The 72,089-nt window shown below is 40.6% G+C and overlaps 1 protein-coding gene across 1 annotated transcript; it reads right to left on the bottom strand.

The window, feature by feature from the left end:
* Window positions 1-35,586: 35,586 nt before the first annotated feature.
* Window positions 35,587-52,626, bottom strand: stk35 (serine/threonine kinase 35). Its single transcript, XM_062391803.1, has 3 exons — window positions 51,763-52,626; window positions 48,238-49,053; window positions 35,587-38,879 (listed from the first exon to the last, which is right to left on the bottom strand). The coding sequence occupies exons 1-2, from the start codon at window positions 52,304-52,306 to the stop codon at window positions 48,305-48,307; spliced, it is 1,293 nt and encodes a 430-aa protein (XP_062247787.1). The 5' UTR covers window positions 52,307-52,626; the 3' UTR covers window positions 35,587-38,879; window positions 48,238-48,304.
* Window positions 52,627-72,089: the final 19,463 nt, after the last annotated feature.

Genomic DNA, 72,089 nt, shown 5'->3' with positions numbered 1-72,089 from the left:
ATCCCTCAATCATTTTTTATCTCCATCTTGTTGTGATGACACTCATCTGAATTTGAAGTTGATCTGATGAAAGCCCTGGGACAAGTACGTAAAAGTAAAAATGTGGGATATTGCCAAAATGGCCACTAAAAGCAAAATGGCGGACTTCCTGTTGCGTTTTTCATAATGCTCCATGAGACTTTTTTTCATGACTGGTCACGATACACCTATATCCAGATTTTGATGAAAATCCGTTATGTGGAAACCTAGGGGCTGGTTCCAGGGGGCGCTGTAGAGCCATTTTGCCACGCCCAATTCCAATTACTCCAGAATACTAAAATATCCGCAGACCTTGAATTTCCTGCAAAGTTTCATAACTTTTTGAGCATGTCTAGACCCTGAAAAAGCCCCCCAAAGGGAAATAATAATAATAATAATAATAATAATAATAATAATAATAACTAGGGCTACGTTGTAGCACTTGCGGGCCCGAGCACCCGCACGTTGAAGCCTGTTGCGGTCGGTGGAGAGAGCGATCGATGACCAAGCGCACATCATCGATCGAGCATGCACTTCTCCACGTTGCATGCGTTTTGCGCTCTGCGGCAGTAGGTTTGCCAGTAGGTGGCGCCATCACTATTATTACGCACAGACATATATATCTGTTCATGTAGGCGCTCTGATGTAGCGTGAGAAATTTTGTGTCAATTGGACAATGTTAACACAACTTAATTTTCACACTGATCAGTAGGTGGCGCTATGACCCTGAACTAATATTTATATGTGGAGCTGTTCAGATCAGTATTGTGATCATAGGTCAGTAGTTTGGAGCCGGTTGGATAATGCAGAGTGGATTAACAAAGTACTTCCTGTTTCCTGGTGAATCAGTAGGTGGCGCTATGACACTGAGGAAATATTGACACATAGAGCTGTTCAGGCTTGTACTCTTCTCATGTGACCGAAGTTTGGTAGTGATAGGACAATGCACAGTGTAATTATGAAAACATTGTGTCCTTTGGCGAAGGATGATCCTTCGCCAAACATCAATGTTTACATGGTTTGAGGAAATGTCACAATTCTGACCTTGATTCAATGACTTGACTGAGTTCATTTGAGCTGTATATCTTTAAGCAGCCAGGAGCAGTTCATCAAAGTATAAAACATGTCACTTCCTGTAGCCACCAGGGGGCGCTGTAATTTCAAGTCATAATTTCTGTGTAGATGTCATCAGGATGGCACCCTTGTCTTACATGTCTAGTTTGGACTCGATTGGACAATGTATGTCCGAGATACAGAACCTCGTGTTTTGATGGCGTTTAATCAAACTCAAGACGCCACGCCACGGTCACACGGTGTGACGAAAGGTCAATCTCTTAATCACTTTTTATCTCCATCTTGTTGTGATGGCACTGATCTTAATTTGAAGTTAATCTGATGAAAGCCCTGGGACAAGTGCATCAAGTAAAAATGTGGAATATGGAAAAAAAATGGCCACGTAATCCAAAATGGCGGCCTCCCTGTTTGGTCAAGCATACCTATCCAAGATATTTTTTTGTTTGTTATGAAACGACACATGTCCCGATAGATTTGTATAAACGTCGGCCATCGTAGTGCCGGGGTTGCCCTATAGGGGGCGCTGGTCAGTTTTTTTGCCACGCCCATTTCTTAAAACCATATGAATATCTTCAGGGGGGGGCTGTTGTTACACACATGTAGTTTGAGAGAGATAGAATCATGAACACTGAAGTTACAGCAATTTCGTGTTTCACGGCGAGTTGATGAACTTTAATGCCACGCCATTCATATGGCGTTTGACGAAAAGTCACGGTAATCTTATGTCTTCATTGTCAATGTCTTGGGACCCATTTGATACAGTTTGACATGGTTGAGGTCAGTGGATGAGGAGAAATTCATCCAAGTGTAAGACAAGCAAAAAACAAGACATTTCCTGTTGCCACCAGGGGGCGCTGCGGTTTTAAGTCATCATTTATGCATAGATGTCATCAGGCGGGGACTATTGTCTTACATGTCTAGTTTGGACTTGATTGGAACATGTACGTCCGAGATACAGATGCCCGTGTTTTGATGGCGTGTAACCAATTTTTAACGCCATGCCACGGTCACACGGTGTGATAAAAAAAAAATCCCTCAATCATTTTTTATCTCCATCTTGTTGTGATGACACTCATCTGAATTTGAAGTTGATCTGATGAAAGCCCTGGGACAAGTACGTAAAAGTAAAAATGTGGGATATTGCCAAAATGGCCACTAAAAGCAAAATGGCGGACTTCCTGTTGCGTTTTTCATAATGCTCCATGAGACTTTTTTTCATGACTGGTCACGATACACCTATATCCAGATTTTGATGAAAATCCGTTATGTGGAAACCTAGGGGCTGGTTCCAGGGGGCGCTGTAGAGCCATTTTGCCACGCCCAATTCCAATTACTCCAGAATACTAAAATATCCGCAGACCTTGAATTTCCTGCAAAGTTTCATAACTTTTTGAGCATGTCTAGACCCTGAAAAAGCCCCCCAAAGGGAAATAATAATAATAATAATAATAATAATAATAATAATAATAATAATAAAAATCCTTACAGATTCAATAGGGCCTCTCACCATTCGGTGCTCGGGCCCTAATAATAAAAATCCTTACAGATTCAATAGGGCCTCTCACCATTCGGTGCTCGGGCCCTAATAATAATAATAATAATAATAATAATAATAAAAATCCTTACAGATTCAATAGGGCCTCTCACCATTCGGTGCTCGGGCCCTAACTAGGGCTACGTTGTAGCACTTGCGGGCCCGAGCACCCGCACGTTGAAGCCTGTTGCGGTCGGTGGAGAGAGCGATCGATGACCAAGCGCACATCATCGATCGAGCATGCACTTCTCCACGTTGCATGCGTTTTGCGCTCTGCGGCAGTAGGTTTGCCAGTAGGTGGCGCCATCACTATTATTACGCACAGACATATATATCTGTTCATGTAGGTGCTCTGATGTAGCGTGAGCAATTTTGTGTCAATTGGACAATGTTTCCGCAACTTAATTTTCACACTGATCAATAGGTGGCGCTATGATCCTGAACTAATATTTATATGTGGAGCTGTTCAGATCAGTATTGTGATCATAGGTCAGTAGTTTGGAGCCGGTTGGATAATGCAGAATGGATTAACAAAGTACTTCCTGTTTCCTGGTGAATCAGTAGGTGGCGCTATGACACTGAGGAAATATTGACACATAGAGCTGTTCAGGCTTGTACTCTTATCATGTGACAGAAGTTTGGTAGTGATAGGACAATGCACAGTGTAATTATGAAAACATCGTGTCCTTTGGCGAAGGATGATCCTTCGCCAAACATCAATGTTTACATGGTTTGAGGAAATGTCACAATTCTGACCATGATCTAATGACTTGACTGATCTGATTTGAGCTGTATATTGTAAATCAGCCAGGAGCAGTTCATCAAAGTATAAAACATGTCACTTCCTGTAGCCACCAGGGGGCGCTGTAATTTCAAGTCATAATTTCTGTGTAGATGACATCAGGATGGCACCCTTGTCTTACATGTCTAGTTTGGACTCGATTGGACAATGTATGTCCGAGATACAGAACCTCGTGTTTTGATGGCGTTTAATCAAACTCAAGACGCCACGCCACGGTCACACGGTGTGACGAAAGGTCAATCTCTTAATCACTTTTTATCTCCATCTTGTTGTGATGGCACTGATCTTAATTTGAAGTTAATCTGATGAAAGCCCTGGGACAAGTGCATCAAGTAAAAATGTGGAATATGGGAAAAAAATGGCCACTTAATCCAAAATGGCGGCCTCCCTGTTTGGTCAAGCATACCTATCCAAGATATTTTTTTGTTTGTTATGAAACGACACATGTCCCGATACATTTGTATAAATGTCGGCCATCGTAGTGCTGGGGTTGCCCTATAGGGGGCGCTGGTCAGTTTTTTTGCCACGCCCATTTCTTTAAACCATATGAATATCTTCAGGGGGGGGCTGTTGTTACACACATGTAGTTTGAGAGAGATAGAATCATGAACACTGAAGTTACAGCAATTTCGTGTTTCACGGCGAGTTGATGAACTTTAATGCCACGCCATTCATATGGCGTTTGACGAAAAGTCACGGTAATCTTATGTCTTCATTGTCAATGTCTTGTGACCCATTTGATACAGTTTGACATGGTTGAGGTCAGTGGATGAGGAGAAATTCATCCAAGTGTAAGACAAGCAAAAAACAAGACATTTCCTGTTGCCACCAGGGGGCGCTGCGGTTTTAAGTCATCATTTATGCATAGATGTCATCAGGCGGGGACTATTGTCTTACATGTCTAGTTTGGACTTGATTGGAACATGTATGTCCGAGATACAGATGCCCGTGTTTTGATGGCGTGTAACCAATTTTTAACGCCATGCCACGGTCACACGGTGTGATAAAAAAAAAATCCCTCAATCATTTTTTATCTCCATCTTGTTGTGATGACACTCATCTGAATTTGAAGTTGATCTGATGAAAGCCCTGGGACAAGTACGTAAAAGTAAAAATGTGGGATATTGCCAAAATGGCCACTAAAAGCAAAATGGCGGACTTCCTGTTGCGTTTTTCATAATGCTCCATGAGACTTTTTTTCATGACTGGTCACGATACACCTATATCCAGATTTTGATGAAAATCCGTTATGTGGAAACCTAGGGGCTGGTTCCAGGGGGCGCTGTAGAGCCATTTTGCCACGCCCAATTCCAATTACTCCAGAATACTAAAATATCCGCAGACCTTGAATTTCCTGCAAAGTTTCATAACTTTTTGAGCATGTCTAGACCCTGAAAAAGCCCCCCAAAGGGAAATAATAATAATAATAATAATAATAATAATAATAATAATAATAATAATAATAATAAAAATCCTTACAGATTCAATAGGGCCTCTCACCATTCGGTGCTCGGGCCCTAATAATAAAAATCCTTACAGATTCAATAGGGCCTCTCACCGTTCGGTGCTCGGGCCCTAATAAAAATCCTTACAGATTCAATAGGGCCTCTCACCATTCGGTGCTCGGGCCCTAACTAGGGCTACGTTGTAGCACTAACGGGCCCGAGCACAGGCAATTTCAAGTCTGTTGCGGTCGGGGAAGAGAGAACGTTCGATGACCAAGCGCTCGTCTCCACATTGCCTGCGTTTGCCCTGTGCGGCAAGGAAGATCGCTCCACTTCTTCTGGCCAGCCGCTGGTGCTGAACTAGAGGTAAGTAACCTTCAAACTATCCAACATAACCTATTGCTTTATCTATCATCATATGCTTACATGCCTCAAGTTTTTTGTAATATGTAATTGTTATAAAAGTTACCGTTTATTTATCACGTCTAATGAACAGATTGAAGCAAGATAACTCGACAGTCTTGTTTTGGTTGTGACATTATTTTTTTTAATGAGTTACTATCAATACGCTACACGTGTACGTTTCATGTGATAGTAACTGTTTCACCAATATTCTGATACAGGATGGTATATCCGCCATTACTATTTTCACATCGTTTATTTAGTCTGTCATGGAGTTGTAGAGTGAATTAGACAGTAGTGATAACATTATAATGTCCACACATCAGTGTTGAAAACACTTCTCCAATTAATTATATAATTATGTTTTCACACTGAGGGAAGTGGAGAGACTTGATGTGGACTGTTATCAACAGCTCTGTGGGAGATCATCACCTTGATTATTACAGATGAGGTAGAAAGACATTTTATCTATGTGTACAATGTTGTATTTCTTTGTCACGTTTTATCATAAGCGATTTAAAGTATGTGCATTTAACCATTAGGATACAAACCCAGACCCTAGTACATCGGTTCTAGCTGAAATAAGTAGTGCTTCATAAACAACACAAAACATTCATAACAGTACGCTTCTGCTCCTCATTAATGCAGCTCCTGATGTCCCCAGCAGCAACATGGTGGAGATCTGCAGCTTCATGCTGGTCAACTGGAAGACAACTGATTAAGATTAAAAGATTAAGATTAAAATCCATTTATTCATCCCAAACACATGCACAGACATGCAAAGGCACACTCATGCAGGTAGGGAAATTTAATCGCTGCTTTTTACCCATCTGGTGCAGGACACACAGAGCAGTGAGCGACCATGTACGGCGCTCGGGGGAGCAGATGTTGGGGGAGTGAGGTGCCTTGCTCATGGGCACTAGAGAGGGTAGGGAGACTCTTGGATTTTTGGACAGATCAATCCAGGTTCGACTTTTGTTGTCTCTCCATGGAGTCGAACCAAAGACGAACCAGAGACCTTCTCTGCCCATAGTCCAAGTTTCTGCCACTCGACCACCGCCTCTCCTCATGCATCATCAAACTAGTAATCTACACATCACTCCATGCGTTGCTCCCTTAACTACAGATGGCCTGCGAATGTCATGGAGTTTTACAGTGAATTAGACAGTTTAGGTATGATTTTAATCTCCACACATCAGTGTTGTAAACAGTTCTCAAATTAATTATAGAATTATGTTTTCACACTGAGAGAAGTGGAAAGACTTGATTTGGACTGTTATCAATAGGTCTGTGGGAGATTATCACCTTGAATAGTACTGATGAGGTAGAAAGACATTTTATGTATTTGTACAATGTTGTATTTCTTTCAGCACTTTTATCAGAAGGGACTTAAAATATGTACATTTCACCATGAGGATATAAACCAAGACCACAGTACAACAGTTCTATCTGAAATCTGTTGTGCTTTATACACAACACAAAACATTCTTTAACAGTGCGTTTTTTCTCTTCATAGATGAAGAACTGCAGCACCTGATGTCCTCAGCAGCAACATGGTGGAGATCTGATTTGATACACTTTAGATAAGAACCCAGTGTTTTATATTTCTGCTTTGCCATAAGAGACAGAACATGGTCATCACAGCTGTGTCCTTCAGGCTCGTCTGTCCCTAATAAAATGATAGGAAACATGAAAGTGATCGTCATTATTGTAGAGGAAGAGTTACATATGAACAAAGTGTGTAATCTTATTTTCTGTGGATATTCAACTGTGTATTTGAATATGCTTTTGGATTAAAACGTGCACTACCATGACAATGAATGTTTTTAATGGAGCTATTTCACATTAAAAGTATTGCATTATAATTTAATACATTATGTATTATGTGCAATACTTTGATTGTTTTTAAGTAATGAAATCAGGTCTGTACCTGGAGTCAGTGTTCAGTCTGGTTGGATTCAAGTTGTGTGTCAAGTTGGACCTTCTAGAGGAACATGAAACCAATACACAGATATGTAAAGTCATACATGGGCCAGGTTAAGTAATTAACAGACTTTTAAATGGTAAAAATAAAATATTAGTTCAAAGTTAATCAGAGCATAATCATTTCAGATTAGGAAATAGGTAGTGCATATAAGCCCACAACTCTGTATGACACTGTCTGTTCTAGTAAAGTTACAAGGCTATGACTTACTCATATTTAACAAAAGAATTCAGTAAAGTCTGTCTGAGATTAACGATTTAAATACTGAAGGTGGGAGACACGGTTATTTTTCACTGTAACACGTGACAGGACATCAACACCGTGACTCTGAATAAAGAGCCTTAAAAGACGTAGGGCTCCTTTGAACAGCTGCTCTTACAATGTGTAGCAAGTGCTAAATCTCCATTAGTATAATAGTAACAAAAATCACCCTTTACATAATTGAACATATATTTTCCATGTGAACCCCTTTAACACAGTTCAATTCAGGAGCAAAATATAATTTATACAGTATTTATTAGAGCTAGTATTAGTAAACAGATCAAACAAATGCAGTACAACACATCACACATCCACAGTGTCTCTTTTGCTTATCATCACAGTCAGTCAGAAGTGTCCGTTTAACTTACGTAGCAGTTGAGAGATGCTTCGTTGGAGCTAGCAGGAGCTAGCTCATAGCCAGTGCTGCTGTTCAGAGCGGCAGAGTTCACACAGGAAAAGACACAACGGGAGAGGGGAAAAAAGCTTTGAGTGCGTCCCACACTCTAACCTGCTGAGCGAACAACGTCCACAGTGACTCCGCCGCCGTCCTCTCATCCAGACTCGCCAACCGTTCTCCGGTTCTTCGTGATACACAGCTCCGCAGCTTGTGACGACGTAACTTTTTTCAGAGTCTCATGAGGCGTTCACTTGCAGCTGTGTTAAATGCAGCTTCGTTTGTCATGGCGAGTTGAAGAAGTCTGCTGCAAAGCTATGAATAATCCGCATGATGAAAACTCACAGCAATGTTATGCCTACATTATCAATATATTGAGACCCATGTGACACAGTTTGACATGGTTTAGCAAAGTGAATGAGGAGAAATACATCCAAGTGTGAGACGTAACAAACCGAAAGCGGTCTCATGCTGCGTTCATGGTAACTCTGTTAAAATGGGTTTCATTGGTCATGGTGAGCTGATGAACTTTGATGCCACGCCATTAACAATCTGCATGATGAAAAGTCACAATAATGTTATGCCTACATTATCAATATCTTGAGACCAATTTGACACAGTTTGACATGGTTTAGTAAAGTGGCTGGAGGGAAATACATCAAAGAGTAAGATGACCAAAACAAGACATTTCCTGATGCCACCAGGGGGCGCTTTCCTTTTAAGTCATGATTTCTAGGTAGATGTCTTCCGGTCGCGACTCTTGTCTTATATGTGTAGTTTGGAGTCGATTGGACAAAATATGTCTAAGTTACAGAAGCTCGCTTATATTGGCGTTTAGTCGAACTTTGAGACCTCACCACGGTCACACGGTATGATGAAAAGTTTAAATATTGATAACTTTAGATCTTCATCTTGTTTTGTAGAGTCTCATCTAATTTTTAAGTTGATCTGATGAAAGCTGTCTGAGTAGTACATAAAAACATAACACGTACCAAAAACAAGACATTTCCTGTTGCCACCAGGGGGCGCTGTGATTGTAAGTCACAATTTCTGCACCGATGTCTTCTGTTGGCGAATCTTGTCGTATGTGTCTAGTTTGGACTCAATTGGACAAAATATGTCTGAAATATGGAAGCTTGTGTTTTGATGGCGTTTCATCAAACTTTAACGCCACACCACGGTCAGACGGTTTTGCTAAAACGTAATCCCTCAATAACTTTAGATCTCCAATTTGTTGTGATGACAATCGTCTAAATTTGAAGTTGATCTGATGAAAGCTGTACGACAAGTACATCAAAGAAAAAATATGGAATATGACCAAAATGGCCACTAAAGTCAAACTGGCGGGCTTCCTGTTGCGTTATTCATAATGCACTGATGGACTTTTTTGTGCATCTAGTCATGATACACAATAATCTTTGTTTTTTTTGAGGATCGGTGAATGCTAAATGAGGGGCTTTTCCGTAGGTGGCGCTCTTGAGCCATTTTGCCACGCCCTTTTCAAAATACTCCAGAATACGTAAAGTTTTGCCGCCTTCGAATTTACTGCAAACTCCTACAACTTTTTGAGCACATTAAAGCCCTCAAAAAGCCAATTCATTTAAGCTAAGAAAAATAATAATAATAATAATAATAATAATTTCAATTTCAATAGGGCCTCCCACCGATTTCGGTGCTCGGGCCCTAATAATCATTTCAATTTCAATAGGGCCTCCCACCGATTTCGGTGCTCGGGCCCTAATAATAATCATTTCAATTTCAATAGGGCCTCCCACCGATTTCGGTGCTCGGGCCCTAACTAGGGCTACGTTGTAGCACTAACGGGCCCGAGCACAGGCAATTTCAAGTCTGTTGCGGTCGGGGAAGAGAGAACGTTCGATGACCAAGCGCTCGTCTCCACATTGCCTGCGTTTGCCCTGTGCGGCAAGGAAGATCGCTCCACTTCTTCTGGCCAGCCGCTGGTGCTGAACTAGAGGTAAGTAACCTTGAAACTATCCAACATAACCTATTGCTTTATCTATCATCATATGCTTACATGCCTCAAGTTTTTTGTAATATGTAATTGTTATAAAAGTTACCGTTTATTTATCACGTCTAATGAACAGATTGAAGCAAGATAACTCGACAGTCTTGTTTTGGTTGTGACATTATTTTTTTTAATGAGTTACTATCAATACGCTACACGTGTACGTTTCATGTGATAGTAACTGTTTCACCAATATTCTGATACAGGATGGTATATCCGCCATTACTATTTTCACATCGTTTATTTAGTCTGTCATGGAGTTGTAGAGTGAATTAGACAGTAGTGATAACATTATAATGTCCACACATCAGTGTTGTAAACACTTCTCCAATTAATTATATAATTATGTTTTCACACTGAGGGAAGTGGAGAGACTTGATGTGGACTGTTATCAACAGCTCTGTGGGAGATCATCACCTTGAATATTACAGATGAGGTAGAAGACATTTTATCTATGTGTACAATGTTGTATTTCTTTGTCACGTTTTATCAAAAGCGATTTAAAGTATGTGCATTTAACCATTAGGATACAAACCCAGACCCTAGTACATCGGTTCTAGCTGAAATAAGTAGTGCTTCATAAACAACACAAAACATTCATAACAGTACGCTTCTGCTCCTCATTAATGCAGCTCCTGATGTCCCCAGCAGCAACATGGTGGAGATCTGCAGCTTCATGCTGGTCAACTGGAAGACAACTGATTAAGATTAAAAGATTAAGATTAAAATCCATTTATTCATCCCAAACACATGCACAGACATGCAAAGGCACACTCATGCAGGTAGGGAAATTTAATCGCTGCTTTTTACCCATCTGGTGCAGGACACACAGAGCAGTGAGCGACCATGTACGGCGCTCGGGGGAGCAGATGTTGGGGGAGTGAGGTGCCTTGCTCATGGGCACTAGAGAGGGTAGGGAGACTCTTGGATTTTTGGACAGATCAATCCAGGTTCGACTTTTGTTGTCTCTCCATGGAGTCGAACCAAAGACGAACCAGAGACCTTCTCTGCCCATAGTCCAAGTTTCTGCCACTCGACCACCGCCTCTCCTCATGCATCATCAAACTAGTAATCTACACATCACTCCATGCGTTGCTCCCTTAACTACAGATGGCCTGCGAATGTCATGGAGTTTTACAGTGAATTAGACAGTTTAGGTATGATTTTAATCTCCACACATCAGTGTTGTAAACAGTTCTCAAATTAATTATAGAATTATGTTTTCACACTGAGAGAAGTGGAAAGACTTGATTTGGACTGTTATCAATAGGTCTGTGGGAGATTATCACCTTGAATAGTACTGATGAGGTAGAAAGACATTTTATGTATTTGTACAATGTTGTATTTCTTTCAGCACTTTTATCAGAAGGGACTTAAAATATGTACATTTCACCATGAGGATATAAACCAAGACCACAGTACAACAGTTCTATCTGAAATCTGTTGTGCTTTATACACAACACAAAACATTCTTTAACAGTGCGTTTTTTCTCTTCATAGATGAAGAACTGCATCACCTGATGTCCTCAGCAGCAACATGGTGGAGATCTGATTTGATACACTTTAGATAAGAACCCAGTGTTTTATATTTCTGCTTTGCCATAAGAGACAGAACATGGTCATCACAGCTGTGTCCTTCAGGCTCGTCTGTCCCTAATAAAATGATAGGAAACATGAAAGTGATCGTCATTATTGTAGAGGAAGAGTTACATATGAACAAAGTGTGTAATCTTATTTTCTGTGGATATTCAACTGTGTATTTGAATATGCTTTTGGATTAAAACGTGCACTACCATGACAATGAATGTTTTTAATGGAGCTATTTCACATTAAAAGTATTGCATTATAATTTAATACATTATGTATTATGTGCAATACTTTGATTGTTTTTAAGTAATGAAATCAGGTCTGTACCTGGAGTCAGTGTTCAGTCTGGTTGGATTCAAGTTGTGTGTCAAGTTGGACCTTCTAGAGGAACATGAAACCAATACACAGATATGTAAAGTCATACATGGGCCAGGTTAAGTAATTAACAGACTTTTAAATGGTAAAAATAAAATATTAGTTCAAAGTTAATCAGAGCATAATCATTTCAGATTAGGAAATAGGTAGTGCATATAAGCCCACAACTCTGTATGACACTGTCTGTTCTAGTAAAGTTACAAGGCTATGACTTACTCATATTTAACAAAAGAATTCAGTGAAGTCTGTCTGAGATTAACGATTTAAATACTGAAGGTGGGAGACACGGTTATTTTTCACTGTAACACGTGACAGGACATCAACACCGTGACTCTGAATAAAGAGCCTTAAAAGACGTAGTGCTCCTTTGAACAGCTGCTCTTACAATGTGTAGCAAGTGCTAAATCTCCATTAGTATAATAGTAACAAAAATCACCCTATACATAATTGAACATATATTTTCCATGTGAACCCCTTTAACACAGTTCAATTCAGGAGCAAAATATAATTTATACAGTATTTATTAGAGCTAGTATTAGTAAACAGATCAAACAAATGCAGTACAACACATCACACATCCACAGTGTCTCTTTTGCTTATCATCACAGTCAGTCAGAAGTGTCCGTTTAACTTACGTAGCAGTTGAGAGATGCTTCGTTGGAGCTAGCAGGAGCTAGCTCATAGCCAGTGCTGCTGTTGAGAGCGGCAGAGTTCACACAGGAAAAGACACAACGGGAGAGGGGAAAAAAGCTTTGAGTGCGTCCCACACTCTAACCTGCTGAGCGAACAACGTCCACAGTGACTCCGCCGCCGTCCTCTCATCCAGACTCGCCAACCGTTCTCCGGTTCTTCGTGATACACAGCTCCGCAGCTTGTGACGACGTAACTTTTTTCAGAGTCTCATGAGGCGTTCACTTGCAGCTGTGTTAAATGCAGCTTCGTTTGTCATGGCGAGTTGAAGAAGTCAACTCGCCATGTTTGACATGGTTTAGCAAAGTGAATGAGGAGAAATACATCCAAGTGTGAGACGTAACAAACCGAAAGCGGTCTCATGCTGCGTTCATGGTAACTCTGTTAAAATGGGTTTCATTGGTCATGGTGAGCTGATGAACTTTGATGCCACGCCATTAACAATCTGCATGATGAAAAGTCACAATAATGTTATGCCTACATTATCAATATCTTGAGACCAATTTGACACAGTTTGACATGGTTTAGTAAAGTGGCTGGAGGGAAATACATCAAAGAGTAAGATGACCAAAACAAGACATTTCCTGATGCCACCAGGGGGCGCTTTCCTTTTAAGTCATGATTTCTAGGTAGATGTCTTCCGGTCGCGACTCTTGTCTTATATGTGTAGTTTGGAGTCGATTGGACAAAATATGTCTAAGTTACAGAAGCTCGCTTATATTGGCGTTTAGTCGAACTTTGAGACCTCACTACGGTCACACGGTATGATGAAAAGTTTAAATATTGATAACTTTAGATCTTCATCTTGTTTTGTAGAGTCTCATCTAATTTTTAAGTTGATCTGATGAAAGCTGTCTGAGTAGTACATAAAAACATAACACGTACCAAAAACAAGACATTTCCTGTTGCCACCAGGGGGCGCTGTGATTGTAAGTCACAATTTCTGCACCGATGTCTTCTGGTGGCGAATCTTGTCGTATGTGTCTAGTTTGGACTCAATTGGACAAAATATGTCTGAAATATGGAAGCTTGTGTTTTGATGGCGTTTCATCAAACTTTAACGCCACACCACGGTCAGACGGTTTTGCTAAAACGTAATCCTTCAATAACTTTAGATCTCCAATTTGTTGTGATGACAATCGTCTAAATTTGAAGTTGATCTGATGAAAGCTGTACGACAAGTACATCAAAGAAAAAATATGGAATATGACCAAAATGGCCACTAAAGTCAAACTGGCGGGCTTCCTGTTGCGTTATTCATAATGCACTGATGGACTTTTTTGTGCATCTAGTCATGATACACAATAATCTTTGTTTTTTTTGAGGATCGGTGAATGCTAAATGAGGGGCTTTTCCGTAGGTGGCGCTCTTGAGCCATTTTGCCACGCCCTTTTCAAAATACTCCAGAATACGTAAATTTTTGCCGCCTTCGAATTTACTGCAAACTCCTACAACTTTTTGAGCACATTAAAGCCCTCAAAAAGCCAATTCATTTAAGCTAAGAAAAATAATAATAACTAGGGCTACGTTGTAGCACTTGCGGGCCCGAGCACCCGCACGTTGAAGCCTGTTGCGGTCGGTGGAGAGAGCGATCGATGACCAAGCGCACATCATCGATCGAGCATGCACTTCTCCACGTTGCATGCGTTTTGCGCTCTGCGGCAGTAAGTTTGCCAGTAGGTGGCGCCATCACTATTATTACGCACAGACATATATATCTGTTCATGTAGGCGCTCTGATGTAGCGTGAGCAATTTTGTGTCAATTGGACAATGTTAACACAAATTAATTTTCACACTGATCAGTAGGTGGCGCTATGACCCTGAACTAATATTTATATGTGGAGCTGTTCAGATCAGTATTGTGATCATAGGTCAGTAGTTTGGAGCCGGTTGGATAATGCAGAGTGGATTAACAAAGTACTTCCTGTTTCCTGGTGAATCAGTAGGTGGCGCTATGACACTGAGGAAATATTGACACATAGAGCTGTTCAGGCTTGTACTCTTATCATGTGACAGAAGTTTGGTAGTGATAGGACAATGCACAGTGGAGTTATGATAACATCGTGTCCTTTGGCGAAGGAAAATCCTTCGCCGCACATCAATGTTTACACGGTTTGAGGAAACGTCACAATTCTGACCATGATCTAATGACTTGACTGATCTGATTTGAGCTGTATATTGTAAATCAGCCAGGAGCAGTTCATCAAAGTATAAAACATGTCACTTCCTGTAGCCACCAGGGGGCGCTGTAATTTCAAGTCATAATTTCTGTGTAGATGTCATCAGGATGGCACCCTTGTCTTACATGTCTAGTTTGGACTCGATTGGACAATGTATGTCCGAGATACAGAACCTCGTGTTTTGATGGCGTTTAATCAAACTCAAGACGCCACGCCACGGTCACACGTTGTGACGAAAGGTCAATCTCTTAATCACTTTTTATCTCCATCTTATTGTGATGGCACTGATCTTAATTTGAAGTTAATCTGATGAAAGCCCTGGGACAAGTGCATCAAGTAAAAATGTGGAATATGGAAAAAAAAATGGCCACTTAATCCAAAATGGCGGCCTCCCTGTTTGGTCAAGCATACCTATCCAAGATATTTTTTTGTTTGTTATGAAACGACACATGTCCCGATAGATTTGTATAAATGTCGGCCATTGTAGTGCCGGGGTTGCCCTATAGGGGGCGCTGGTCAGTTTTTTTGCCACGCCCATTTCTTAAAACCATATGAATATCTTCAGGGGGGGGCTGTTGTTACACACATGTAGTTTGAGAGAGATAGAATCATAAACACTGAAGTTACAGCAATTTCGTGTTTCACGGCGAGTTGATGAACTTTAATGCCACGCCATTCATATGGCGTTTGACGAAAAGTCACGGTAATCTTATGTCTTCATTGTCAATGTCTTGGGACCCATTTGATACAGTTTGACATGGTTGAGGTCAGTGGATGAGGAGAAATTCATCCAAGTGTAAGACAAGCAAAAAACAAGACATTTCCTGTTGCCACCAGGGGGCGCTGCGGTTTTAAGTCATCATTTATGCATAGATGTCATCAGGCGGGGACTTTTGTCTTACATGTCTAGTTTGGACTTGATTGGAACATGTATGTCCGAGATACAGATGCCCGTGTTTTGATGGCGTGTAACCAATTTTTAACGCCATGCCACGGTCACACGGTGTGATAAAAAAAAAATCCCTCAATCATTTTTTATCTCCATCTTGTTGTGATGACACTCATCTGAATTTGAAGTTGATCTGATGAAAGCCCTGGGACAAGTACGTGAAAGTAAAAATGTGGGATATTGCCAAAATGGCCACTAAAAGCAAAATGGCGGACTTCCTGTTGCGTTTTTCATAATGCTCCATGAGACTTTTTTTCATGACTGGTCACGATACACCTATATCCAGATTTTGATGAAAATCCGTTATGTGGAAACCTAGGGGCTGGTTCCAGGGGGCGCTGTAGAGCCATTTTGCCACGCCCAATTCCAATTACTCCAGAATACTAAAATATCCGCAGACCTTGAATTTCCTGCAAAGTTTCATAACTTTTTGAGCATGTCTAGACCCTGAAAAAGCCCCCCAAAGGGAAATAATAATAATAATAATAAAAATCCTTACAGATTCAATAGGGCCTCTCACCATTCGGTGCTCGGGCCCTAACTAGGGCTACGTTGTAGCACTTGCGGGCCCGAGCACCCGCACGTTGAAGCCTGTTGCGGTCGGTGGAGAGAGCGATCGATGACCAAGCGCACATCATCGATCGAGCATGCACTTCTCCACGTTGCATGCGTTTTGCGCTCTGCGGCAGTAGGTTTGCCAGTAGGTGGCGCCATCACTATTATTACGCACAGACATATATATCTGTTCATGTAGGTGCTCTGATGTAGCGTGAGCAATTTTGTGTCAATTGGACAATGTTTCCGCAACTTAATTTTCACACTGATCAATAGGTGGCGCTATGATCCTGAACTAATATTCATATATGGAGCTGTTCTATTCAGGATTGTGATCATAGGTCAGTAGTTTGGAGCCGGTTGGATAATGCAGAGTGGATTAACAAAGTACTTCCTGTTTCCTGGCGAATCAGTAGGTGGCGCTATGACACTGAGGAAATATTGACACATAGAGCTATTCAGGCTTGGACTCTGACCATGTGACAGAAGTTTTGTAGTGATAGGACAATGCACAGTGGAGTTATGATAACATCGTGTCCTTTGGCGAAGGAAAATCCTTCGCCGCACATCAATGTTTACACGGTTTGAGGAAACGTCACAATTCTGACCATGATCTAATGACTTGACTGATCTGATTTGAGCTGTATATTGTAAATCAGCCAGGAGCAGTTCATCAAAGTATAAAACATGTCACTTCCTGTAGCCACCAGGGGGCGCTGTAATTTCAAGTCATAATTTCTGTGTAGATGTCATCAGGATGGCACCCTTGTCTTACATGTCTAGTTTGGACTCGATTGGACAATGTATGTCCGAGATACAGAACCTCGTGTTTTGATGGCGTTTAATCAAACTCAAGACGCCACGCCACGGTCACACGGTGTGACGAAAGGTCAATCTCTTAATCACTTTTTATCTCCATCTTGTTGTGATGGCACTGATCTTAATTTGAAGTTAATCTGATGAAAGCCCTGGGACAAGTGCATCAAGTAAAAATGTGGAATATGGAAAAAAAATGGCAACTTAATCCAAAATGGCGGCCTCCCTGTTTGGTCAAGCATACCTATCCAAGATATTTTTTTGTTTGTTATGAAACGACACATGTCCCGATAGATTTGTATAAATGTCGGCCATCGTAGTGCCGGGGTTGCCCTATAGGGGGCGCTGGTCAGTTTTTTTGCCACGCCCATTTCTTAAAACCATATGAATATCTTCAGGGGGGGGCTGTTGTTACACACATGTAGTTTGAGAGAGATAGAATCATGAACACTGAAGTTACAGCAATTTCGTGTTTCACGGCGAGTTGATGAACTTTAATGCCACGCCATTCATATGGCGTTTGACGAAAAGTCACGGTAATCTTATGTCTTCATTGTCAATGTCTTGGGACCCATTTGATACAGTTTGACATGGTTGAGGTCAGTGGATGAGGAGAAATTCATCCAAGTGTAAGACAAGCAAAAAACAAGACATTTCCTGTTGCCACCAGGGGGCGCTGCGGTTTTAAGTCATCATTTATGCATAGATGTCATCAGGCGGGGACTATTGTCTTACATGTCTAGTTTGGACTTGATTGGAACATGTATGTCCGAGATACAGATGCCCGTGTTTTGATGGCGTGTAACCAAATTTTAACGCCATGCCACGGTCACACGGTGTGATAAAAAAAAAATCCCTCAATCATTTTTTATCTCCATCTTGTTGTGATGACACTCATCTGAATTTGAAGTTGATCTGATGAAAGCCCTGGGACAAGTACGTAAAAGTAAAAATGTGGGATATTGCCAAAATGGCCACTAAAAGCAAAATGGCGGACTTCCTGTTGCGTTTTTCATAATGCTCCATGAGACTTTTTTTCATGACTGGTCACGATACACCTATATCCAGATTTTGATGAAAATCCGTTATGTGGAAACCTAGGGGCTGGTTCCAGGGGGCGCTGTAGAGCCATTTTGTCACGCCCAATTCCAATTACTCCAGAATACTAAAATATCCGCAGACCCTGAATTTCCTGCAAAGTTTCATAACTTTTTGAGCATGTCTAGACCCTGAAAAAGCCCCCCAAAGGGAAATAATAATAATAATAAAAATCCTTACAGATTCAATAGGGCCTCTCACCATTCGGTGCTCGGGCCCTAACTAGGGCTACGTTGTAGCACTAACGGGCCCGAGCACAGGCAATTTCAAGTCTGTTGCGGTCGGGGAAGAGAGAACGTTCGATGACCAAGCGCTCGTCTCAGCGTTGCATGCATTTGCACACTGCTGCGATATAAACGCTTCACTTCCTGTAGCCAGCAGGTGGCGCTATGATTTTAAGTCATGGTGTCTTTGTTGATGTCATCAGGTCGCGCTTCTTGTCTTACATGTGTAGTTTGAACTCGATTGGACCAAATATGTCCAAGATACAGAAGCTTGTGTTTTGATGGCGTTTAGTCACATTTTGACGCCTCGCCACGGTCACACGGTGTGGCGAAAAATTGATCTTTCAATAACTTTAGATCTCCATCTTGTTGTGATGACACTCGTCTAAATTTTCAGTTGATCTGATGAAAGCTCTCCAAGAAGTACTTGAAAATAAAAAACATGGAATATGGTCCAAATAGAAAATGGCGGGGTTCCTGTTGCGTTTTTCAAATTGCTCCGAGCGCGTTTTTTGTGCATCTGGTGATGATACACAACTGTCTTCAATTTCGTGAGGATCAGTGAATTCTAAATGAGGTGTTTCTCCATAAATGAGGGGAAGCTCCGTTGGTTGCGCTGTTGAGCCATTTTGCCACGCCCATTCTTTAAAACCATCTGAATATCTTCAAGGGAGGGGGGCTGATGATACACACATGTAGTTTGAGGGAGATGGACCCATGAACACGGAAGTTAAAGCGTTTTTCGTGTGTCATGGCGAGCTGATGTGACGCCCCGCCACAGTCAGACAGTGTGACGAAAAGTTGTTTCTTTGATAACTTTAGATCTCCATCTTGTTGTGATGACGCTCGTCTAAATTTTCAGTTGATGTGATGAAAGCTGTACGAGAAGTATATCAAAGTAAAAGATTATGGAATATGACCAAAATGGCCACGAAATCGAAAATGGCGTGCTTCCTGTTGCGTTTTTCATATTGCTCCGCACGCGTTTTTTGTGCATCTGGTGATGATACACAACTGTCTTCAATTTCGTGCGGATCAGTGAATGCTAAATGAGGTGTTTCTCCGTAAATGAGGGAAAGCACCGTTGGTGGCGCTGTTGAGCCATTTTGCCACACCCATTTCCAAATACCCCAGATTACGTAAATTTTCACGAGGCCCATAATCTGCCCTATAGATGTTGAATGCATTCTGTAGTGAGAACACATTCAAGCACATGTCCTACACCTCCATGAGAGGGGGGAGGGGTGAGAAGGGGGAGGGATGAGAGGGGTGAAAGGGGGTGGGGTAAGATGGGGGCAGGTTGATCTGAGGAGGTCTGTTTTAGACAGAGTAAAAAGGTGCTGTTTTAAATTATCCTTGGGGTATTTTTACCAAAATATTTTACAGACATTTCATTAAGACCCCAAGGAACCATATCAACTGTGTTGAAATGGAAATAATATGTCCCCTTTAAAGCGAATATGTCCCCTTTAAGCGGTTTCGTGTGTCATGGTGAGCTGATTTGACGCCCCGCCACAGTCAGACGGTGTGTCGAAAAGTTGTTTCTTTGATAACTTTAGATCTCCATCTTGTTGTGATGCCACCCGTCTAAATTTTAAATTGATGTGATGAAAGCTCTCCGACAAATAAATCAAAGCGCACGATGTACAAAAACAAGACATTTCCTGATGCCACCAGGGGGCGCTTTCCTTTTAAGTCATGATTTCTAGGTAGATGTCTTCCGGTCGCGACTCTTGTCTTATATGTGTAGTTTGGAGTCGATTGGACAAAATATGTCTAAGTTACAGAAGCTTGCTTATATTGGCGTTTAGTCGAACTTTGAGACCTCACCACGGTCACACGGTGTGATGAAAAGTTTAAATATTGATAACTTTAGATCTTCATCTTGTTTTGTAGAGTCTCATCTAATTTTTAAGTTGATCTGATGAAAGCTCTCCGAGTAGTACATAAAAACATAACACGTCTTAAAAACAAGACATTTCCTGTTGCCCCCAGGGGGCGCTGTGATTGTAAGTCACAATTTCTGCACCAATGTCTTCTGGTCGCGATTCTTGTCGTATGTGTCTAGTTTGGACTTAATTGGACAAAATATGTCTGAAATATGGAAGCTTGTGTTTTGATGGCGTTTCATCAAACTTTAACGCCACACCACGGTCAGACGGTTTTGCTAAAACGTAATCCTTCAATAACTTTAGATCTCCAAATTGTTGTGATGACGATCGTCTAAATTTGAAGTTGATCTGATGAAAGCTGTACGACAAGTACATCAAAGAAAAAATATGGAATATGACCGAAATGGCCACTAAAGTCAAACTGGCGGGCTTCCTGCTGCGTTATTCATAATGCACTGATGGACTTTTTTGTGCATCTTGTCATGAGACACAATAGTCTATGTTTTTTTTGAGGATCGGTGAATGCTAAATGAGGGGCTTTTCCGTAGGTGGCGCTCTTGAGCCATTTTGCCACGCCCTTTTCAAAATACTTCAGAAAACGTAAACTTGCGCACATTTGTAATTTACTGTACACTTTAGAAACTTTTTGAGCACGTTAAAGCCCTCAAAAAGCCAATTCACTGAGCGAAGAAAAATAATAATAATAATAATCTTTTCAATTTCAATAGGTCCTCTCACCGATTTCGGTGCTCGGGCCCTAATAATAATAATAATCATTTCAATTTCAATAGGGCCTCCCACCGATTTCGGTGCTCGGGCCCTAATAATAATAATCATTTCAATTTCAATAGGGCCTCCCACCGATTTCGGTGCTCGGGCCCTAATAATAATAATAATAATCATTTCAATTTCAATAGGGCCTCCCACCGATTTCGGTGCTCGGGCCCTAATAATAATAATCATTTCAATTTCAATAGGGCCTCCCACCGATTTCGGTGCTCGGGCCCTAATAATAATAATCATTTCAATTTCAATAGGGCCTCCCACCGATTTCGGTGCTCGGGCCCTAATAATAACTAGGGCTACGTTGTAGCACTAACGGGCCCGAGCACAGGCAATTTCAAGTCTGTTGCGGTCGGGGAAGAGAGAACGTTCGATGACCAAGCGCTCGTCTCCACATTGCCTGCGTTTGCCCTGTGCGGCAAGGAAGATCGCTCCACTTCTTCTGGCCAGCCGCTGGTGCTGAACTAGAGGTAAGTAACCTTGAAACTATCCAACATAACCTATTGCTTTATCTATCATCATATGCTTACATGCCTCAAGTTTTTTGTAATATGTAATTGTTATAAAAGTTACCGTTTATTTATCACGTCTAATGAACAGATTGAAGCAAGATAACTCGACAGTCTTGTTTTGGTTGTGACATTATTTTTTTTAATGAGTTACTATCAATACGCTACACGTGTACGTTTCATGTGATAGTAACTGTTTCACCAATATTCTGATACAGGATGGTATATCCGCCATTACTATTTTCACATTGTTTATTTAGTCTGTCATGGAGTTGTAGAGTGAATTAGACAGTAGTGATAACATTATAATGTCCACACATCAGTGTTGTAAACACTTCTCCAATTAATTAGGGCCCGAGCACCGAATGGTGAGAGGCCCTATTGAATCTGTAAGGATTTTTATTATTATTATTATTATTATTATTATTATTATTATTATTATTATTATTTCCCTTTGGGGGGCTTTTTCAGGGTCTAGACATGCTCAAAAAGTTATGAAACTTTGCAGGAAATTCAAGGTCTGCGGATATTTTAGTATTCTGGAGTAATTGGAATTGGGCGTGGCAAAATGGCTCTACAGCGCCCCCTGGAACCAGCCCCTAGGTTTCCACATAACGGATTTTCATCAAAATCTGGATATAGGTGTATCGTGACCAGTCATGAAAAAAAGTCTCATGGAGCATTATGAAAAACGCAACAGGAAGTCCGCCATTTTGCTTTTAGTGGCCATTTTGGCAATATCCCACATTTTTACTTTTACGTACTTGTCCCAGGGCTTTCATCAGATCAACTTCAAATTCAGATGAGTGTCATCACAACAAGATGGAGATAAAAAATGATTGAGGGATTTTTTTTTTATCACACCGTGTGACCGTGGCATGGCGTTAAAAATTGGTTACACGCCATCAAAACACGGGCATCTGTATCTCGGACATACATGTTCCAATCAAGTCCAAACTAGACATGTAAGACAATAGTCCCCGCCTGATGACATCTATGCATAAATGATGACTTAAAACCGCAGCGCCCCCTGGTGGCAACAGGAAATGTCTTGTTTTTTGCTTGTCTTACACTTGGATGAATTTCTCCTCATCCACTGACCTCAACCATGTCAAACTGTATCAAATGGGTCCCAAGACATTGACAATGAAGAAATAAGATTAACGTGACTTTTCGTCAAACGCCATATGAATGGCGTGGCATTAAAGTTCATCAACTCGCCGTGAAACACGAAATTGCTGTAACTTCAGTGTTCATGATTCTATCTCTCTCAAACTACATGTGTGTAACAACAGCCCCCCCCTGAAGATATTCATATGGTTTTAAGAAATGGGCGTGGCAAAAAAACTGACCAGCGCCCCCTATAGGGCAACCCCGGCACTACGATGGCCGACATTTATACAAATCTATCGGGACATGTGTCGTTTCATAACAAACAAAAAAATATCTTGGATAGGTATGCTTGACCAAACAGGGAGGCCGCCATTTTGGATTAAGTGGCCATTTTTTTTCCATATTCCACATTTTTACTTGATGCACTTGTCCCAGGGCTTTCATCAGATTAACTTCAAATTAAGATCAGTGCCATCACAACAAGATGGAGATAAAAAGTGATTAAGAGATTGACCTTTCGTCACACCGTGTGACCGTGGCGTGGCGTCTTGAGTTTGATTAAACGCCATCAAAACACGAGGTTCTGTATCTCGGACATACATTGTCCAATCGAGTCCAAACTAGACATGTAAGACAAGGGTGCCATCCTGATGACATCTACACAGAAATTATGACTTGAAATTACAGCGCCCCCTGGTGGCTACAGGAAGTGACATGTTTTATACTTTGATGAACTGCTCCTGGCTGATTTACAATATACAGCTCAAATCAGATCAGTCAAGTCATTAGATCATGGTCAGAATTGTGACGTTTCCTCAAACCGTGTAAACATTGATGTGCGGCGAAGGATTTTCCTTCGCCAAAGGACACGATGTTATCATAACTCCACTGTGCATTGTCCTATCACTACAAAACTTCTGTCACATGGTCAGAGTCCAAGCCTGAACAGCTCTATGTGTCAATATTTCCTCAGTGTCATAGCGCCACCTACTGATTCGCCAGGAAACAGGAAGTACTTTGTTAATCCACTTTGCATTATCCAACCGGCTCCAAACTACTGACCTATGATCACAATCCTGAATAGAACAGCTCCATATATGAATATTAGTTCAGGATCATAGCGCCACCTATTGATCAGTGTGAAAATTAAGTTGCGGAAACATTGTCCAATTGACACAAAATTTCTCACGCTACATCAGAGCGCCTACTTGAACAGATCTATATGTCTGTGCGTAATAATAGTGATGGCGCCACCTACTGGCAAACCTACTGCCGCAGAGCGCAAAACGCATGCAACGTGGAGAAGTGCATGCTCGATCGATGATGTGCGCTTGGTCATCGATCGCTCTCTCCACCGACCGCAACAGGCTTCAACGTGCGGGTGCTCGGGCCCGCAAGTGCTACAACGTAGCCCTAGTTATATAATTATGTTTTCACACTGAGGGAAGTGGAGAGACTTGATGTGGACTGTTATCAACAGCTCTGTGGGAGATCATCACCTTGAATATTACAGATGAGGTAGAAAGACATTTTATCTATGTGTACAATGTTGTATTTCTTTGTCACGTTTTATCAAAAGCGATTTAAAGTATGTGCATTTAACCATTAGGATACAAACCCAGACCCTAGTACATCGGTTCTAGCTGAAATAAGTAGTGCTTCATAAACAACACAAAACATTCATAACAGTACGCTTCTGCTCCTCATTAATGCAGCTCCTGATGTCCCCAGCAGCAACATGGTGGAGATCTGCAGCTTCATGCTGGTCAACTGGAAGACAACTGATTAAGATTAAAAGATTAAGATTAAAATCCATTTATTCATCCCAAACACATGCACAGACATGCAAAGGCACACTCATGCAGGTAGGGAAATTTAATCGCTGCTTTTTACCCATCTGGTGCAGGACACACAGAGCAGTGAGCGACCATGTACGGCGCTCGGGGGAGCAGATGTTGGGGGAGTGAGGTGCCTTGCTCATGGGCACTAGAGAGGGTAGGGAGACTCTTGGATTTTTGGACAGATCAATCCAGGTTCGACTTTTGTTGTCTCTCCATGGAGTCGAACCAAAGACGAACCAGAGACCTTCTCTGCCCATAGTCCAAGTTTCTGCCACTCGACCACCGCCTCTCCTCATGCATCATCAAACTAGTAATCTACACATCACTCCATGCGTTGCTCCCTTAACTACAGATGGCCTGCGAATGTCATGGAGTTTTACAGTGAATTAGACAGTTTAGGTATGATTTTAATCTCCACACATCAGTGTTGTAAACAGTTCTCAAATTAATTATAGAATTATGTTTTCACACTGAGAGAAGTGGAAAGACTTGATTTGGACTGTTATCAATAGGTCTGTGGGAGATTATCACCTTGAATAGTACTGATGAGGTAGAAAGACATTTTATGTATTTGTACAATGTTGTATTTCTTTCAGCACTTTTATCAGAAGGGACTTAAAATATGTACATTTCACCATGAGGATATAAACCAAGACCACAGTACAACAGTTCTATCTGAAATCTGTTGTGCTTTATACACAACACAAAACATTCTTTAACAGTGCGTTTTTTCTCTTCATAGATGAAGAACTGCAGCACCTGATGTCCTCAGCAGCAACATGGTGGAGATCTGATTTGAAACACTTTAGATAAGAACCCAGTGTTTTATATTTCTGCTTTGCCATAAGAGACAGAACATGGTCATCACAGCTGTGTCCTTCAGGCTCGTCTGTCCCTAATAAAATGATAGGAAACATGAAAGTGATCGTCATTATTGTAGAGGAAGAGTTACATATGAACAAAGTGTGTAATCTTATTTTCTGTGGATATTCAACTGTGTATTTGAATATGCTTTTGGATTAAAACGTGCACTACCATGACAATGAATGTTTTTAATGGAGCTATTTCACATTAAAAGTATTGCATTATAATTTAATACATTATGTATTATGTACAATACTTTGATTGTTTTTAAGTAATGAAATCAGGTCTGTACCTGGAGTCAGTGTTCAGTCTGGTTGGATTCAAGTTGTGTGTCAAGTTGGACCTTCTAGAGGAACATGAAACCAATACACAGATATGTAAAGTCATACATGGGCCAGGTTAAGTAATTAACAGACTTTTAAATGGTAAAAATAAAATATTAGTTCAAAGTTAATCAGAGCATAATCATTTCAGATTAGGAAATAGGTAGTGCATATAAGCCCACAACTCTGTATGACACTGTCTGTTCTAGTAAAGGTACAAGGCTATGACTTACTCATATTTAACAAAAGAATTCAGTGAAGTCAGTCTGAGATTAACGATTTAAATACTGAAGGTGGGAGACACGGTTATTTTTCACTGTAACACGTGACAGGACATCAACACCGTGACTCTGAATAAAGAGCCTTAAAAGACGTAGTGCTCCTTTGAACAGCTGCTCTTACAATGTGTAGCAAGTGCTAAATCTCCATTAGTATAATAGTAACAAAAATCACCCTTTACATAATTGAACATATATTTTCCATGTGAACCCCTTTAACACAGTTCAATTCAGGAGCAAAATATAATTTATACAGTATTTATTAGAGCTAGTATTAGTAAACAGATCAAACAAATGCAGTACAACACATCACACATCCACAGTGTCTCTTTTGCTTATCATCACAGTCAGTCAGAAGTGTCCGTTTAACTTACGTAGCAGTTGAGAGATGCTTCGTTGGAGCTAGCAGGAGCTAGCTCATAGCCAGTGCTGCTGTTGAGAGCGGCAGAGTTCACACAGGAAAAGACACAACGGGAGAGGGGACAAAAACCTTTGAGTCCCACACTCTAACCTGCTGAGCGAACAACGTCCACAGTGACTCCGCCGCCGTCCTCTCATCCAGACTCGCCAACCGTTCTCCGGTTCTTCGTGATACACAGCTCCGCAGCTTGTGACGACGTAACTTCTTTCAGAGTCTCATGAGGCGTTCACTTGCAGCTGTGTTAAATGCAGCTTCGTTTGTCATGGCGAGTTGAAGAAGTCTGCTGCAAAGCTATGAATAATCCGCATGATGAAAACTCACAGCAATGTTATGCCTACATTATCAATATATTGAGACCCATGTGACACAGTTTGACATGGTTTAGCAAAGTGAATGAGGAGAAATTCATCCAAGTGTGAGACGTAACAAACCGAAAGCGGTCTCATGCTGCGTTCAGGGTAACTCTGTTAAAATGGGATTCATTGGTCATGGGGAGCTGATGAACTTTGATGCCACGCCATTAACAATCTGCATGATGAAAAGTCACAATAATGTTATGCCTACATTATCAATATCTTGAGACCAATTTGACACAGTTTGACATGGTTTAGTAAAGTGGCTGGAGGGAAATACATCAAAGAGTAAGATGACCAAAACAAGACATTTCCTGATGCCACCAGGGGGCGCTTTCCTTTTAAGTCATGATTTCTAGGTAGATGTCTTCCGGTCGCGACTCTTGTCTTATATGTGTAGTTTGGAGTCGATTGGACAAAATATGTCTAAGTTACAGAAGCTCGCTTATATTGGCGTTTAGTCGAACTTTAAGACCTCACCACGGTCACACGGTATGATGAAAAGTTTAAATTCTGATAACTTTAGATCTTCATCTTGTTTTGTAGAGTCTCATCTAATTTTTAAGTTGATCTGATGAAAGCTGTCTGAGTAGTACATAAAAACATAACACGTACCAAAACAAGACATTTCGCGTTACCACCAGGGGGCGCTGTGATTGTAAGTCACAATTTCTGCACCCATGTCTTCTGGTGGCGACTCTTGTCGAATGTGTCTAGTTTGGACTCAATTGGACAAAATATGTATGAAATATGGAAGCTTGTGTTTTGATGGCGTTTCATCAAACTTTAACGCCACACCACGGTCAGACGGTTTTGCTAAAACGTAATCCTTCAATAACTTTAGATCTCCAATTTGTTGTGATGACGATCGTCTAAATTTGAAGTTGATCTGATGAAAGCTGTACGACAAGTACATCAAAGAAAAAATATGGAATATGACCAAAATGGCCACTAAAGTCAAACTGGCGGGCTTCCTGTTGCGTTATTGATAATGCACTGATGGACTTTTTTGTGCATCTAGTCATGATACACAATAATCTTTGTTTTTTTTGAGGATCGGTGAATGCTAAGTGAGGGGCTTTTCCGTAGGTGGCGCTCTTGAGCCATTTTGCCACGCCCTTTTCAAAATACTCCAGAATACGTAATTTTACGCCGCCTTCGAATTTACTGCAAACTCCTACAACTTTTTGAGCACATTAAAGCCCTCAAAAAGCCAATTCATTTAAGCTAAGAAAAATAATAATAATAATAATAATAATCATTTCAATTTCAATAGGGCCTCCCACCGATTTCGGTGCTCGGGCCCTAATAATAATCATTTCAATTTCAATAGGGCCTCCCACCGATTTCGGTGCTCGGGCCCTAATAATAATAATCATTTCAATTTCAATAGGGCCTCCCACCGATTTCGGTGCTCGGGCCCTAATAATAATCATTTCAATTTCAATAGGGCCTCCCACCGATTTCGGTGCTCGGGCCCTAACTAGGGCTACGTTGTAGCACTAACGGGACCGAGCACAGGCGATTTCAAGTCTGTTGCGGTCGGTGAAGAAAGAGCGTTCGATGACGAAGCGCTCGTCTCCGTGTTACATGCGTTTGAGCACTGCAGCAAGGATAAACGCCTCACTTTCTGTAGCCAGCAGGTGGTGCTATCGTTTTAAATCATGGTGTCTTTGTTGATGTCATCAGGTGGCAACTCTTGTCTTACATGTCTGGTTTGGACTGGATTGGATCAAATATGTCCAAGATACAGAAGCTCATGTTTTAATGGCGTGTAATCAAACTTTGACGTCACGCCAAGGTCACACCGTGAGACAAGAAATCAATCTTTTTATAACTTTTCATCTCCATCTTGTTGTGATGACACTCAACTAAATTTCACGTTGATCTGATGAAAGCTCTACAACAAGTACATCAAAGTAAAAGTTTGGAATATGGCCAAAATGGCTACCAAATCCAAAATGGCGGGCTTCCTGTGTGGTTTAACATATCTGTCCAAGAGACTTATTTCTCTGTCATGAAAAGACACATGTCGCTATTGATTTTTGTAGATGTAGACCAATCGTAGCGCCGGGGCTGCCCTTTAGGGGGCGCTAGTCAGTTATTTTGACACGCCCATTCCTTAAAACTATCTGTATATCTTCAGGGGTGGGCTGTTGATACACACATGTAGTTTGAGGGAGCTGGACCCATGAACACAGAAGTTACAGCAATTTCGTGTGTCATGGCGAGTTGAACTTTGATGACACGCCATTCATAATCCGCATGATGAAAAGTCACAATAATCGTAAGCCTACATTACAAATGTCTTGAGAACCCATTAGACACAGTTTGACATGGTTTCACAAAGTGAATGAGGAGAAATACATCCAAGTGTAAAATGTACCAAAAACAAGACATTTCCTGCTGCCACCAGGAGGCGCTGTGATTTTAAGTCACAATATGTTGTAGATGTCTTCAGGTCGCGACTATTCTCGTACATGTATAGTTTGGAGTCGATTGGACCAAATATGTCTGAGATAGAGAAGCTCGTGTTTTGATGGCGTTTCATCAAACTTTGACACCACGCCATGGTGTGACGAAAAGTTTATCTTTCAATAACTTTTGATCTCCATTTTGTTGTGATGACACTTGTCTAAATTTTAAGTTGATATGGTGAAAACTCTACGAGAAGTACATCAAAGTAAAAATATGGAATATGACCAAAATGGCCACTTAATCCAAAATGGCCGGGCTTCCTGTTAATTTTTTCATAATGGTCATTGAGGCTTTTTTGTGCATCTTGTCATGATACACAACTATCCTCATTTTCGTGAGGATCAGTGAATGCTAAATGAGGGGTTTTTCCGTAGGTGGCGCTGTGGAGCCATTTTGCCACGCCCATTTCCAATTACTCCAGAATACGTAAATTTACACCACTTTCTAATTTACTGCAAACTTTTACAACTTTTTGAGCATGTTTAAAAATTCTCAGAATAATCCTTTCAATTTCAATAGGGCCTCTCACCTGAGGTGCTCGGGCCCTAATAATAATCTTTTCAATTTCAATAGGTCCTCTCACCGATTTCGGTGCTCGGGCCCTAATAATAATAATAATAATAATAATAATAATAATAATAAAAATCCTTACAGATTCAATAGGGCCTCTCACCATTCGGTGCTCGGGCCCTAATAATAATAATAATAATAAAAATCCTTACAGATTCAATAGGGCCTCTCACCATTCGGTGCTCGGGCCCTAATAATAATAATAATAATAATAATAAAAATCCTTACAGATTCAATAGGGCCTCTCACCATTCGGTGCTCGGGCCCTAATAATAATAATAATAATAATAATAATAATAAAAATCCTTACAGATTCAATAGGGCCTCTCACCATTCGGTGCTCGGGCCCTAATAATAATAAAAATCCTTACAGATTCAATAGGGCCTCTCACCATTCGGTGCTCGGGCCCTAATAAAAATCCTTACAGATTCAATAGGGCCTCTCACCATTCGGTGCTCGGGCCCTAATAATAAAAATCCTTACAGATTCAATAGGGCCTCTCACCATTCGGTGCTCGGGCCCTAATAAAAATCCTTACAGATTCAATAGGGCCTCTCACCATTCGGTGCTCGGGCCCTAATAATAATAATAAAAATCCTTACAGATTCAATAGGGCCTCTCACCATTCGGTGCTCGGGCCCTAATAATAATAATAATAAAAATCCTTACAGATTCAATAGGGCCTCTCACCATTCGGTGCTCGGGCCCTAATAATAAAAATCCTTACAGATTCAATAGGGCCTCTCACCATTCGGTGCTCGGGCCCTAATAATAAAAATCCTTACAGATTCAATAGGGCCTCTCACCATTCGGTGCTCGGGCCCTAATAATAATAATAAAAATCCTTACAGATTCAATAGGGCCTCTCACCATTCGGTGCTCGGGCCCTAATAATAATAAAAATCCTTACAGATTCAATAGGGCCTCTCACCATTCGGTGCTCGGGCCCTAATAATAAAAATCCTTACAGATTCAATAGGGCCTCTCACCATTCGGTGCTCGGGCCCTAATAAAAATCCTTACAGATTCAATAGGGCCTCTCACCATTCGGTGCTCGGGCCCTAATTATAATAAAAATCCTTACAGATTCAATAGGGCCTCTCACCATTCGGTGCTCGGGCCCTAATAACTAAATAAGTAAATTACATAAACGCTGATAAGGAAACTATTCTACTAAAGAGATGACACTGGACAAATAAAAAACGCCTGTATCATGTTCAATTAATAATAATTATGACCAAAATTAACACAATTCATACCACATATAACTTAGTATAAAAGCGCATACCAAGAGTTGAGTCTCTGTGCCGCCGCTGGTGTGAAACATAGACTTCAAGGCTACCACCTCCATGTCTGAACATTCTGGTTAATCTCAGAATATGTCCTGTTTGCTGCATTATCAGCTGCTGCAGCAGTCAGCCCTCACACTTTGTCTGTAACACTGCCTCCATTAAGCACAGGAACAATATCTACATGAATATTCATGAAGGATTTACAGCACTAGACTCTACAGAGTGTGCGTACGTGTAGGTTTTTTGCATTTGCAAATTGCACAAAGAATAGATCCTGTTTTATAAGTGATGCCCCAGGACTGTGACATAGCAGCACTAGTCTCCTGTGGAGCTGATTTCATACTCACCTATAATCATGGCAAGGGGGGCTCCAGTCACAGTAGGATCCGTGTCAGCTGCTGCTCCTCCTCAAATCACATGTATTTATATTTATAAACCATACGATTTAAAGGGCAGTTCCAGTGATTTGGTGCTGTACTTGTTGGTGAGTTGCACGAGACATAGTCGAAATAAGAATTGGTCGGCATTAAGGCATATTCCATTTATTAGGGGTATAAACTGGAACGTAGACTTTCCATAATGGGTCATAAAGACCCTGGGCTAACTTGGCAGCCACTTGGCAGCCACTGGCAGCCAAATTGATGGTACCCTTCAGTTAAAAAAACAAACACCCTCAATGGTCACTAAAATAACTTGAAAATTACAAAAGTAATAATAAATAAAAATGTACTGAAAATTAACTATGAAAATCATGTGGGTCAACAGAATCATTAAAAAATGGCCTGGGCAAAAAAGATTTGAACTTAATATTTTGTTGCACAACCTTTTCCGCCAATCACTGCAATCAAGCGATTTCTATAACTCTCAATGGGACTTCTGCACCTGTCAACGGGTATTTTGGCCCACTCACCCACGTGAGCAAACTGGTCCGACTGTCTCAGGTTTGAATAGTGTCTTCTCCAGCTGCTTGTTTCAGCTCTTTCCACAGATATTCAATAGGATTTAGATCAGGGCTCATAGAAGGCCACTTCAGAATAGTCCAATGTTTTGCTCTTAGCCATTCTTGGGTGTTTTGGTTCATTATCCTGTTGGAGGACCCATGACCTGCGACTGAGACCAAGCTTTCTGAGCATTTTTATGTATTATTACTTTTGTCAGTTTCAAGTTATTTCAGATCAGAATCAGAATCAGAATCAGAATGTATTTATTGCCAAGTAGGTTTACACCTACAAGGAATTTGCTCTGGTTATTGGTGCATACACAATAAATACCATATCAGCGACCATTTGGGGTTTTTCTTTCTTTAACGGAAGGGTACCAACAATTTTGTCCACGTGTGTATGTCAGCAGTGTATGAATGATTTGTGATAGAGAAAGTGCTGCACATATACATATGGATGTGTGTGTGTGTGAATGGGTAAATGGAAAAACTGTACCATTAAGAGCTTTGAGTGTTCATCAAGATTACAACAGACCATTTTCCAATCAATTCAACTTTATTTGTACACCACCGAATCATAATATACATTATCTGAAGGCACTTTACATTGAAGGTCGAGACCTTTAAATTATAGAGACACCCAGCAGTTCCCACTGTTCCCGATGAGACATGTATTGAAATAAATGTGGGGCAGGGAGACAGAAAGAAGGGGGGAATAGCTAAGTTCATGATGGGAGTTCCCATGGCAGTCTAGACCTATAGCAGCATAACTAAGGGATGGTTGGACCTCACCTGAAAAAAACATCCATAAGGCCCGACATTCAAATTCGACTTGAAACGAGGGCATTTAAGCTTAAATGTCCGCTACCAGAAGTAGCAATGCTGGCGGAAGTATCGATGCTACCAAGCACTCCACACGTGGACTTGTGTGCCATGGCTCCAAGGAGGATATAAAAGGACTTAATTATGTTGTTTTGAGTTGAATTTGATGTTGGGTCTTACAGACACTTTGATGACTCCACAGGAGCAGGATGGAGGCATGTTATTTATTTTTTGTGTTGTTTTTTAAGTTTGAATGTGGTCACTACTTACTTCAATTGTATTGGATTTGGCTGCAAAACTGTTCATCCCTGAGACTCCAGGGTTTGTGGACTCAAACACAGCACCCACCCTTCAAACGGCATAGTGGTGAATAGACTCATTTTGGAGTGAACTATCCCTTCAATAATTAAACTTACACTTTTCCTTATTTAAAATTTGTAATTTCTCAAGTTTCTTTGTATTCCGCCACTGTAGCTGTGCATTCAGATCCCAATAAGAACCAGACGCTAATCTATTGACACCTTATTCACAAAGTGAAATTACAGTTTTCAGGCTGTAAAATGTTTGTTTTTTTTATTTTACTCTCTCAATAGTTTGATTAATAATTTTTTCTGGGTTTTTTGCATTTTACAATGTTTTATTTTTTCGTTTTACACTTTTCTCATCTGTAACACATTTACTATTATTTATTTAAATTATTATTATATATGTTATTATTATCTGTCCTCCATTGCTGTGGGATCTTCTTGTTTGCTTTTTTAATGTTAATTCAGACACACTGAAGAGGATGGCGCTGAGGAAGGCTGCCGTGTCTCGCGCTTTCCCACAGCTCTGCTCCTTTTTATCTTTTTTCTAGCTTGTTGTTATTTATTCTACTTTATTTTGCATTGTGCACTCCGGTAAAGCGAGCCCTGACATCTTGGTGCCAGGACAACAACCTCCATCTCAACGTCGGTAAAACGAAGGAGCTGATCGCGGACAACAGGAAGAGACGAGGAGAAAAACACGCCTCCCTCTCCATCAACAGGACCACGGAGGAGCGAGTCAGCAGCTTCAAGTTTCTCGAGGTTCACATCAGTGATGACCTTACCTGGACCCATCACACAGACTCCATCCGAAAGACGGCCAGGCAACGGCTCTTCTTCCTCCGCAGGCTGTGGAAGCTCCACATGGACTCCAGGACTCTCTGCAACTTCTACAGGTGCACCATAGAGAGCATCCTGACTGGCTGCATCACTGCCCGGTATGGCAGCTGCACCGCCCTGAGCTGTAAGGCTTTATAGAGGGTGGTGAGGTCTGCCCAGCACATCACGAGGACGGCGCTACAATCGAGGACCTCTACACCCAGCGGTGCAGTAAGAAAAGCAACCAGATTATTAAAGACCCCTTTCACCCCAGCCATAAACATTTTTGCCTGCTGCCATCTGGCCAACGGTACCGCAGCATCAGGGCCAACACCACCAGGCTCAGAGACAGTTTCTTTCCCCAGGCCATAAGATTTTAAACTCCTCTGAACTGCAATAACTCCACCAAACCAGCACTGTGGCACATTGATGTTTTATTTTATTTCTCTCTTCATCTGTAAATATACATATTTAGATATATTTTATTTTCTATTTGAAATGTTGATATTCAATTTTATACTATTTCTTTTTTTGGGTCGTAATTACTTGAGCATTGCTAGAAAAGAGCCTGAGACTCAAGCATTTCATTGCCAGCGACTGGTTAATGTTAATGTTGCGCATTTGACAATACAAATCTTGAATCTTGAATCTAGTATTATAGTTAGGTTCATCATCAAAGGATCATCAAAATAGAAAATATCAGCAGTCATTAAATGTGGAGGCTGTTGTTCAGGTGGTGATCAGGGGTTGGAGCCTGCCTGGTGTCTCTGCACTGATACAACAGAGCCTGTGGAATGATCCAGTGAGGATACAGAGGATTAGTGACAACTGTGGGAAACAGCTTCCTACGGTTGGTGCCGGCGCCTGAGTGAAAGGTGATGGGACAGAGATGTGGTAAAATAAATCAATGTACATTTTAATGAGCTTACATGAGCAGCACATTGGCCACAGAAATCCATAGTCACAGTCCACTACTGATGTTGAACATTGTGCTCATGGACTATCAAAGCAAAATAGAGTTTAGATTATATCTATTCTACATAATGAATAGGTAGGTACAAAAGGGCTTGAACCCGAAGTAGTAACTGAAATGAAGCAGCTTATTTGAAAATAATTTCTGTCCAGCCAATATTCAAAAACATACTTTGTAAACTAGAAAGTCACTCAGTAGACTTCATACCTCCACCAAGGCCCAACAGTTCCCCTAAAGTAGATTTAAATTCACTACATTTGAATTAAACACACTCATAAATAGCAGTTCCCTAAGCATGCTTGATTCTTTTCATCAAGATCCATGAATCATCTCACAATATTAAAGACAGTGGACTGGATGTCCACTTTAATTTGATAAGTTCTTCCCTGACCCATACTGCATACTTCCAGCAAGTTTCATGGTTATCTGTCCAGTTGCTTTTGTATAAAATTGCTAACTATCAGACGAATAATACGATTGTTTTGGGCACGAAAACATTAGGGCAGGGTTCAGTTGGGTAATCCAGATTCAGGACCTCTGTGTCCACGCACAGACAAATAAACAAATATACAGATTATTCAATAATTCAGACAGTTTTAGTTTTGATCATTTATTTCAAGAAAAACTTGTCGAACACATTTACAAGTCAAAAACATGATTGTAATATGCTTCCCCAAACATCTTATGGCTGCTTTTCAGCTTCATTAACAAAAAGCAGTTAATGTTGTTCACCACATTTGAATGAAACCTTTTTTTACACACTGGAAATACACACTGAGATAAAACAGCTCAAGATATTACACGACTGTTGCGGAGGGGCATGGCTCTTTACAGTGCTTACAGTGAGGCAGCGAAAGATTTGCATAGTGTGAAGTGTTTTCAAGTGGAGTATTACTAGATAGGAGTTAAATGAACAGCGCATACAAAAACACAGTGGACAACAAGGGTTAGTACTGATGATTAGGAACTGATCCTCAGTTAGCTTATGCACTATCAACATAGCAATGCCATATACAGTTATACAACCATGTTAGTGTTAACGCTTCAAACATGTATGTTTTTACACTGCTGGGCTGGTCCGTGCAACAGCAGTCCTTCTGCAAAAATTAAAAAACCAAACGTATCATACCAAATGTTGAACAACTTTATGTGTTAGCAACAATTGTGTTGGCATACAAAAGTTACAGCTCCCAATGCGCTTAAATCCAAATTGCTCCTTTGAGCTGTGCTACACTTTAAGCACATGTGCCAGCATTTTAAATCAGATTTACATTAAAAAGGAAGCACATTCTTCTAAATTCCTACTTTTGAGACTAGGTAGGCAGTAGACGAAGCTTCAAGGGGAACAGCTAGCAACACCTCAGATAGGGTCGGAGTAACATAAGCTGAACTCAGCAGATCCTCTGTATTTTATACGGAGGAGGTGCATGTGTGAACGCAAATATCCGAGTGAGAGGCTCCATCTGGCCTCCTAGTATAAAGTCCATAGAAATCCAGGAAAGTAGATGTGTGAACACAGCAGGGGATCCCCACTGGGTTCACTGCGGGCGAGTGGGGGGCATGCTTAAGCTTCCGAAGCTCGACAGACGCAAAAATGAAAAAAATAAAATATTTTTGGGTGAAGAAGCTGTGTCATACACGTAGAAGACACTGACGAAGATATGACTGAATACGGCTATACTAATTGGTTTAAAATACTCTGAGGCATAGATGCTAATATAAACTTATGGGAGCTGTAGCTATTGAACACAAACAGAATGATTGTGGTCTGGTAATGAGCAAGGACTACTTTTGTGCTGCAGATGAAGCCTTTATGAAGGGGAAAGCTAGATGTTCCTTGTAGCTAAGCATACACCATATAGTAGTCAGTCAGAGGCTGATTCAGGATTGAGGAAGTTCTGTCCCATCAAAGTGCCCCTGGTTCAGAAAGTAAGACGAGGTTTTTAACAAGTCATATAGACAGGAAGTTTCAGAGTGCCGAGGATGAGGTAGGACCACACTACAAAACGCCTCAAAGTCTACTACAACTACTGCGGAGTCACTGAACTCGACCCAGATGCTACACAGTGCTTTGAAGTCGAGTGGAGTTAGGAAGATGGAAGTTTTCTAGCTCTCGAACATGCAAACCCTTTTATGATCCTTTTCCAGGATCACCACTGTCTGCTTTTCTCTATATGAATTATTCTGTGCATTTGAACTTTGTTGAGATGTGTGGCTCAATATTTCTGTTAAACCACTGGATGTACATGTAGTTAGATTATAAGAACAAAACTGATATTTCACACAATGCAAAAATAGTAAGCTCCAACCAACCACTGCCTGGATGTGTTCTACAGAGCTGCATGTCACTGCAAAGAGTCTGAAATAATTCAATAAGGAGGGGAGAAGGGAGGGGACAGTAAGCATGGGTATCCCGTGGATACTTTCAGAGACTATTTCCAGATGCCAAATTTCCTGTGAGAGTCCTCAACTCAGATACTCAAGAAAGATTCGACCAAAGATGGCTCAATACTGCTCAGGTGTTCCCATAGAAGACCCGTTATTCATATCACAACAATCAGAAAGCTTAAAACTCCAAAAAGGTAGCATATAGATCTCAATCCATATCTCTTAATGACACACAATTGCAAGTAACCCATTAACTTGATATCTCAAAGTTTACAGTGTTATTTCTGTTCGTAAGGAGTCATCAAATGCCACGTTAACCTCAATGTAAAAAAAAGAAGAAAGAAAAAAATGCAGTACAAAATGACCGCAATAGATGTTAGTCCATTAAATTATCCCAATGGTTTCTTGGTCATAAATTTATTTTAAAAGCATGTTCATACTAAGTTTTCCAGTGATGATAAACACAATTGGATGTTCTTTGGATTCAACAGAAACAATGCCCTAGAAAACCAGTCGGACACTCTGCTGGACATTTTCTGACTTACAACTGCACAGTACTGATTGGAGTTGATACCAGCCTGCTACTTCTAATGTGTGAATTCCATAGTACCCCTTCAAAACAACACATAACCATAGTAATATTCACAGTTAATTTTCCTCCAGAGTGTGGCACAGATTTGTGAAATCTTTGTAACCTTCTTTAGATGAGCAAACATGTGACACTGAAACAATGATATCTTCATTTTAGTTAAAGCTGAACTCAGCTTCAGATAATGGTTGCACTCGAGGTTTAGGGTAGAGCAAAGACACCAGATTATCACATTCCAACTTCACATTATTGCTGCCCAGAATATTGTTGAATAGTATGACATCATTGAAAGCAAAAGAGTTAATTGGTTGATTGACAGAAACCTGCATATGATGAAAGGAGTTCCTGACTCATAGAGTTTGTCTAGGTATGTGCACTTCCACTTAAACTCATAAAATTATTATATTTAAAATTCCAAATCGCACTTGGTGTGTATCATGTTTAAGGCACAAGGATGTAAGGGGCAGTGTCGTGTCGTCTGCTGTCGATACCATCATATATAGGAACATGTGGGAAAGCCCATGCTTTGACTTCAGTACACTCATACAATCCAATAAGGTTACCTGTGCCACAGCTCAATATGTTACAAATGTTAGGGAAGAGCAGGCCTATACTGAGACTGTGGGGGACAAATATCAACAAAATATAAAACAACACATGGCTGTCTAATTCGCTCTTGGATACATTATCCTCCAGTGAAACATCCTCAGCGTCATGTTGACAGTGACTGGGAGTGGCTAGTGATGGGAGTACATGGCTGTGGTCTGATTTACGTTGTGTACCTGTCCCAGAGTTTAGGAATCATCAGCTCCTCCATCACTTCTAAGTTAAATTATGATCATGGATTGTTCACAGTTCCGTGTGTCAGTCCCTTTTTCCATCAGAGTCCATGTCCGTGGGGTAAACAAAGCTGCAGAGACACAAAGAATGAACAGGTCAGCATTGAGAAACACAGAAACAATATTTCTACAAGAAAACCACTAGGAAGAAGGACTTGCTTTTAGAGAAGCTTCAAAATAGATTAACATCTTTAAGTTGGGAAATGTTTAAAGGTGGATTAGTTTGTTATTCAAGTGAGGCAGCAGAGACACTGAAAACAATCTGACCAAGTTAATTAAGCAGTTGTCCTTCTTTGTAAATTCCTTCTAAGTAAATATAAGCATTTAGACTGGTAGTATATGCAGCCACCAGCAACAATATTATAACATGTGGCTGGTTTTAATTTGTGGCTGATCAGTGTCTTTTAACTTCTACAGGCAATGAAGCCATGTAAAACACCGGAAACTGCTGAATTAGCTTTAAATCAAATTACTGATGGTTCAGAATGATGTATTTCTGAAAAGGCCACACATATACACCGACCTGCCACAACTCGGTTTTTCAAAAAAACTGATTCTCTGATATTAAATCAATACAAAAAATTTGCATCGGATTAGATACTCATTTGCCACAGTATCGATACCAAGAGTGTGTCTTTACCTCCTTTAGTTGACACAAAACTTCACACAGCACCACTGCAGACAGGCATACACACAAACCCTCCCCCTCACTAGCAGCTGAACACATGAACTAGTTGACCTTCACAACACTGATCTGGTTTCACCAGCATAAAACTAACTTAACACAAAGTGGAGGCGACGAAGTCGAGTAGCACAACAAACTTGGAAAAGCATCATTAAGACCAACACCCTGGTCTTTATGATGCATTTCAGTAAAGCTCTGTTTCAACAATTAAACCTAAAGTATTAGACAGTTATTATAAATGTAAACCTGGTTGGCGGCACACTTTAACATTAACTGTCAACTATTAGCAATTAGCCAATAGCCACATTTGCCGTCTGTTAAGTTATCAATAAGCTAGCGGCTATGGCTAATAATGAAAACGAATAACGTGAATGTGGAAGCTAGAGAACAAACGTTATCATTCCTGCCTGTAACTTTAATAGACAGTGTTAATTAAACAGGAAAACACAATTGTTTGTGTCTAAAAGTGTTATATCTGTTTTTAAGTCCTCAAATGCAGCTGAGAAACGTCAACTAGCAACTGCACATACACAGTGATGTTGATGTTATTGTCTGTACTGTTCTAATCTTTATTTAAAAAAATGTATGCCTCTTATTTTTTTTTTCGCCCTGTGGTATCGGAAATGGTATAGTCTTGAGTATTTTTTCCAGGGTATTGGTATCGAGTTTGAAATTCTAGTAATGTGATAACCCACACAAGGTAACTAGTTTTAATGTTGTGCCTGATCTGTGTATATTTCTGTACTTCTACATAATTATGCTAATCAGATGAATCTCTTATAAAATTAAAACCATAATTAATGAAATACTATTTGATTTTGCTCAGGCACCTAGAAGGAATTTCCAACCCTAAAATGTCCCCACAGTCAGGCTTCCCAAGGAAAACAACGAATTTTAGGTCAACGGCACATACTATGCAGTATTTCTACAATTACTTGCAAAAAAATGTCAACAGCACTTGACACATGAGTTTTACTGCAGATTTGGTTTAGTTTAGTGCTTTGCTCTAATAATAGCCCAGCCTCTGACATGCCACAGCTCCGGCAAGCAGCAGTTTTTTCCTCTTTTCATGTGTTGCATAACCGCAAAGCACATGGTATGAACACAAATGGGTCAGCTTAGCGGGATGCACGCATGTTGGAGATCTTTGTAAATACACTGCAAGGATATTCATTGTTTTGATATGCTGAATTGAAAGTGCACTTGTCACTGCTGAAGATGAGCCCTTCAAATTCTACTCATACATAAATAAATAAAGACTACGCTTCACAACATGGTCAATAAGGTTTGTGTGTAGCGTATTGCCACAGCAGGGATGTCTGGTTAAAAGCCTGGCACTATGGACCTGTTTTCTGGATGAGGGGTTGACAGAGGCTACTGGTGGCTCAGTGAACAACCTTTGTTCATCTCTTAGCTTTGGACAAGCTAAAGGAATTCCATTCATTTCTAACATGAACCCTGTGTTCCTGTCATTTATTAACATAATCCTTGAGTCAACAGTACTGAGATGCCTGTTTGAACTCAGCAGCCAGACAGTAATTCTTCAGCATTCAGACCTTTATTTGTCATCTCTTGGTTTTACAGCAGCAGCTTTGAACATCTTCTCTGAGAAAATGGTGTCCCTGCGTGTGAACACCCTGAACTGACCTGAGGCAGCCATTTTACAAACATGCCTCTCATACCTGAGTATACATCCAACCACAAATTTGTTACACAACTTTGAGTTGAGAGCAACACAGGACTCTTTCTTTCAAAGTGAAGACGGTATGAAGAAGGTGAAAATAAAATACTCTGATATGGGGACTCTCTCAATAGCTACTAATGGACCTATGGTGGACAGTGTATAGAAACAGTAAAACTACAAGTAAAAGTATGAGGGATATGTTGAGGCACAGAGACACTAGTACAGGCTAAGAATGCTTCAGACTTTCTCATACGAGTGCTCAGAAGTCTGGGAAGGATAAGGATGTTTTTTCTGTCCAATGATCACATTGGATTACCTGTACTTGACCTGCTGAGAGCAAACCCCTGTCAGTTCCATTGGTGTTGTTCTGTACGGAACCCTGAGCTCTGACCTCTCTGCAGTGGCAAGATTACAACCATTTTCTCTATTGCACTAAACAAACCAAATTGACATCCCGCTGGACAGAAGCTACTAAAGCTGTCACATAAGATTCAGCGCCTAACTCAATTAATCAGCATAACAAGTAATTTTAAATGTTTGCTCATGTCCACAGACATTCATGTGCAGCCCAAACCTGATGTCTGTGAACATTGTAACCAGATTGCAGAAACTAAATGTGAACGCAAGAGGAATTCAATCTATGTTTTCAAGTTTTCAGGGTCTTTAAGGAAAGGTAAACAAGCAGGAATGTGCCTACTCCTCTTGTCGATTCATATGAATATTATTTTTTAACAAAGGTCATTCACTTTTTTGTTCTGCGGTCTAAATGCTACAGAATGCTGACCCCTGGTAAAACTGTCATTGTGCATCATGTAAACATTTGAAACCCCCTCTGGTCAGACCCATGGTGAAGTCAGCATATCATTTTTCTGTGCACTGCTCTGTTGGAGCAACAGTTTAACTAATGCTACATAAATAAACAAACACAAGGAAAGAAAGCAGAGGCCAAAACCAAGCAAATATCGAACAAACTTGGATCTGCTGCCTCCTTAGCCATCCTGCCGACTATTTATTATTGAATAACCCAAAGCAGACACTTATTAAAAACAGCAAAGACTTTAGGGAAGTGCTGGGGGCTGGTTTCTTGATCCTGGGACATTTAGGCAGCTCTCCATGATTACAAGAGGGAAAACTGGCTTTTTACAAGCTCATAGTCGTATTGTGGGTGTGCGGCATGCAAAGCTACACATTCCTCATGGCTGGCACTCATGAACTCCATTCATCATGTAAGTGTAGGTGTGTGCCTTTCCCTTGATGCCAACCTGACAAAGCATTTCGAGAAGGTTGGACACCTTGACGATTTCAAAAATGTGACATTTCAGGGGACATTTTTTTTATCTCAATCAAGCCTAAAGATTAGAAACATTTGCCAATTGGGAGGCAAGACTGGTACTAAAAAAGCTTGTCACAAACTTGCTCAAAGTTTGTGTAGAGTTAGAAAACAGCTTACATTGGTCAAAGGTTTGTTTGACTATCTGCAGCTCTCAGGTAAACCTCCAATCTTGAACTTCTCACACTCATTTTGTTAGAGGACAGAGCGTGCAGTTGACACAGCAAATCCAAATCTTTGCCTTCTGCAACAGATGCTGACCACTCCTCTTTTCATTTATTATTTACAGGCCAAAATGGGCCAGGACAGCTTTGTTAGAGCCATTAAACAATGTGAACCGTCAGCAGTGAAAACAAACAAGCTCCAAAAAGAACCCAGCCAAAGTATTATCACATTCAGTACCTGCAGTGAGCTGTGAGGGTGTGATAGACGCTCCGCTGACTATGAGGAGATTAACAAAGAGTAAAGAGCTTACAAACCATTAGATCCACCACAACCACCATGAATGGGGACAGTGGACTGGAAAAAATGTGGATCATTGTTATTACTGAACCCCGTGGGATCACAGGGTTTCTAAGAGCTTATATGAATAAAATTTTTATAGGAAGGTTTTGTAAAAAAAATGATTAAAGTAGTTAACCAACTGAACTTGCTTTTACTTTCACTTTTACTAATCCTCAGCCTTTGTATAAGAATACAAAAAAGAAAACAAAGAGGTGCTTCACCAGAATCATTTGTGTAAGCACTACTGTACCCTGGCTTAAAACTGCTGTCCAGACAACCTAATTTCCTTAAGAGGAGCGGGATCGGCATTCTTTCTGACCGTACTGCCTTTGTTTGAAATGTACACTGCTTTGGAATACAGAGATAAGGATTGAAGACATGCAAAGAGAAAAACATCAAACCAGTTGGAGGGTGCAGGAGGTATTTATAGGTGCAGCACAAGGACAACACCCTGAAAATGCTTCAACTTGTAAAAAGCCTGATCAGGCTGTCAATGGAATCAACAAGGATTCCTAAAATACAGGGTGTACACGTGGGGAGGGCTAGATTTTACAGTGCTCTGTCCTGGTTTAAACTGAGACAGCACACGGCTGGCAGGCTGCGAGAGGACAAAATGTTCCCGGCACAAGCCTCCATAAGCCCTAAACTAGGAGCAGGACTCTCGTTGTCCAGCTCAGGAGAGGGAGGCAAAGAGGAGGGAGGGATGATGGCGTGTGTTCCAAACAGAGATACTTGTGGTAGTGTTAAGATGTTGACAAAATGGCTTATTTTTCTTTCAAATTACCACCACTCTGGGGCTTCTCTCATTTGATAGCTTCATTTTAAGTTCATGGAATTTTTTCCCGCAAATGTAGTTGTGGATAATCTCTTCATCACAAACACTTGACAGCTGTGTAGGGGTAGTACAGAGCAGTGGGGTCAACAAAGAACTGACAAATGATTAGGTTGGAATTTAGCCAACACCATCATTGTAAGAAAACATTGATGAAATCAGGAAATTCCAACAAATCCATCAATATTATTGATATACTGGTCCATGTCAGCTGTTAAGTAACAGCAAACAGCAGGATAGAACTGTAGATACAGTTTGAGCTAATGTAAGAACAGTGACTTTTAGAGCTGAAGCAATTGGTATCTTATGACCAGTTTAAGTCCCTTTTTAAGCAATGATGCCATCAAACTCTGTAGTTGCAGCTTTTTCAAAAGGGGTGTTTGTTGCTTTTCTATATTGTACTGTGTTTTATTGTTTGATTTTAAAGTGGAAAACTGTTGGATTTTGTCCAGTTTGCCAGAACAACCAGTTTTTGCATCTCAATCTGTGGAGTAAGGTATGGAACAGTTAGAATGCAGAGTTATAACAAAGTCCAAACATAACCCAGTTTAGAATAAAGTACAAAGATATGTTGTTCACGAGGTACAAGGATGAAGAGGGGATTTTACAATAACTCGCAGGGGTAATGTTTCAATATTTGGTCGCTTGATATTCCGTTTTTATTTTGGGTATATAGGTCTACGAGTTTATTTAAATATAACCATATTTTAATTATTTATATTGTATTCATTATCGCATATATTTTGAACATTATATACAATATATGGCCCATATATCAGCTAAAATAAATTAAATTTAATGTAAATCATTGAGAAGAGGTGAGATTAAATAAATTTTGTACTTCTGACTCCTTTTCAAATGTTAAGATTTAAAAAAGGTAATGTGTTTAAACAACACTTTTTTTTCACTCATTTGTATAAGTTCGAAATAAAACAAAAAATAAATGAATGAATGAAGATTAAACAATATATCTGACTTTGTCAAACTAACTGAAAATTATAATGAGCATATGACAGTATGTGAAACATTGGGATGCTGGATGGCATCGGGATATATAGATGTTTACTAAGCTCTGATGCCAGCAATCATAAGTAAACATCATTAGCATAATCAATACAGTGTAATACTGCAGTGGTGTGTGTGTGTGTGTGTGTGTTTGTAAGGGTGTGTTCAGGTGGGTGGGGATCAGCATATCAGATGCGGGTTGAGTGGGCATGGTGCCATAAGAAGGTCATGGGTTCATGAGTTCTTTCTGTGTGGATTGTCATGTTCTCCTCATATCTGTGGGGCTTTCTGCGGGTACCCCCACTTCCTCTCACAGTCCAAACACATACAGGAGACTTGGAAACTCTCATTTGCCGGTATTTGTCAATCTAAGTGTCGATGGTGGTTTGACATATTATGATGGACTGATGACCTCAGTGTCAGTCCACCCGGACCCTCAAAGGATGAGTGGTATAAATAATAATAATTATTATTTTTATATTATCTCATAACTCAGGCAAATCAGATTTTGATTAATATCAGCAGACATTTTTATAACGGCTACGTAGCGCTCAACCCAATAAATGCAAAAAAGATTTATGACATCATATCATCCAGATCAAGACTTTATTTCCTGAGAATTTGAAATGTGAAAATCTCTTGCAATGTTGAGGAAAGAAAACAACCAACCAACAAACAAAGTGGTGAAAACACATAATTGCCAGGTGGTTTAAACATCTGGTGTTGAGGAATGGTAACTACTGTTTCTTGTTTCAACAGAAATGAAATAATGGTTTTGGGTACTGAAATAATGGTCACACTGAACAAACTAATTAGAAACTACATCTTTATAGATTTAAAAGTGATCAATAAGTTGTAACTGGAACAGATAACTGAGAAATAACATCAATCCGATAAATGTCCCATCAAACTACAGATGGTTTCTGTTTATCTATTGGTGCTAAATCTCATTATTGATTTGAGTAGCGTGATGCAGACCCCCCCCCCCCCCCCTTTGCAGCACTAATCCCTCTCTCTCTTTTATATGAGAGCTTTTCTCATTGAACCAGAGCAGGGATCTGGGCCTGTTGTATAACTCAGCATCCTATCATGCCACAAGAGAACAAGGCCAAACTGCTGCAATGGACTAACACGCAATGGCATCTTCTGAGCCACCGTCCACCGAGAGATGTTACATCACAAAGTGTGTGTGTGTGTGTGTGTGTGTGTGTGTGTGTGTGTGTGTGTGTGTGTGTGTGTGTGTGTGTGTGTGTGTGTGTGTGTGTGTGTGTGTGTGTGTGTGTGTGTGTGTGTGTGTGTGTGTGTGTGTGGGATGAGTTTACAAACAGCGTGTAGGTACAGGATTGGATGGCTAATTGTCAAACAAATGCTGGGATTAGTCTTTGTGAATGCAGGGTTCAGGTTCAAACAAACAGACGGACAGTTCAGGTCACTGAGCATCCACTCAGCAGCTGATTGATGTGATACAAGGAGTTTCTGCTCTAAATAGCAAACTCGGACAATTACCACTTTTCCTACACTGCAGTAGTTACTTCCTACTGAGTGTGCATGTTTGTTTTGGGGGAGGGGCTGGAAGATGGCATTTCTCTAATAGTCATACAAAAGTTGTAAAATCTGTGAGGTTGTCAGGATTAAGTAAAGGTTTTAATAATTTTTTGTTATTATTATTTTCAAAAACTACTGTTATTTATAAATGTAGAATGAAAGGAAATATCAAAAATATTGTATATTTTGATATCTCCATGCACAACTTTTTAGTGGAATAATTAGAGGTGTTTGAATTTAAAAAATACCAGGTCAGGCATTGTTGAGTATGAGAATCTATGTACCAACATGATAACACATCTTTAAAGTATATTAGTTTCACCCAGATACAATTACCATTTTCATTAGCCTTATATCACTTAGTTTTCCCAGCTTCAAAACAGCAGCTGTACCATGTATAGGACCCCAGTTTCAAGGGGGTCACTAGTGTCACCAGTTACAAGACAAGTAATATCGATTGTTATTTATTCCCAATTTTTTTTTTGTTTTGTAGATGCTGTTGCACTGTTTTGTCCTTTTATTGTACCATTTAAAACTCTTCTATTTTAATAACTATGGGTAGACTTTGGCAGCTATTTAAAAGGAAGTATTTGTTGTGTTTTCCCAGATTTACTCTCGGTTCCTTTATGACAGGCAAACTCGATAATAAAATATGTTCTATGTTCTTTATTATTTGATTGCATTTGTTTTTTTTCAATGGGTTTAACCTCAGCCAGACCATACAACAATGATAACATTCATCAATTGCAGACATGGTTAGCAATATAAAGCTGTTAGAACACGTTATACAAGTTATTTTCTAAAATGCACTAGTATCAGCCAATATGCAAAATCAAGGTTTTAGGAATCGGTCTTAGGGAGAGAAAATTGTATTGGAAGATCTGTAGTATCAAAATTTACAGAACTCATAGTTTGCATCCATCCATCAATTTCCCATAGTTGTGCTTTGAGGCTTGCATGTTTAAATGTAGACAACAACATTGCTTCATCGTTGGTGTTTTGTAAAGTGGACTGAGGTTTCAGCTAAATTAATTATGGAAATAAATATCATGCTAACACAGATGTGTTGAAGGCATCCCAGTTCCCTACCACAACAACTCATCTCCCACAATCCACAGTGATAGAAATAAAGAGGCTTCAGGTAACTGGTAAATCGAGGAAACATGCAAATCACTGAGTAAGGAGCCACAGGTAGTGATGCAAAGTAAGTAATTCGATTAAAATAGAAGTCAGAATAAGGTGATGTCTGGTGGGATTTGATCCACTGCCAGGTTTGAATATCAGATGATGCATAAGTCCTATGGACAGGACATGTACACAGGTTAATACCAAACGAAAACGTTCACTGTTGGTGCATCTCTGCTAATAACTCATTGCTTTCTGCCTCGCTCTCTCATTCACACACCCTGACTGTGTGTATTTAGTCAAAGCCAGGCTGTTTGCCCTGAGGCCCAGGGCGTACCAATCTCTAACCCCAACCTCTCCACCCACTAACAGGCCATCAGCACACCTCTTGTTACCTCAGTTCAGCTTTAACTGCACTGGTGTATTTGTTCAATCGTTCAAGGAAGATTACTGAACCACTTGTCCGCATCAGTCAGTAAACACCAATTATCTTGTTAACAGTGGCTCAGGTTTGTGTCTTGACATCAGTGCTCTGCAGTAGATACTTTCACTCTTGTTAATCCTTTGACAGTCATGTAGGAAGCCAACATGTGCCATAGGATCAACACCTGCAGCTCTTATGACTTAATAATGGTAAACGGACTGTTAAGCATTTTTCTAGTCTTATCAACCACTCAAAGCTCTGTAGTTATATAACTTATGAAGGAGGTTGAGCCTACCTGGGAAGGAGAGAGGGTCCCTCGTTGACTGGTGTAAAAAAAGAGAGGTTCGGAAAGGTGGGGGCTGTCATGTAGCACATGTGACTTGGTCCATCCGCACCTCCAGCTGGAAGGCATCTGGTCTGTCCTGAGGGTTGACTGCGAGCATGTCCTGAAGGAGTTTTTTCACACCTTCAGACATGGAGCTCCTGGCCCTCTGAGGAATATGAAGAACCATCTTGGGATTCTCCAACAGAGCCTCCCCAACAGGTACAATCTCTGTGCCCTGTCGTATGTAGGTGCCTAACAGTTCACGCTTGGAGTCTGCATCAATGAAAGTGATCCGCTCAACCATTGCCCAGATGATGATTCCCAGGGCAAAAATATCAGCCTTGGCTGTGTAGTGGCCCTCCCACACCTCTGGGGCCATGTAGAAGTCTGAGCCACAAGCTGACGACAACCAGAACTTGTTAATGTTGATGATGTTATTCTGGTTACTGGCTCGGACACTTGCTGCTGTAGCTGATGAAGGATGTTCTTCACTGTTCTTAGAGTTGAGGCCAGCACATACTTTACTGAGGCCAAAGTCTGCAACTTTGAGAACAGGGGAACCAGATTTCTGTGAGATGAGAATGTTATCTGGTTTCAAATCACGATGGACAATATTGTTCTTGTGTAAGAAAGCTACTGCACTCGTCAACTGCCGCATAAAGCTCCTGTTGGTGTGGGGGTCGGGCCGACGGGACAAGATGTACTGGTTGAGGTCTCCTCCCTCGCAAAACTCCATGACGAACCAGAGATAGCATGGCTCCTCTGGGTAACCCAGGATGCGCTCCCCTGCAGCAAGCAGATTGGAAAGGGACAGATAATGTGATCAGTTAGATAACAGCATTCAAACTGTGAAATAACACTCATTCTATACTTAAACACCACACCAATCAATAACACACAAGTTAAGTCCCACATGACTATAGCGCCAATTTATAGTACCATTTCTTTGGTAATTAACATGGTCCTTCTGGTTCAACTGCAGGGCCAATGGTTCCTGTATTTAGACAAAGGTGTCACTAGGATTGCGAGGTAATCTTTTTACCCTGCAATACATAAGCAGGCTAATTTGCCTAATCAACCCCGGATTTTCGGCTGCACCGAAAAAACCAAGACAAAGACGGTCTGAAGGAACCTTTGACTTCCTGGACTTAAGATCTGCATACTTTTGGTCGAAGCATGGATTGATTTTTGTTTAATAGAAACACATTTCCCAATTTATTTGTCATTAAAATAATTGTGACCAAGATATTTCTTCAGCAGTACACTTTCTAGAGTGTAAGATTATCATGGGTGTAACAAACAAAACAGATAAAATTTTTTAAAATAACTTCATACAAGTCTAAGAAGATACATTTGTTATTTATCAGTCAATATATTGCATCGTAATAAGAACCTTCTGATATATCTGTCTCAAATAGAAAACAGTGATATTTTATTACTATTGCTGTCAGTTAAACACGTTATTAACGACGTTAACGTAAACCCATTTTAACAACGTCAAATTGTTTTTCTCGCCAGATTAACGCAGAGCTGCCAACTCTCACGCTTTCGCCGTGTGACACACGCTTGTGTGTGTGCTCCCAGATCGCGCACCGGTCCATGGGCTCCGCCCCCACTCTCTCGCTCAGAGAGACACAGCGTGATCAGAGCTGTGTCTGAATATTTCATGCAGCTGTTAGGCTGCAGCTTTAAGTTTTTATTTATTTCAAAATAGGGTACTTCTTATTTCATACATTTTCCACAAATATGGGGAGGACTCAAATAGCCCTTACGGTTCATTGTTTCTGAGATAACAGGCCTGACTGCTATGTTCACAGCAAACTTGAAAAAAAGAAAACTTTGAGCCATGGTTTAACTGCACTATAGGCTGAGTCCTTGTTTACCTGAAATGTGCACTTTATAATTTTATTTTGTACAGCCCTGTTTGGAAATGTTGTTTTTTCAATCAAATAAAACATTTGCATAAAGCAAGCCAATCCACGTTTCCAAGTTGATGAGAGCATTGAAATGGAAAAAAAAAAAAAAATGAAGGGAGATATAGAATAGATAAAAATGTGCGATTAATTGCGATAAATTTTTGAGTTAACAATGACATCAATGCGATTAATCGTGATTAAATATTTTAATCGTTTGAGAGCACTATTTTTTACATATAACTTCTTTAGTCCACTACTAATCAGGTTTATCCTATAAAACATCATCCCAAAGTATTGGACTAAAAACTTTGGCACTTCTTGATTTGACTCTCTTCCTCCAGCTCTCAAAAGTGTGAAGAAGCAGTGAAACAGGATTACACAACATCCAAACACCACTGCTCCCCCACACAACCTCCCCTAATGATCACTGTGGACTGTTGTGCCATAGCTGCTGACTACTTGGCTTTACACTTTAAAAACTAGGTTAAGTGGACTGAGATAAAACCCAAGTGGGTATACAAGTCATTTAAGCCATCTATTCAAATCCTAAAAACATTAGGACTTGATGAAAAGATGACAGCTCAAGATGAATATTTTTATTTCAAAAGCCTGAATGGTGGCACTTACATAATAGCCTGGCTATTATAAGAAAAGAGGCTAACACTATACCCCTTTTCAGTTGTGAACAAGATTATTTGTAATCAGATCAGGCTATTTGTATTTCAATGCAAAATTGTATTCAGATAAAAGATAAATTGAATAGTAAGGATCAATTTCTCCTAGGGCCTACTCAGCAATAACAATGGAAATGGAAAGTAGGTCAAACTGCAGCAATAATATAGACATACCATATAAATGTAGCTGTCAGATGATAAAGCTGCAGTATTTCATTCTAATATACCGAATTTAATTGTGACATCTTTGTTTAGTGTCTGAAATCCCAGTACATGCAATGGGTTAACATCATGCCAAGTAGTACACTGTGTTCTCTTATGAGCTGTGGGCTACACAGTGTACTCTATGCGCCTGCTATAGGGAATCTATAGAGGAGTCACTGACAGGAGACAAATGCCTGTGAACGATTTTTTGTAATCCTTTAACAAACTGAGCCTTATTTGGCTTTTCACAGCAGGACATTAATGTAAATTATCTGTGTAGTACACAGGACAATAAAATGCGATAAGCAAAAGTTTTATTTTTCAATTGATTTAATTGGTAGCCCAAGGGAACGATGTTGATGAAGCTTGCAGCCAAAATAGACATTTGTACAAGTTTACACTAGTTAAAGAACACAGGCATTTTGTTAATTATCTTTCTAATAAAATACTTAGGTTACCAAACGTATGTTAAAACACGAGACTAGTGCACCTTTTAATAGAGGTGATCCTAAAGTTTGGATTGAGAGCTTCAGATAATTATCCCCTTGTTAACAACTTAGTAAGACTAGCATGAATGTGTGCTTATAGAGTGAGGACTCACTTCACCTCTTGGCTCCCTGACACTGACTGGATGTATTCTTTCCTTACGAGGACTTCTGGTGCTAATAATAAGTGATTAGTAAACATGGCAGCATCTTTACCTTTGAGGGACGTTTCCACCAGGCGCAGGTACTGTCTGGACCTCTTGTTTCCGTGGCTCATCTTTTGGGCCAGGCCGTTCTTCTGCAGGACGCACTCGTCCAGCTGGACCACATTCTGGTGCCGGTTCTCCAGGCTGGTCAGGGCCCAGAACTCGGCCAAAGCCAGCTCCACGTTTTCTGGAGCGTCGCAGTGGAGCCTCTTCACCGCCACCCGGGCCCCTGTTTTCCGGGATACAGCCTCATAAACCACCCCGTAGCTGCCCCGGCCGACCTCCCGCAGGAGATTGTATCGGGGAGACACCACAGTGCCGGGCTGCGGCCGCTCACTCCGCAGGAAGCCGATTGAGAAGCAGTCGTCTTCCTCTTCGTCCACCATTGGCTCCGTGTGGTTGTTGTTCTCCACCGTGAGGGAGCGAAGGACCATGCCGGCCTCCCTCTTCATATTGGCGGCCACACTCCGCCTGCAGCCCCGCACAACGCCGCTTACCTTTCTCCTCTTCTTCTCGCAAATATCCATAGCTTCCTTTTTGTCGAAAGTAAGCATGAAGGGAGGACGTGTTTAACTTTCATTACTTTAAATCTAAACTAATAGTTGGACGTCCTTACGCCTGCCTGCTCGTTGTTCCCAGAGGTTCAGCGCCAGCCTGCCGACAGTCTGGTGTGTTTCAACCGTGAACAAGAACCTAAAGAGGAAGAGCCGCTGATCTTCATAAACACACAGTTCCAGCTGCTGTGAGTGAGAGGAAGATTCGTGATGAAGAGGAGCAGCTGGAACAAGGAGCTGAGCTTCATAAACAAAATGTTCCAGAGGACCGGGAACAGAACAGAGGGCGCGGCCTCCGCTGCAGCTCATGCACGCTGATAGGTGGAGAGAGAGAGAGAAGGAGCTCCTGTAGAAGAGGTGGGGGGATATAGTGAGCAGTGAGCACGCGACGTTTGTTTTTGTTATGAAACACTAAACCAACCGTGAGGAGGATCAATGATTATTTTTGTTATTATTATTCATTGTCTTTAGCATTTTAAACGTTCTGATGTGTCCGCTAGATGCAGACACATCCGGGTCCTCAGGAGAGGGGCCTCGGCACTTGTACACATGCATGTCCACAGCCTGTCCAGAAACCACGAGTCCTCATTTATACACACTCATATTTACATATTCTGTTTAACAGGTTGACTGAATATGCTTTTGTATACTTTGTAAGGTTCTGTTATTTTGTCCTGTGTTGATTAATCAATCAATCAATCAAAGTTTATTGTATAGCCCATATTACAGGGCTTTAACAAAGACCGACATCCTCTGCCCTAAATCCTCAACAACAGTGTAGGAAAAACTACCCCCAAAAAACTTTTAACAGGGTAAAAAAACGTAGAAACCTTAGAGAGAGCCACATGTGAGGGATTCCTCTCCCAGGACGGACAGAAGTGCAAAATATGCCACGTGTAATGTAGAACAGAAGCAAGATAAGGGTATTTACATTACATTACATTAAAGTACATTTCATTTAGCTGACGCTTTTATCCAAAGCGACTTACAATAAGTGCATTCAAACCCGAGGGTACATACCAAGGACGACAAGAATCAAGAAAGTACAATTTCTTCAAAATAAAGCAAAACTACAAAGTGCTATAAGTAAGTGCCATTTAAGTGCTACCAAAGTGTTAGTTTCAAAAGTTGTTAGTATTATTATTATTTTTTTTTATTTTTTTTTTTATTTCAGGTTAGGTCGGAAGAGGTATGTTTTTAGTTTTTCGGCGGAAGATGTGTAAACTTTGTGATGTCCGGATGTCAATGGGGAGCTCATTCCACCATTTAGGAGCCAGGACGGCAAACAGTCGTGTTTTTGATGAGTGTTTAGCTCGCAGTGAGGGAGCAAGGAGCCGATTAGCCGAAGCAGAGCGGAGTGAACGGGGTAGTGGTGTAACGTTTGACCATGTCCTGGATGTAGACTGGACCGGATCCGTTCACAGCATGGTACGCAAGTACAAGTGTTTTGAACCGGATGCGAGCAGCCACTGGTAACCAGTGAAGGGAGCGGAGGAGAGGAGTAGTGTTAGTGAATTTAGGTTGGTTAAAAACCAGTCGCGCTGCTGCATTCTGGATGAGCTGCAAAGGTCGGATGGCAGGAGCAGGTAGACCTGCCAGGAGGGAGTTACAGTAATCTAGACGTGAGATGACCAGAGCCTGGACCAGAACCTGCACCGCCTTCTGAGTGAGAAGGGGGCGTATTCTCCTGATGTTGTACAGCATGAATCTACAGGACCGTGTTGTTGCAGTAATGTTGGCAGTAAGGGAGAGTTGGCTGTCGAGTGTTACGCCCAGATTCCTAGCTGTCTGAGTGGGGGTTAACACAGAGTTGTCAAAGTTAATAGTCAGGTCGTGGATGGGAGAGTCTTTCCCTGGAAGGAAAAGTAGTATTTGCAGTATTGATAAGAATAAACACATTGTAGCAAAATGGAAGGGCAATGAATTGACGGATTATGGTCAGCAATGGTCGAGTATTTTAGGAGAAATACTATGTATCAATCAGTCCTGCTGCAATCCCAGTCTATGGTCAGCACTCAGCTAGACCATGATCCACCACCAAGATTGGAGGCCACTATAGTCCACAGTTATTGTCCACTGCCACCATCAGGATCCACCATCAGCTGCCACGTCAATCGTCGTCAACCACCACTATCAGATACCAACATGATACAGGATCCGCCATTATTTCACGATCAGCCAGCACGGTACAGGATCCACCAATACAATCCCAATCTCTGATATGTGATACACCATCATAATCCACGATGTGGCCACAGCCGCGGCCCTGGATACGCGGACGATAAGGCAGTCAAGTCAGTAACATGGATTGATAAGATATGAATTTCTTGAATGTGATAACGATGGAGAAGAGAAAGGAGAAGCTGGGAAGAGAAGCTCTGTGTGTCATGTGTCCCCCGACATTCTAGTCCTACAGCAGCATAACTCAGGTCTAAGACAAGCCTGGACCGGCTCTCACTATGAGCTTTATAGTAAAGGACGGTTTTAAGGCTACTCTTAAACTTACAGATGGTGTCTGCCTCCCAAACTGAAAGTGGGAGATGATTCCACAGGAGAGGAAATTGATAGCGGAAAACTCTGGTTCCTACTCTACTTTTAGAGACTTTAGGGACGACAAGTAAGGCTGAATTCTGGGAGCGCAGTACTCCAGTGGGTTGAGGTGGTACTATCAGCTCTTTGTTAATAGTGCCAAATTATTAAGGGCCTTGAAGGTTTAAAATTCTATTCTAGATATAACCAGAAGCCAGTGTAGCGAAGCTAATACAGGAGAAATGTGGTCTGTTTTCTGGTTTCTTGTCAGGACACGTGCTGCAGCATTTTGGCAAGCTGCAGAGTCTTTAACGACTTACTGCTTGAGCCTGATAATAAGGAATTACAATAATCAAGTCTGTATGTAATAAAGGTGTGGGCTAGTTTTTATGCATCTTTTTGAGAAAGGCCATGTCTGATTTTTTTAGATATCAAGTGGAAGAAGGCAGTCCTAGAGATTTGTTTTAAGTGATAATTAAAGGACAAATCTATATCGAAGATCACTCCCAAGTTCCTGACTGTTTCATTGGAAGCAAGGGCAATGTCGTCTAGCGCAGCTATATCATTAGATAATGTATCTCTAAGGTGTTTAGGCCCAAGTATTAGAACCTCTGTTCTATCTGAGATTAATAAGAGAAAATTGCGGGTGATCCAGGTTTTTATGTCCTTGAGAAAGGCATGGAGTTTAATTGAATACACTCTTCTGTTTTTATTGACAAGTATAAGTGGTTGTTATCCGCATAGCAGTGAAAATTTACTGCATGTGTCCTAGTGGCAGAAACTTGGACTATGGGCAGAGAAGGTCTCTGGTTCGTCTCTGGTTCGACTCCACGGAGAGACAACAAAAGACGAACCTGGATTGATCTGTCCAAAAATCCAAGAGTCTCCCTACCCTGTCTAGTGCCCCTGAGCAAGGCACCTTAGTCCCCCAACATCTGCTCCCCGAGCGCCGTACATGGTCGCTCACTGCTCTCTGTGCCCTGCACCAGATGGGTAAAAAGCAGAGATTAAATTTCCCTACCTGCATAAGTGTGCCTTTGCATGTCTGTGCATGTGATTGGGATGAATAAATGGATCTTAATCTTAATAATGTATCCTTGTGGGAGCATATATAATGAGAATAAAATTGGGCCAAGCACAGAGCCCTGTGGAACGGCGTGGTTAACTTTGGTGCGCATAGATGACAGGGCGGTTCCTTTAATGCGAATTAACTGTTCTAGTCTCTGTAATAGAATGATTTGGTCAATAGTGTTGAATGCTGCACTAAGATCTAACAGAACGAGGACAGATCTCAAGCTATCAGAAGGTCATTAGTGACTTTTGCCAAGGCTTTGTCTGTGCTGTGATTTGACTCTGAACCGAGACTGAAAGTCTTCATATACATTATTTTCCTGGAGAAACTCACACAGCTGATTGTCTACAACCATTTCAAGGATTTTAGAAAGGAAGAGGAGGTTGGATATCGTTGTTGTTGATGCTCTTCAGCTACTCCAGAATCATTCCCTTCATTAGTGAGTCCCCTTCAAGCAGTTCTACAATATGTTGTCTGCAGATACTCCGGAGGAGCCGATGTGAGAACACAGCAGGGGATCCTCCGCAGAATTCCCCACAAGTGAGTCGGGAGGTTGAATGCGCTTCTAGCAAGCAACAAGCACAAAAATGTAAAAGAAATTCGCTAACAAATATTTGCAGACTAAGAAGGTGTGCCATACCTATAGAAGACACACCGATTTCATGTTACCTATGCTAAGTTGCTGGTTTTCTGCAGAGTTGACATACAGAAATAAAAACCCATTAGGGTGATTTGCCATCCTGACAGACCTAGCAGAGCTTAAACCCAGCACTGTCAGATAAAAACAACTTGTGCTTTTGTATTATGTCATCCCATTGTAACATTCATTACCCTGCACACCAGACTGGCTGAACCTAGAGTGTAGACCATCTATTATCACAGCTCAGTGGCCAGCAAAGCTTTATTTGTGGCTCAAATCAAAATTTACCGAGGCTTAGGCCCCTGCACTGCAATCAGCTTGAATCCGAGGACACATCACTGCACTTAATCCATTTCAAAGAAATAGATGATGAAATCAAAGAAGAAAGACTCAGATACTATTCAAGGTCCATCTATGAGACATAAAGAAGTCCCCTGTCATTTACTTTTATATCACAATTTTTTTTTTTATTATTATTTTTGCATTAGGTATTACACATATAAAGTTAATTGGAATACGACAAAAGTCTGGATAAAGTCTACGCTGATGCGAGAACACAGCAGATCCTCTGCAGGATTCAACACTTCTCTCACAACAGTCGCAGATGCAAAAATGAAAAAACAACAACAAGGATAAAACAAATATCTCAGAATTAAAAAGTGGAGACATACACAAAGTACGCCCCTAAAAAAAATCAAGAATGTCAAATGTCAGTGGTTTTGGTGATTAGGGCTAATGCCCGTATTGATGTGCTATAAACATAAACACGTAATGTCCAGAGTGAAATTAATATAGCTGCTTTCAGACATGCACTGGACTCTTCAATTCCTCCATATCTTCTCCAGAGGAGGTGCATGTGTGAACGCAAATGTCGAAGTGAGACACTCCGCAGTTCCTACAGACTTTATGTGGCTGACCTCCTGTTATGAGATACATAGAAATCCATGAGAAGTCAAAGTGTGAACACAGCAGGGGATGCCCCTCTGGCTTCATCGCAAGTGAGTGTGTGATTGATGACGTTTCTAACACATGATAGATGCTAAAATGAAGAATACACCGATGTCGAGAGTTTGCTGTGATAAAAGCTTTGTCAGGGTGTTGTAGACAAAATCACGTGATCTCCAGAGTTAATACGTCACATCCTGTCTCCGTCTGCTGCACTGGGCTGCTCCACCTCTCGCATGAATAATGCTGAGGATTTGATTCTGATGTGAACACGTATGTGCAGAGAACCTCCCGCTTTGTTGTACATGTTTGAAAGGCTCCAGATTTTACCCGGAGGTCATGTCTGAAAACGCTTATGTTACGTCCTGCCTCTGGCTGCTGAACCACTCATCTAAATCATCAGAAAGTCCAGCCCAATTCTCCGGAGTTCCTCTGGAGGTCATTTGAGAGCATGGCTAGTTGTTTAGTGTATTGACCCAGTATTTTGTCTACCAGTGGTCGAAGGGTCAGTGTTTTGCCTCTAACCAAAACCAGGAAACTAGCCTACTAAACCTTTAGACGTTTGGAAAACATGTTTTCCATTTTGATGAAAAATTGAAAAGAAAATCTTGTGAATGCTAATAAATGGAAATCACTCTTTTCGTTTGACCCAGAGGTTGTGGAAGTTGAGCTTCGCAGTATCTGTGATGCCATCTGTTATTCTTTCTCACATGTTTTTAAGATGTACCCCACGTAAAATAGTTTTTGGCCAAATCCCACATGGAATAATAGCACTTGAGCGGTCCACTCCTGTTTACCAGATCTTGGCCACAAACTTTATGTCCTGATTTAGTTTGGACTCCAAAGCAGAGACTCATACAGGTGAGTAGATAAATAAAGAATTTATTGCTCAACAAAAAGCAACGAAGAGCAGACAGTGGAGGGAGAGCAGGCTGGCTGGTAGAATCCCAGGGAAGGAGCTCGCTGAACACATGGAGGAAAACTCTGTACCTGAGTAAAGCAAAGAAAAAACACTTGTAGCACAACTACCGAATGTGACAGAATGATCTGGCGGAGCAGTGGAGTGAAGACCAGGCTTTATGGACTGGTTGATGAGCTGAGTGGAAGCAGGTGTGCCTTGTCTGCTGCAGGAGAAGCCAGCCATGCCCCCTGCCACACCCATGCCATGCAGGGAGGAGAGAGAGAGAGCAAGAGAGAGAGAGAGAGAGAGAGAGAGATCTGTTGTGGGATATTTGGGCCATGTTTGCTATATATAAGTCGGAAACTTTAGGTTCACATCCATTTAGTAAAATAAGGCCAGAAGTGCTGCATCATTTCCTGAAATGGACCAAATCTATACTCTATTGCAACAGCAATAAAATAAATTGTTTGCATTTAAGACGTTAGAGAGGTTACACTGAACGACAATGAGAGGTCTGTGTTACACATATGCAGGTTTATTCAGATGCTGTCATTGTTCAAATTATAACTCAGTGTTTAGGATATTTGTTGTGGGGTTCACAGTTCACAGCACTTAGGAAAACCTGATGACGTGTTTTTACAATAAGTACAATAAGTAAATGTTAATGTAAACTAAAAATAACTTTGTTGTATCTAATTGCTTAAAGTGTGTTAACTGTGTATTTTAATGTTTTCAATTCAATTTCAAAGTTTTATGATATTTTTGTATTCTACCAAATTAAACTGGTCGCTGATAATGTGTATATTCCAGATGAGGAAAATATTATTTAATATATCCAGGGCTAACAAAGAAGTTCTCAGTCTCTTACAATGTGGTGATTATATGTATCTACTGCAAGTATTCATTTTGTCCTAATGCATCAACCCTCCGAGTCTGCTTCTGCTTCCTTTAAAACAGCACGCACAAGATCCCTGTTAGATCATGCCAATGTTAACTTATTCAAAATGCAACTGATCTCTGCAACTAAAATCACATACAATTATATATTAATATAGTTGTATTGTATAAAATGTTTGCTAATTGCTTTTACTGAATATTACTGTTGATTATGATCTGGTTTGAAATCATCAGTAATATTATTATTTGTATGATAGCTATTCATAATTCACACTTAATTTATTATTTTGATAATTTTCCGTTATATCTTTCAAAAGGCATGTCATCAAATAATAGCTACAAACTCGCAAACTGCCACTTTTTGCTAAAATGTGTCAATATGATTTGCTCATCAATACTGGACAATGCAATGCTGTTGCGTTGTTTATAATTTTTTTCTTTGATTTCATTTATATTGATTTTTGTGACTTCAGTTATTGTTGATTTAATCAAAACAAAGGGTGGGAATAGTCAGAGATTGAATTTACATCTAACACAAAATCTGGATTAAAATGTAAATTAACAATAATTGCATTGATTTACATACACACACAAACTCTCACACACAGATGGTTGAGTGAGCTCAAATCAAGCCACAACCAAACCAGAAACATTAAAAAACACATGTTACATGTTTAATGCTGTGGCAGATCAGTGTGTACCAACTTTAAATGAAATTATCAGCTGTACACACTCTAAGTATATATTATTAATACCCAATGCAAAACACATTTCCTTATTTATAATTGTATTTACTGACATATATAATATTTTCTCATATAGCATACGAGCTACAGCAAAATTGTTTAATCTCTTATACTGTTGGGTTGTTCTATCAATAACTTCCCATAAAAGTAATACTCTTCCTTTGTCAACTAATGAGTTACTTAAGGTGTGAAATACATGTTAAGAAAAAGGTGCAATATTTCCCGTTAAAATTCAAAACAAGTACAAAGCACCAGTGATTAAAGCTACAATAAAATACTGACGATACAAAGATACACTGCCTGACAGAGACCATCAGCACTGGAAAAGAATACACTACTGACCTCTAGTGGCTGATCTGGAATCACATGATGTAGATTTTCACTTACAGTTTTTCTCCATTGCTTTGGCTCATTTCACGAAACAGAAATGACATTCTCAAAACAACACGTGCAAACCTCCAAACCACTGGGCACTTGTTCACAACAGATTGGAATATCTCATTCCTTTAATCAAATTGCAATTGTATTAGCACATCCTTGCAATGACAAGTACAATTTCCAACAGCTTGCACAAATTTCAAATGATTTAGCACACCTTTGCAAACGGTTAGGTACAATTGCCTTCAGTTTGCCCAATTACCAATTGAATATATATTGCTGGTCAAAACTGACTGTCGCTTCTCAGTCAAGTGGTCGTTCTCTGCAGAACATGTTGGCATAATTTCATTGTTTACATCATCACCTGCACAATAGTTCACTCCACTGTCAAAATCGTACAGGCACATAATACCATGAAAAACATCATGGTATATACTGTAATAAGGATATCTTTGATCATCGGCTTAATTTTCAGGTGCAACTAAAACTTTAGTAATCAAGGTTGAGTTTCACACATCTGATCACCAATCACACAGTAAGTTTACAGTTTTTCTCAATTGCTTTGGCTCATTTCACGAAACAGAAATGAGATTCTCAGAGCTCTAAGTGCAATTGGCAAAAGAGCCCATATGGTTCAGCACAACTACATGATCACCTTCAAAAGGTCATATCTCACTATACCAAATTTTAGTTTTGATGTGCTTATTGTTTGACAGTATATAGTGCTGTACACATTTTCTGTTACTGTAAGCACGATGTATGGCAATTACTGTAACAATTCCCATGGCAGTATGAGTTCAATAAACATATTTTATGTGAAACCTTGAATAAATCTTTTTTCTGTTTGATACACATAATATTCTGGAAAGAAAACATCTACTGTAACCATTCAGTAACCATTCAAGGACTGAGCCAAGATTGAAACGTGCACATGAGTGATATTTCTATGGTCCACTGCCATACTGACAAAACATCTAAACATTTTGACCTGTAGTGCTTAAACAATGCCAAATGGACTTTTCATTTTTGGGGCACTGACTATTTGTATGAGAAAAGGATTTTGTTTTGACTGATGAGTTGGCTGTTTTGGGAGAGTTATGACCTTTTGCAGGTGTGCTATGGAGATTTGCTGAACCATCTATGTTATTTTGGCAAATGTATTTAATTGTGAATGTCCTGCTTTTTCTGAGAGATGAGCCACAGCAAACGAGAAGGAAATTTTCATTTTGGGGGCACTGACTATTTATATGAGAAAATGATTTGGTTTGGAAACTTGAGTTAACTGTTTTGGGTGAGATATGACCTTTTGAAGGTGATCTATGTAGTTGAGCTCTGAGAATGTCATTTCTGTTTCGTGAAATGAGCCAAAGCAATGGAGAAAAACTGTAAGATGCATTTATTAGTCCCAACACATGCACAGACATGCAAAGGCACACTCATGCAGGTAGGGAAATTTAATCTCTGCTTTTGACCCATCTGGTGCAGGACACACAGAGCAGTTGTAATCTTGTCAGTAAACTGAGACAAAAGCACCAATAGTATCATGATGTCCAGTAACAAACCCCATGCTGATGATTTGGTGGACATACTGAAATACTTTAAACATCACCAATGTCCAGATTTGAACATGATTGTTCATCTCTGTGTGTGTGTGTGTGTGTGTGTGTGTGTGTGTGTCTGCGTGTGTGTATGTGTTCAGATAAAGACATCAAAATGAGGAGGTGGGCATGTATGCTCCATTCACACTCGAGGTACAGCTGTGTGAGTGTGTGTTTGTGTGTGTGTGCGTGTGTGGCTCTGACCTTGTTACGTCTCTCTTTCTCTGTTTGCCTACAGAGGTTTTGTGTTGGAGCCGTGTTCTGACTGAATCTGCCTGTTCTGCTCCCTGATGAATATCTTTCGCAAGTTTCAGGGACACTCACTTTAGCTTCTGACTCAGACACGCTCACAACCACATCTCAATGCCCGGTGTTACCAAGGCAACCTGAAGGCCAATACTGCTGCGGTAGAACTGCATGGATGGTGATATGTTTATTGCTTTATTTTTTCTTAAGTTCTTCTGAAACCAATGGTTTAAAACATGATAGATGCCTCTGAACACAGCACAGAGAACACCTGAGGTCAGTTTGAGATGAGGTACTCTTCATCCAATGAGAAATTTTTGATGGGTGACTACATATCGTCTTTTTTTATATTTTCCTGGTTTCATATGGTAAAGTTTTCTTAACCCTGGTGAAGGAGATAGCAAAGTGATACAACGATATGACCATCCATCCACCACAGCTGTGGGAGGCTATGGCTCTGGAGAAGAGGGGCTCACGTTGTAGCGTCGTAAGACAAGAATAATACAATTATCCCGGTTAATTCCCATCAAGGAGGCAAAATTATATAAAAACATAAAACACATATAGAGATATACGCTTTATGAAATATTTAAGTTGCTACGAGCAAAAGTGAACAACAGAAAAAAGATGTAACTCGTAATGACAGCTCATTATTTAGGTTTTACATCTAAAACCTTTAGCCTTTACTGTTTAGTTTCACTCTCACTCCTCTCATAGGACTTATTTCCAACAGCAACAGCTGTTTCCAGAGAAAACCCCTCTGTCTACAGCACCTGCTCAGCAGCAAACAGCACACAGACCGTAGAGCAACTACAGAGCCTGATGGTCAGGGTACACTGACCTGAAATGAGAGGGAATATTCAACTTTCTATTAACAGTTGTAAATGTTGTAATCTACTGCTGCCTGGCTTTCCTTATGTTCTCGTCCTGTTCCTCCCCAGAACAGTATAAGGTGTCTCAATTCAGGGGCCACATTCCTTCAGAGGACGATCTGGTTTTCTTATTGCGTTACCAGCTTTTCCCACCCTTGTAGCCATCGCCTAACAACCTAAGGATGAGAAAGTTCTTCGGCTAATTAAAAAATCAAGATATTTTTGTGTTCTTAATACATTTTCAAATTAATTCTTCCGACCTTTTTTTAACTTCACAAATCACAATTTGTCTCACAGGGCTGAAGTAAGTGTGGCATCCTCTGCCCTTAACCACATAACAAGAGAAAGGAACAACTACCAAAACAACAACTAACAGGGTAAAAAAAACATAGAAACCTCAGAGAGACACATGTGAGTATTTACAACATTGTTGAGATTCAACAGTTTTTAACATAATGGAAAGGTGTGTCAATGTTTAATGTATTTTTACATAAGAATATGTCTGATAAAGATGAAGGAAGCAGCAATGATGCTTCTTTCTTCTCTCTGTGAGGTGGTTCTGCACATCTTCAATCTGGTAACCACACACTTGACCTTGTATTATCGTACGGTGTCGGAATTGAAAATTGAACAGTACTTCCGCGCAATCCAGCTCTATTAGACTATAATTTAATAACCTTTGAGTTTTCAATAAATGAATATATATGCCACTTATATGCCAAAAATTCATTTTCTAGATGTCTACCTGATAGTGCTGCAGCTAAATTTAAGGAAATAATCCCAATTACATTTAAACCCGTATTAGCAGTAGATATGAACAACAAATTCTTTAAAACCCTGAGCTCCATTGAGATCGACCACCTCGTCGATAGCTCTGCAGACTCATTACGATTAACATTAGACTCAATAGCGCCTCTAAAAAAGAAAAATGTCAAACATAGTAAATTAGCTCCGTGGTATAATTCCCAGACAAATGAGTTAAAACAATTATCAAGAACACTAGAAAGGAAGTGGCACTCCAGCAACGATGTTGAAAATCGAATAGACTGGAAGAATAGTGTTAAAGAATATAAAAAGGCTCTCCACAAAGCAAGAGCCGCCTACTGTTCAAAACTAATAGAAGAGAATAAAAACAACCCCAGGTTTCTCTTCAGCACTGTAGCCAGGCTGACAGAGAGTCACACCTCCACCGAACCCAGTATTCCTCGATCCCTAAATAGCAATATCTTTATGACCTTTTTTAATGATAAAATTCAAACTATTAGAAATAAAATCAACCATCTCCTGCCCTCAATTGGCACTAATACCCTCCCAACAACAGAGATCTCAGAAACGGCTGAGAATCCTACCAATTACTTAGACAGCTTCTCTCTGATCACCGTGATCAGTTAACCAAATTAATCTCAGGTTCTAAACCAACAACCTGTATCTTAGATCCCATTCCTACAAAATTACTTAAAGAAATTCTGCCCCTAATTGAAAGTTCGTTACTTAACATTATCAATCTGTCATTATCATCAGGTTATGTACCACAGTCTTTTAAAATAGCTGTCATCAAACCCCTACTCAAAAAACCCACCCTAGACCCAGAGGTTTTAGCCAATTACAGGCAAATATCTAATCTCCCCTTCATTTCTAAAATCTTAGAAAAAGTTGTTGCCAATCAGCTGTGTGAGTTTCTCCAGGAAAATAATATATATGAAGACTTTCAATCAGGGTTTAGAGCCAATCACAGTACAGAGACAGCCTTGGCAAAAGTCACTAATGACCTTTTAATAGCCTCAGATCAGGGACTTGTGTCTGTCCTCGTTCTGTTAGATCTCAGTGCAGCATTCAACACAATTGACCATCATATTTTATTACAAAGACTCAAACAGTTAATTAACATTAATGGAACCGCCCTTAACTGGTTTAAATCGTATTTTTCTGACCGCTCCCAATTTGTGCAAATTAATGACGAGTCATCTGTGCGCACCAAAGTTAACCATGGTGTTCTACAGGGCTCTGTGCTCGGCCCAATTTTATTCTCATTATATGTGCTTCCACTAGGAAACATTATCAGGACACACTCTGTAAATTTCCACTGCTATGCGGATGACACCCAGTTATACTTATCAATAAAACCTGAACAAAGTAATCAATTAACTAAACTTCGAACATGTCTCAAGGACATAAAAACCTGGATGACCCGCAATTTTCTCTTATTAAACTCAGACAAAACAGAGGTTATAATACTTGGCCCCAAACACCTTAGAGATGCATTATCTAATGATATAGCTGCGCTAGACAACTTTGCCCTTGCTTCCAATGAAACAGTCAGGAACTTGGGAGTGATCTTCGATCCTGATTTATCCTTTAATAGCCACTTAAAACAAATTTCTAGGACCGCTTTTTTCCACTTGCGTAATATTTCAAAAATTAGACATGTCCTTTCACAAAAAAATGCAGAAAAACTAGTCCACGCCTTTGTTACATCGAGACTGGACTATTGTAATTCATTATTATCAGGCTCCAGCAGTAAGTCGTTAAAGACTCTACAGCTTATCCAAAATGCCGCAGCACGTGTCCTGACGAGAACAAAGAGAAGAGAGCACATTTTTCCAATATTAGCATCGCTACACTGGCTTCCAGTTAAATCTAGAATAGAATTTAAGATTCTCCTCCTCACCTTCAAGGCCCTTAATAATATAGCGCCTTTTTACCTTAAAGAGCTGTTAGCCTCAAGCCTACTTGTCGTCCCTAAAGTCTCTAAAAGTAGAGTAGGAGCCAGAGCTTTTAGCCATCAAGCCCCTCGGCTGTGGAATGATCTACCATTTTCAGTTCGGGAGGCAGTCACCATCTTTTCGTTTAAAAGTACGCTCAAAACCTTTCTTTTTGATAAAGCTTATAGTTAGAGCTAATTAGTGCGCCAGAACGTTACTTGTTCTATTTTATGACACATGACAAACAGAGCTTCTCTTTCCAGCTTCTCCTTCCTCTTCTCCATCCCTATCGTCCTTCCCCGGAATCCCTTTGCTTTATCACCCGCAGATCCAGGGCCTCTGTGGCCGCACCATGGATTGCGGTTTGTGGATCGCGCACCGGGGGTCGCGGTGTTGGATCCAGTGTGGCGGATTCTGAGTCATGTGGGCTGATCGTGGTGCTGGTGGCGGACCCTGTGTCGCGTTGGCATTGGGCACGGGCGGTGGACCAGGACCGCGGTGGCTTGTGATGGGTCCTGGTGGGCGGCGGTGGACGTGACTGAGGACTGGAGTGGCGTCTGGTCTGGATGGTGGATCGTGGTCTAGATGGTTGCTAAGCATGGACTGTGCTTGCAGCGGGGCTGCTTGGCATGTCATGTTGGGGTTGTCCTTCGGAATGTCTACCCTCATCAAATGCAGCTAGAGACTTTGATTATTGATGATGTTCTCCTGCACGTGGCATCTATTGCACTTCTGTCCGTCCTGGGAGAGGGATCCCTCACATGTGGCTCTCTCCGAGGTTTCTACGTATTTTTACCCTGTTAAAAGGGTTTTTAGTAGTTTTTCCTTACTCTTGCTGAGGGTTAAGGACAGAGGATGTCACACCCTGTTAAAGCCCTATGAGATGAATTGTAATTTGTGAATATGGGCTATACAAATAAATTTGATTGATTGATTGAGTCTCGGGCTGGAGTCATTCCCAACCATATGGAAAACATCATGTGTGGTCCCGGTACCAAGGACTCTGCACACCAAGGAGCTAAACCACTTCAAGCCAGTAGCCTTGACCTCTCAACATTTCAACACACGTGGAAAGGATAATTCTCAAGCACCTACACACACTGGTAAGCACCAAGCTGGACCTCCTACAGTTTGCGTATCGATGGAGAGCACCTGGAGAACACCGGGAGCACTGTGAGAGTCATGTTCTTTGACTTCTCTTGTGCTTTCAACACAATCCAGCCATCACTGCTCAGGGAAAACCTGGTAGGTGCCGGAGTGGACTGCAACCTGGCTGCATGGACTATCAACTACCTCACCAACAGATCACAGTGCTTGAGACTTTGTGTTAATGAACGTCAGTAGAACGCTCAGTGTGGAGGATAATACCAGTAACACCCACAGCAACAACAGTTTCTTTCATTTTAATCTGGTACAACTGGTTTTACATTGACCTTTGTTGTGTGGGGTCACACTCTGAAATAGCCATCAACAAAGGTGAAGTCCCACTGTTTGGCATCCGGGAGGGATTTCTGTGTGATCTTGTCAGGGTTGAATGTGCAGTGAAACTAGTCCATGTAGCAGAAGAGGAAATGGAAAAATGCTTTTAGGTGCCTTGCAGGAAGTCTGAACTACATGCTGCGCCAAAGCCACACAAAGGAAACGTGGGAAGTCAAGCAGGTGACTGTCTGATGCATCATTTATTAGTGGAATTCACAACAATGGAAAGTCACTGTTATCTCCTTCAAACAAACAGCAGGCTAAACAGGGGTGACAGATGCTAAGAAGGGATTTCCAGTACGTGTCAGCTATTGCACAGAAGAAGTAGAAAGTGAAATGTCTTCAGTATTACATCAGCACTCTAAACTTATTAAACGGGACATATTATGAAAATTCGACTTTTGTAGTGCTTCTACACGTTAATTTGGGTATCTGACATGTCTACTGTCCCAAAAACTCTGGAAACAAACAACTCCCGCGATTTGTTGTGGTTCCTCTATGTCAGAAATGATAAGCTAGATGGCGACGAATGGGTTTACGACCCTTAAATACGTCATTTCACCGGCTCCGGGGAGAGACGTTCAAGATCTACGCGAGGGCAGCTCACTGGGAGCATTGGAGACTTCCCTGTGTTGACACGGTGTGATTAGGGGACGTCCGAGGCAGCGGAGGATCTGCTGATGCGATGACTTGGCGTCTGGGATCAGTGTTAGCTGGGATCAGCTAACGTTAGCTAAACAGCTAACGTCGCTGCATCAAATTAATCAAATTTTTCAGTAACAATCAATTTTTTCAACTTTTCATATGTGTGCTATAAAATACTTTCACGCACTGTATTTATCACTGCATAGATCCTTCAGTTAATTTTATTGCCTCTAAGTCAAGGAGACATCCACTAAAAGACAAAAGACGGATTTTTTGACAGATAAAATCTATATTATTTTGTTTGAGCAGCACCATATTGATACCAGTTACATTTTCTACGTTACAAGTTGAGTTGACAACTAATTGTGTAATATTGTGGAGAAACACAATGAGCCGCACTGACGACTGTGGAGGGAGAGAAAACATGTTTTAACTGGAAGAAACATCTAGAACCAGAGTCATTGTGGGTGACCCTCTGCCTGGACCAGTTGGGGTGAAGACGAGGGGAAAGGAGGGAAGAGACGAGAGAGAGAAGAGGGGGAAGAGAGAAGAAAAGAGAGAGAGACCAGGAACAGTTCATATTTAAGCACTGTCTGACTTAATCTAGCTGATTGTGTTCTCCAATGATAAATCACACATGTATGATAAATATCTTACATAAAAGACTGGCTGCAGTGTGATTTATATATTTTGTATATTGCATCAACATTGGACTTTCTATCTATAGAAAGCCCTTTATTTGACCTGACACTAATCACACATTGATTTATTGTCACACAGCTCTGAATGTGGTTTTATACATTTGGAAGAAATTATTTTTCAAGATGGATGAATAAATATAAGAGGAATATTTTGACAGCATGGTGATTTGTAGCATCTGAAAAAAATATTAAAAGTATTTTTGTTGAATGGTTTGGTGTCCTAACATTAAAGATTCAGTGTGTAGGATGTTGTGGCATTTAGCAGCTAAAGCTGCTTTCAGACGTGCAATAAACTCTGCAGATCCATCATGTTTTCTCCAGAGGAAGTACATGTATGAACGCAAATGGTTGAGTGAATGGCTCCAGAGATTCTGTTGACTTTCTTTGCCTGGCCTCCTATTTTAAAATCCGTTGAAATTTGTGGTGTGAACACAGCAAGGTATTCCCAGTTGGATTCACTGCGAGCAATCGGGGGGTTGATGACGCTTCTAACAAGCAACAGTAGCAAAAATAAAAGATAAAGAAAATTAACATCTCCCAATTAAAATGTAGAAGACACTGACGAAGATGTCAAGGGAGGTTGTGGTTATGAAAGCTGACGACGGTGTCCGCTTGCTATAAACATGATCTTGTGATCTCCACAGGAGAGTAAATACATCACTTCCTGCTTCTATCTGCTGTACCAAGCTTCTCCAAATCTTGCTTAAATAATGTGGAGGATTTCTTGCTGTTGTGAATGCATCTATGCTAAAAAAAATCCAGCTGTGTTGTGCATATGTGAAAAGAAAGAGTAAACGCCAATTCTCTGGGATTTACCCACAGTTCATGACTGAAAACGACTTGACTGTGCACCCTCCCCTCCCAAACATGTAAAAGAAGCTACAGTGGCCTTCAGGGAACACAAAATAGCTAAATGCTTTGTTTTGTCCCTAACTCTAAGCTGATATAAAAATCACAATTATTTTTCAACAGATCAACCAATCAATCAATCAATCAATCCAATTTTATTTGTATAGCCCATATTCACAGATCCCAATTTGTCTCATAGGACTTTAACAAAGTGTGCTATCTTCTGTTCTTATCCCTCAACAAGCGTTAGGGAAAAATACTGAACAGGGGACCTTTAAACATCGAACATAGAAACCTCAAAGAGTCCACCATCAGCTTCCACCTTGATCATGGTCCACCATCACTATCCACAATCAGATGCCTATACGATACAGGATCTGCCATTACTATCGAGATTTCTTATTCGCGATCCAAACCTGAATTCTGGGAGCGCAGTGCTCTAGTGGGTTGATATGGTACCATCAGCTCTTTAAGGTATAATGGTGCCATATGATTAAGGTCCTTGAAGTTGAGGAGAATTCTATTCAAGATATAACCAGAAGCCAGTGTAGCGATGCTAATACTTGAGATACGTCGTCTCTTTTCCTGGTTCTTGTCAGGACACGTGCTGCAGCATTTTGGACAAGCTGTAGAGTCTTAAACAACTTACTGCTGGAGCCTGATAATAAGGAATTACAATAATCAAGTCTTGATGTAACAAAGGCGTAGACTAGTTTTTCTGCATCTTTTTGAGAAAGGACTTGTCTGAAATTTTGAAATTTAGGCTAATGGGTGAACGTGTATTGATCATTAACCAAAGTATCCGACATAGTATCCGACATATTGAAATGTTGTTGAAAATATTGAAAATAGTTCAGGAAGCAAGGCTTGAGTTGGCAGGAAAACTGTGAACCTTCAGTCCCATCATTCTCATCATTTCCTGTCACAAGACGACCTTTAACATTTTCAGATGGTTGGGAAAGTGGCAGGGTTACACATATTTAAGTACAATCAGTAAACATGAGTCATTCTTATTATATAACAAAACATTGATTGATGTGAGAAATCATTCAAATGTCTAAGAGGCTCCCTGTTATTAATGTGATAATGTGTTGTTTTGGATAAATTCGCTTATTTTGAGACATGAAGATAGTGTTTCGGTGATTTTAGTTCTGTGGGCGAGATAAATTGTTCGGTGGAGATGGAGGGAATGCAGACTGTACGAAGAGTTATGAAAAAGTGGCCTCAGTATTGACCGATGGCATGATCCATAGTGTTTCTGTTTACTGGTGTTTATAGGTTGGTTTGTTTGAATTGATTACATTTTCAAAACAGTATTTTGGTACAAAAGTTGGTACAAAGGTGTTTTTGTGGCCTGAGTTGTATGTTGGATGTGATATGAGCTACATGTCGATAAGATAACTGTGTGAATTCTTGTCTTGTTTGTTAGCAAACATTTCCACTCAAGTCAAGGCTGCCTGAGCTTCAATTTCTTTGCATGACATTTGATTTAAACATTTGGAGGTCTGTTATTTACCTCTGCACCAGTTATATCCTGCCACATGCATACTCCCTGACTTTACAGTATCAAGCCTGACGATTCTAAAAACTTGGCTTTCATAATGTGATTATCTCCATATAAATGGAGAATGACGTCAAGGAGAAAGCTACACACTCTTTTATTAAAACATTGAGAGATTCCCCAAGGCGAACAGCATTTCTAGCACCTTGTTGTCTCTCTTTTGAAAGAGGTATGAAAATGTATAAAGTGATCAAGAAGGTTTATTTATGGTAGTTATGGCAGCGTTTCTTAACGGCTGCTATGGTAACCTTCACACCAGATATGCTGTATAGCTCAGGTTGGCGGTGTTGTTGTCGCTTGTACACTCAGCTCACTTTTGTCTCATAACAGATCTTTTTCATTGGTGGAGGTGTGACGCGTCATCAAGAAGTCAGCGGATGAAGGTACGGAGAGGAGCTGTGTTACTGAGTGTGATGATGGTGATGACAATGATGATGATGATCTTGATGATGATGCATGGCAAATGCATGGATGATGCCTGAGAAGAGGTTTCAGTTTACCTGTTAAGCACAATGAGAAAGGATGTTTCTGAATGAGCAAGGAAATGGACAAACAACAGGGACATTTATTATTTCATGCTCACTGAATTCAAGACAAACAATATAAGGATACTATCCGTGTAATTGTGCTGTAAATCATGACACATAAGATAACACCAGGCTTCTGCGTGTGTTTGTGTGTGCGTTCTATGTGTGTGTGCCTGCATGTGTGTCTCTCTGTCTAACAGCATGTGGGAGTAGTAAGCTAGTGTTCTGTGGGAGATGCAGGTGTCTCCAGGTTACTGGGGAATGTAAATGCAAACAAGGCTGCTCAAACAGAGGAAGGGAGAGTGTTTATAAAAACCTGGGGCCACACACATCACTGAGTGTGTGAGTGTGCGGGGGGGGGGGAGAGCTAGAACGATATCTTACTGGTCGATATATGGCGAATGTTGGAATGTTTTTGAGGTACTGTACATTGTAATTATTGATAACATTAGTACCATGATTTGAGAGTTATTCACGGTAACACAATTTGTTTTT

Source organism: Platichthys flesus, chromosome 7, assembly GCF_949316205.1.
Source record: "Platichthys flesus chromosome 7, fPlaFle2.1, whole genome shotgun sequence".
NCBI lineage: Eukaryota > Metazoa > Chordata > Actinopteri > Pleuronectiformes > Pleuronectidae > Platichthys > Platichthys flesus.
The sequence above is the reverse complement of the archived record's forward strand: the minus strand, read 5'-3'. Positions and strand labels throughout refer to the sequence as shown.

Bases quoted from the DNA above. Each gene is read 5' to 3' on its own strand.
- stk35 (XM_062391803.1), bottom strand. From the start codon at position 52,306: ATGCTTACTTTCGACAAAAAGGAAGCTATGGATATTTGCGAGAAGAAG. The intron at 49,054-51,762 runs GTAAAGATGCTG...TGCTTGCTGCAG, and splicing joins GGTGGAAACGTCCCTCAAAG to GGGAGCGCATCCTGGGTTAC.